Source organism: Somniosus microcephalus, chromosome 6 (assembly GCF_052327205.1).
Source record: "Somniosus microcephalus isolate GS21.2 chromosome 6, FLI_Smic_1.0, whole genome shotgun sequence".
In the NCBI taxonomy this organism is placed as follows: domain Eukaryota; kingdom Metazoa; phylum Chordata; class Chondrichthyes; order Squaliformes; family Somniosidae; genus Somniosus; species Somniosus microcephalus.
Genome location: NC_140992.1, coordinates 250,504,415 through 250,576,503, shown reverse-complemented (window position 1 = coordinate 250,576,503; position 72,089 = coordinate 250,504,415). Strand labels below are relative to the sequence as shown.

The 72,089-nt window shown below is 45.3% G+C and overlaps 1 protein-coding gene and 1 long non-coding RNA gene across 2 annotated transcripts; one reads left to right on the top strand and one right to left on the bottom strand.

Annotated features, from left to right (window-relative positions):
* Positions 1-15,257: 15,257 nt before the first annotated feature.
* On the bottom strand, positions 15,258-33,556 carry chmp1a (charged multivesicular body protein 1A). The gene is made up of 7 exons (XM_085991744.1): positions 33,433-33,556; positions 26,060-26,079; positions 22,429-22,506; positions 21,361-21,507; positions 20,499-20,627; positions 19,753-19,946; positions 15,258-17,739 (listed from the first exon to the last, which is right to left on the bottom strand). The coding sequence occupies exons 1-7, from the start codon at positions 33,437-33,439 to the stop codon at positions 17,718-17,720; spliced, it is 597 nt and encodes a 198-aa protein (XP_085847870.1). The 5' UTR covers positions 33,440-33,556; the 3' UTR covers positions 15,258-17,717.
* Positions 33,557-33,776: 220 nt separating this feature from the next.
* LOC147116648 (uncharacterized) lies at positions 33,777-56,405 on the top strand. The gene is made up of 2 exons (XR_015078615.1): positions 33,777-33,890; positions 56,104-56,405. It is a non-coding gene; the product is annotated as an uncharacterized LOC147116648 (long non-coding RNA).
* Positions 56,406-72,089: the final 15,684 nt, after the last annotated feature.

Here is a 72,089-nt window from a genome sequence, read left to right as displayed (position 1 = left end):
GGGTAGTTCTCAGCTCAGTCACAGAGGATGGGGACCCGTACAGAAGTGAGCTTTCAACACAAGAAAAATGATGATTAAAATCAGGTGGCTGAATATTTTTTTAAATTTGTTCACAGGATGTGGGCGTCACTGGCTAAGGCCAGCATTTATTGCCCATCCCTAATTTCCCTTGAGAAGGTGGTGGTGAGCCGCCTTCTTGAACCACAGTGGGCAGTTAAGAGTCAGCCACATTGTTGTGGGTCTGGAGTCACATATAGGCCAGACTGGGTAAGGACGACAAATTTCCTTCCCTAAAGGACATTAGTGAACCAGATGGGTTTTGTTTTTACTACAATCTGGTAACTTCATGGTCACCATTATTGATACTAGTTTTTAATTCCAGATTTTAATTTTAATTAATTGAATTTAAAATCCCCAGCTGCCTGTGGTGGGATTTAGAACTCACGTCTCTGGATCATTCTGGATTACTAGTTCAGTAACATAACCACTATGTAGATATATAGATACATGGAAGATAGGAGCAGGAGTAGGCCATTCGGCCCCTCGAGCCTGCTCCGCCATTTAATGAGATCATGGCTGATCATCCAAATTCAGTATCCTGTCCCTGCTTTCTCCCCATATCCCTTGATCCCTTTAGCCTTAAGAAATATATCTAACTCGTTCTTGAATATATTTAATGAATTGGCCTCAACTGCCTTGTGTGGTAGAGAATTCCACAGGTTCACCACTCTCTGGGTGAAGAAATTCCTCCTCATCCCTGCCCTAAATGGCTTACCCCTTACCCTTAGACTGTGACCCCTGGTTCTGGACTCCCCCATCCTTCCTGCATCTAGTCTGTCTAGTCCTGTTAGAATTTTATAAGTTTCAATGAGATCCCCTCTCATTCTTCTAAACTCTAGCGAATATAAGCCTAATCGACCCAATCTCTCCTCATATGTCATTCCTGCCATCCCAGGTATCAGTCTGGTGAATCTTCACTGCACTCTCTCCATGGCAAGAACATCCTTCCTCAGATATGCTACCGTACCTGCTAATTAAGAGGTCACAACTAACTTAAAGGCAAAGCAGAAATATTTTAAAATATAAAAGGAGTTGTGAGGACTGAGAGTTGTACAGATGTCAGTTGAGGATAACTAAAATGAGAGTCAGAGAATAATAGCAAGGTAGTTTGCAGGAGGCAGCAAAAGGGATCCAAATGTTAGCTGTGGGAGTGAATGGAGTGCACAGACACTTTCATTCAGAGGTAAGTCATGTAGAAACTTGGAAGATGAAAAAATGGCAAATGTGTTTAATGCATACAACATACCAGCCTTCAAAAACTGCAGAGAAATGTGAGATACAATCAGATTAGCAATGGAATTCATAAAATATTGCTTTAATCTATGGTAACTTCAAAGAAGTAGTTAAATTAGTAGCTATGGTAATTGAGAAAGTTCTGCTCATAAAGTTTTTTAAAGGCTAAGGTGCATCGACTTAATGGATAAATCAGTAGCTGGATTGAGAACTTGCTTAGTGATAGAAGATAAAGTCAAAGAGCGCTGTCCTAGCGAAGTGACTTGTGGGGTTTCACAGAAGTTAGTTCTATGTTCCCTGTTGTTCACACAATTCATAAGTGATGTGGAGGAGGGTGTTTCTTGTAATATAATAAAACTTGTAGATGAAGATAAGTGATGTGATCAGGTCCCAGTAGACAAGAGACTGGAATAATAAGCACATATTGTTGAAGTGGATAAGTGTAAGGATAATGAACACAAACATGATAAAATCAGCTGAGCCTGCCTGCTGCCACTCCCAGACGCATTCCCGTCTGGGAGTTAAAACTAAGCCCCGTGTGTGGCATGCTGTGACGTCGGAAGTTAAATCACATATGTTATAAAGTTGGAATGATTCCTGGGGGGAGAAATTCGGTATCGCCCCGTTTGGGGCGCTAGTATTGGCGGTGCGCAAAGTTTAGCGCCAGGCGCAAATTATCGCCACCTCCAGCGATATTGGGTATCTGCGCCCCTGAAGGTGATTGCAGCGCTAAATCAGAGCTGCACGACAGTCTTAAGGCGCTAACCTGGCGGCGCGACGCAATATCTCTGCGGGCGGGCGCAGGTGCTGTCAATTATCGAGTTCAGCCAGACACGCTGGCGCCAGACAGCTCTTAAAGGGGCGGTTCGATCATCATCTCCAGCCGCACCCTGCGCATCGTAGGCCTCAAACTCGGCGGTAACCTACCTGTGGCGTCGACAACTGCCTGAACATGGAGCGGGCCAGGGAGAGAGCGCAGCACTTCAGCGAAGGGGCATTGGATGCTCTGGTTGGCGCAGTGGAGCGCAGGCGATCTGTACTCTACCCAGAGAATGGCAGGAGGCCTCAGCACAGCGACTTATCACAGAGCTTGGAGGGAGGTTTCTAACAGAGTCACCTCCAGCAGCATGGTTCCCAGGACTCCCGTGCAATGCAGGAAGAAGTTCAATGACCTCACTCGGGTCGTCAGGGTGAGTGCCTTTTTCAGAATCATCTTCATCCCTCCATCTGGACCTCACTTTATGGCCAGAGGGTGTGCAAAGCCCCAATGGCCAGCTGTCATCCAGCACCCATGGCCGTTTCTGGAAACACACACGCACATTCAGCTCTGTGCATAATGTAAGGGCTCCTGGACCATGGGAAGCATGTCATCCCAGATCAGGGCAGCATAATGTAAGGGCTAATCGACCATGGGAGGCATGTCATCCCAGATCAGGGCTGCAGGTTTCCTCACACACCGTCCTTTCTCTTGCAGGCCAAGCTGGCCCATAATAGAAGGCAACAGCATCGGACCGGAGGAGGCCGGCCTCACCTGCAGACCCTCACAGACCTGGAGGAGCGAGTCCATCAGATTGTGGCAAGCCGGATGATTGGCCCCGTCGCCTCTGGAGATGCCAACCCCATTGTGGACAGCAATGGTAAGGTCATCACCTTTTTGACCTCTCTTCTTCCACTTGTTCCCCACACCAGCATGCTTTTTCACTCTCGAGCCAACTCAGAGCATTGCAGCACTCATGCATCCCTTGCTGCCACCCTGTCCTTTCGCTAAAGCCACTCTTGAACCTCCCTGCTTTTAGATGCTGCATCACCAGCTCGGGAGGCGGGCCCTCAAGCTGCCAGTGCGAGTGACTCTGGAGGCGAGGAGGAGGAGGAAGCCGGACCATCCGTGCCACCCTCAGGCGAGCCAGCCCATGTCCAGACTGGGGAGGCGCCTTCCCTGGAGGGGAGCGGGGGGGAATGGTCTGAGGAGGATGCAGCTCCAGGACCCAGCGGCCTGCAGCAACGCGAGGGGGGTAGGGAAGCTCGGGGGCTGTGTGCAGGACTTTGGCGCAGCACTGGCAAGGATTGTCCAGGACTTCGGCGAAGCACTGGCACCTGCCACGCAAGTGCTGAGTGCTGCCACGCAGTCAGTGGCTGGTCTCATGCAGATGCAGATTGAGGCCACGCGAGCACTGACTGCTGCCACCCTCGCTGGATCGGGCAGGATTCCCCGGGGCCCTCGCCGCGCCACAGCAGGCCAGCAATCTGTGCACCAGCCGATTGCTGCGCATGCTGCGGTGCTGCCCCGTCAGAGTGCCAGTGTGTCGGCCGACCAGGGAACTACTGTCCGCTCTCAGGATGACAGCATTCCTGATGCCACCACTGGCACTTCTCCACTGCAGCTGCCACCACCTGTAGGACAGACTGCTGCCGCCCATGCGGAGTTGGAGCAGTCAGCAGCCGGGCCCTCCAGGCCCAGAGCTGGTTCAGGCCATACCTCAAGGGCATCTGCCGTCTCAGTTTCGGACAGTCAGCAGGCCTCCCCCAGCCTTGCTGCAACCACTGGGGTCCCATTACGGAGGAGCTGCAGGGCGGGAAGGGGGCAATTCCGCAAGGGAAGCAGATTATCATCGAGGGGCAAAAAGTAGGAGGTGCTGTTAAATTATGTTATTTCTTTCATTCAAGGCCGAAGATGCTGGTCTGAATGTTGGTTATGTTTTGGACATTGTCTCCAGGGTGTGAGAGCCAGTTATGTGGCAGTCTGTTTGTTTTGGTGTTTGTTTCCATTGCTTTGTCATGCGGGAAGGATACACAGTTTGTTAAATAAAGAAGTTTATTTATTCACAATGTCCATGTCTGTTCTTTGCACAAATTGTTGCCTTGACCGGCTTAGGGGTAGCAGAACGGTTCCATTCATGTTCTTGGAATGGCAGAAAGCATTCCCTCAGAGGGGCCTAGAAGCGACTTGCTATAAGCCTCTGACGGATGGCCCTTGCAGTTTGTGCCTCCCTCCCGTCTTGGTGCTGCTCCTCCTCCTCCTCCGGTGGTGCTCCAATGTCTGGTGGCATTGGCTGGGTCCTGAGGATTGCCAGGTTATGCAGCATGCAACACACAACCATGAAGTGGGAAACTCGCTCAGGTGAGTACTGAAGGGCTCCTCCGGAATGGTCCAGACAGCGGAACCATTGCTTCAGCACGCCGATTGTGTGCTCCACGATGTTCCTAGTCGCTTGATGGCTCTCGTTGTATCTGTGATGAAATATGCCATTCATCACTCATCTGTATTCTCTGTGTGATTGTGCCTGTGACTGTGGTTTAGTTTCAGTTTCATTTCCCTTACCTCAGTTCCGTTTCCTCACCTTGTATTGTATTGTGTGTAGGGCTCTGCCCATACCTGGCCCCTATGTAAGCAGGCTCAGCGTGCCTCACATCCAGTACTGCAGACCTCTGGATGGAAGACACCTCTCCACTGTGTGTTACCTTCTAAGTTAATAAAAGCCTTGTTTTGTTCCGCTAACATTGAGTCTCGGATTTATTGAGGCACATCAATTTTATTAACTTACTTTTCAACACAATGGATCAACTCTTGAAACCCGAACGTTTGGATTTGGACCAGCATGCTTCGGACGCATCGGCACGCTTCGGACACTGGTTTATGTGTATGGAATTCTTCCTGGACAATTCCGCAGCTGTCACAGGCGCTACGGACGCTGAAAGTATGAAACTCGGAATCCTGCGGAATTGGGTAAGCCACAGGGTTTACCCCCTCATCCAAGACGCCGACACGTACCCGGCCGCCTGCGACATCTTAAAGGCACATTACCAGCAGCCTACGAATGAGGTGTATGCTAGGCATCTGCTCGCTACTCGCGCACAGCGACCTGGGGAATCGCTGGATGAGTTCCTAGTCACCCTGAAAACGCTTGGCAAAGACTGCAAGTGCCAAGATGTAAAAGCCGCAGTGTACACTGACGAGCTTGTTCACGATGCCTTCATCACAGGCCTCAGCTCCACTTACATCCGGCAGAGACTGCTGGAAAAAACGGGATTGGACCTGAAACAGGCTGTGGACACAGCGCGATCCCTGGATGTGGCCCAGAGAAACTCGGACGCCTACTCTTCAGCCCGCGCCGCCCACGCCGCCACGTCTTGGAAGGCATCTTCCCCGCCCGGCAGCCCGACACCGTCGGGGCCCCGCTCTCCCCCCAGAAGCCCTACGACAGCCGCGATGCGTCGGGGACCCAACTGCTACTTCTGCGGGCAGTCGAAGCACACCAGAAACCTGTGCCCGGCGAAAGGCACCACCTGCTTTAAGTGCGGTAAGAAGGGGCACTTCGGGAAGGTGTGCAGAGGGAACCCCGCCGGAAAACCCGCCACCGCCGCGTGTGCGCCGTGGGAGCGGCCATCTTGGACGCCATCTTGCCCGACCTCGTGGGGTCCGCCATCTTGTGAGCAGACAGCGTGGACGCCATCTTGTCTCGATCAGGGCCCTACAGTGGCATCGGTCACAGTGGACCAGACCAGGCCGCACCCGCTATCCAAATCAATGGTGGACATCGAGGTAAACGGGTGCGGGGTTAAATGTTTAATTGACAGTGGAAGCACGGAGAGTTTTATCCACCCTGAACTAGCACAACAACTCTCCCTAAAGGTGGTCCCTACTCGGGGTACCATCTCTATGGCTGATAAAACCCAGACATCGACCATTATGGGTTATTGCACGGTACAATTGTCCGTTAACGGAACTGTATACAATAATTTTAAAGTACTAATCATGAAGAATCTATGTGCGAGCGTGATCTTGGGCCTGGATTTCCAGTGCCACCACCAAAGCATCACGTTCAATTACGGTGGGTCCCAGCCGCCCCTCACAGTGTGCGGTCTGGCTACCCTGAAGGTAAAGCCGCCTTCGCTATTCGCGAACCTTACCCCTAACTGCCGGCCAATAGCGACCAAAAGCAGGAGGTACAGCTGGGAGGACAGGCGGTTTATCGCGACCGAGGTAGACAGGCTCCTGAAGGAGCACATTATTGAACGCAGCAACAGCCCGTGGCGCGCCCAAGTGGTGGTGGTAAGGGGTAGCGAGAAGAAACGGATGGTGATCGACTATAGCCAAACGATCAACAGGTACACCCAACTAGACGCCTACCCGCTACCCCGCATATCAGAAATGGTGAACCAAATCGCCCAATACCGGGTGTTCTCCACCATCGACCTCAAGTCAGCGTACCACCAGCTCCCTATCAGACCAGAGGACCGCCCGTACACCGCCTTCGAGGCGAACGGACGCCTCTACCAATTCCTCAGAGTCCCCTTTGGGGTGACGAATGGTGTCTCGGTCTTCCAGAGGGAGATGGACCGCATGGTCGATGACCACCACTTGCAGGCAACCTTCCCCTACCTCGACAACGTCACCATCTGCGGTCACAACCAGCAGGATCACGACTCGAACCTCGAGAGGTTCCTGAAAACCGCACAAAAACTCAACCTCACTTACAACGAGGACAAGTGCGTTTACAACACCACGCGCCTCTGCATACTAGGCAGCGTGGTGGAGAATGGGGAAATCGGACCAGACCCCGACCGATTGAGCCCCCTACGGGAGCTGCCCCTGCCCAACACTCCCAAAGCCCTGAAAAGGTGCCTGGGGTTATTTTCTTATTATTCCCAATGGGTCCCCAACTACTCCGACAAAGCCCGCCCCCTCTTGAAAGCATCCTCTTTTCCGCTCCCTGCTGAGGCCCATGCCGCCTTCAAAAGCATTAAGCGGGATATTGAGCGGGCCACGCTACAGGCAGTGGACGAGAACACTCCCTTTCAAGTGGAAAGTGATGCGTCTGACTTTGCCTTGGCGGCCACCCTCAACCAGGCGGGGCGGCCCGTAGCTTTCTTCTCGAGGACCCTCCAAGGGCCCGAGATCAGACACTCCTCCGTGGAAAAGGAGGCCCAAGCCATCGTGGAGGCAGTGCGCCACTGGCGCCACTATCTAGCCGGCAAACGCTTCACCCTACTTACCGACCAGCGGTCGGTAGCGTTTATGTTCAATAATAAACAGAGGGGGAAGATTAAAAATGATAAGATTCTTAGGTGGCGGATCGAGCTCTCCACCTTCGATTATGACATCATTTACCGGCCAGGGGCCCTTAACGAATCCCCCGACGCCCTCTCACGAGGGATGTGTGCCAGCACCACCGGGGATCGGCTACAGACCCTCCACAACGACCTCTGCCACCCAGGGGTCACACGGCTGTTCCACTCCATAAAGTCCCGTAACTTACCCTACTCGATTGAGGAAGTTCGGTCTCTGACCAGGAACTGCCGCACTTGCGCTGAGTGCAAGCCTCGGTTCTACCGCCCAGATAGAGCCCACTTAATCAAAGCTACACGGCCCTTTGAGCGGCTCAGCTTAGATTTCAAGGGCCCCCTCCCGTCCGTCGACCGCAATGTTTACTTCCTGAACATTGTGGACGAATACTCCCGTTTCCCATTCGCCTTCCCCTGCCCAAACATGACCAGCGCCACGGTCATTAAATGCCTCAACAGCCTGTTCTGCCTGTTCGGTATGCCAAGCTACATCCATACAGATAGGGGGGCGTCCTTCATGAGTGAAGAGCTACGCCAGTACATGCTGTCCAGGGGGATCGCCACGAGCCGTACCACCAGCTACAACCCCCGGGGTAACGGTCAAGTGGAGTGAGAGAACGGGACAGTATGGAAAGCAGTCACTCTAGCTCTAAGGACCAAGGGCCTCCCTATCTCCCGCTGGCAGGAAGTCCTCTCAGATGTGCTCCATTCGATATGGTCGCTATTGTGTACTGCCACTAATGCCACGCCTCATGAACGAATGTTTGTCTTTCCCCGGAAATCCACCTCAGGCGTATCCATGCCGTCATGGCTCTCCACCCCAGGTCCGGTATTCGTGCGAAGGCATGTGAGGGGCCACAAGACGGACCCTCTCGTGGAGTCAGTGCACCTACTCCACGCCAACCCCCAATACGCGTATGTCCGGCACGCCGACGGAAGGGAGGACGCCGTGTCCATAAAAGACGTCGCCCCAGCCGGTAACGACAACAACCACGACAACAGCAGCAACAACGATCACAGCAACTCTTACCCACCCACTACTCTTTCATCACCCCCGGAAGAACATCGACCAACGGTACCCCCACCAACTACCCCTTCAACAACCCTGGCGGCGCCCCCGGCAGAGACCCAGGAGGCCACCGGGGACACCCAGCTGACACCCGCGGCACCACAACAGCCACGTCGGTCACAGAGGACTATCAAACCCCCGAACAGACTAAATCTATAGAAGGGGTGAATGTGATGAAATATGCCATTCATCACTCATCTGTATTCTCTGTGTGATTGTGCCTGTGACTGTGGTTTAGTTTCAGTTTCATTTCCCTTACCTCAGTTCCGTTTCCTCACCTTGTATTGTATTGTGTGTAGGGCTCTGCCCATACCTGGCCCCTATGTAAGCAGGCTCAGCGTGCCTCACATCCAGTACTGCAGACCTCTGGATGGAAGACACCTCTCCACTGTGTGTTACCTTCTAAGTTAATAAAAACCTTGTTTTGTTCCGCTAACATTGAGTCTCGGATTTATTGAGGCACATCAGTATCATTCTTCAGCAGGGGTGCTGGGCGAACGGAGCAGGGTCAGCAGCCAGGGGCACAGAGGATAGCCCTTGTCCCCGAGAAGCCAGCCTCCTGGGTGAGCCGGGACTTCGAAAAGGTCTGCCACAGAAGTCTGGCGCAGGATGAAGGCGTCATGGCTGCTGCCTGGAAAGTGGGCATTGACAGCGAGTATCAGCTGTCGGTGGTCACAGACCAGCTGCACATTCAAAGAATGGAACCCCTTTCGGTTGCGGAAATCCTCCGCATTCTCTAGAGGCGCCTGCAAAGCCACATGCGTGCAGTCAATGGCGCCTGCACCATGGGGAAGCCCGCTATCCTTGCGAAGCCCTCTGCGCGCTCTCGCTGCTTGTCCGGGGTCATTGGGAAGGAGATGTACTGCCGTCTCCTTTTAAAGAGAGCATTAGTCACTTGACGGATGCAGCAATGCACCGCAAACTGTGAGATGTTGGCAATGTCCCCAACAGCGGCCTGAAAGGAGCCGCTGGCATAGAAGATTAGAGCCACAGTGATCTTCACAGCCACCGACAGAGATGTCCTGCACCTTAAGGCTGCAGATCTGGCTGAAGCAGGTGGCAGAGCTCAGTGACCACCTCCTTACTGAAGCGCAGCCTTCAGAAACACTGCTCCTCCAACATGTTGATATACGAAAACTGTTGGCGGAAAACCCTGGCAGCGTAAGGTCTCATGTGTCAACGTCTGTTGGCCCTCCTCCGTCTGGCCATGCCTGCCACTCTATCCCTGTGCCCTGTCAATACGATTGAGAAGGACATCCAATGCAGCCCCCATAGTAAGTGCGCACTGAAAGTTATGCCGGTTGAGAAGCTTACCAACTGCAAAGTTATGATCAGAAGGCTAAAGTTCCTCAGCCAGCGCTGGCTCACTGCAGAAATGGCTCTCCATTTGTCTCTGAGCAACTCTCTCTCTCTCTCTCACAGAAGGTGTGGTCCAAAAATGGCTACCACTAATAATCCAGGAAGAGTCCCCTTTAAATAGCGCCCCCCCAGCCCGACAGCAACTGGGAAACGTTCAAGGTAACCTGTCCTTGTTAGTGCCAGGCGGAACGGAGGGGGGCGCCACTGAATTTCCGGTCCGGGGCGCCCCAAGGGCGTTGCACACTGAAATGACGTCATGATCTGCGTGCGCTGGTGAGCAGGCGCTATGGTTTAGCGCCGGCGCTAAATGTCCACTCAATTTGGGAAGAGGCGCAGGGTTCGCTGCGCCCGGGCGCTAGTTGGTTAACGCCCCACTTCTAGACCTCTTTAGGCGCTAATGGGTGGCGCAACCAACCGAATTTTTCCCCCCTTGACATTAAACGGAGTCACAAACCATTCCTGGTGGTAAATGTAATCAACAATGCTTCTCACCTTGAATTTCTGCTCTGATTGGCTCTGGACTTTCCTTCTTAATTTCAGTGAACTGGGACTGCATTGTGATGCCGACACCGGGCGCGGGCACTGCGCTCAATGCCTGCGCCACCCCAAGCCTTTCACCTTTTATCGGGCCACACGCCCCCTCTGCCGAGAGCGCCACCAAGCCGCAGGTCAGTCGCTTTCCACGCACTCTGTTGCTGACCGACCGGCTGTGGAGGAAAAGGCAAAGCACAAACCGGTACAGTTGGGTTCGAAGTAAAAGCACGCTCTAATACACAAGGGATAGTTTTGCTTTCTGTCCCTATCATACAATAAGAATACTGCAACTATTTCAACGGCGAATGGACAGGTTATTTTTCTGCCACGCTTATTTTACCCGCGATTTCAAAGTTGAATGCCCTTACTTAAGAACAAATTTCTTGTTTACAGCGAGGATTTATCACTTTCAACAATCTTGCGAAGTATCCCTGAGCTTCTTAACATTCCTAACATGATCCTATCAAATTTTCGAACCCGTTGATCCCGTATTTTTGCCTACAGTTATTTGCATTAAACATTTAACGGGATAAAGGTTGTAAAGATGTCGAAATTCCTGCTCAGAGGAAGATTGCTTCCAAACTAGTCTTAACGATTGAATGAAAAAGAAATTCGAGATTCTGAGTGTTTACAATAAACACGGGAACACTTAAAATAAGTAATGTTGCACACAAGCCAGCTTCCCTGATGTGTCCCGCTCAAAGGTTTTCCACACCAACAACCCGGCTGAACCTGAAGCACTGAAGATGGACTTCATTCAAGTTCCTTATTTTATACATAATAAACTATGGCATCTTTGATCTGTCAACTCCTAGCTTTGGTTGCATGGTTGAACGGAACCTACTGATTTAAAAAAAAATAAAAAGCCAGAACATTTCACAACCCAAAAGGAACCACAGAGGATTGACCACAACACAACTGTCTTTATTCCAGAAACAATCGTTCAAAATTCTGCTTCTACAAACCACACTTGTCTCAGATCTAATAAACATGAATATAGGTTTTAAAGTACTAACTCTTTGTTGTTAATGAACTAGTTATGTTTTTCAAAGAGCCAAACAATTCAAATGATTACTGTTACTACATTCAGAAATCCTGAATGCAGCGCTCTTTTAAAGCAATTTTATGCAAGGCTCTTCAGCATTTACCAACATAAATGATTTTAGGGAACAGTTTACAAATCACTGCGACTAGATAGTTCTTGTAGTTCGACCGCAAGTTGATCCATAATCACTGCCCCTAGTATTTCTATGAAATTAATTATGTTGGTTTTTAAACCAACTAAATTAAATCTAGTCAAAGAAAAGGGGCATTTTTCTAGCCTATTTAAATGAAGCTGATAGTTTTCAGTATCTTCAACATATTGATTTGTTCTGCCTGAATTACGTAGGATTAAATAGGATTTACAGCACAGAAACAGGCCATTCGGCCCAACCAGTCCATGCTGGCGTTTTGCTCCACTCGAGCCTCCTCCTGTCTTTCCTCATCTAAATCTATCAGTATAACCCTCTATTCCCTTCTCCCTCATATGCTTATCTAGCCTCCATTTAAATACATCTATACTTTTCACTTCAACCACTCCCTGTGGTAGCGAGTCCCACATTCTCACCACTCTCTCGGTAAAGAAGTTTCTTCTGAATTCCCTATTGGATTTCTTGGTGACTATCTTATATTGATGGCCTCTAGTTTTGCTCTTCCTCATAATTGGAAACACTTTCTTAGTAACAACTCTACCAAAACCTTTCATAATTTTAAAGACCTCTATTAGGTCACCCCTCAGCTGTCTCTTTTCAAGAGACCCAGCCTGTTCATCCTTTCCTGATAGGTATACCCTCAGCGAGAGAGTGCAGCGAAGAGTCACCAGGCAGATACCTGGGATGGCAGGAATGACATATGAGGGGAGATTGGGTCGATTAGGCTTATATTCGCTAGAGTTTAGAAGAATGAGAGGGGATCTCATTGAAACTTATCAAATTCTAACAGGACTAGACAGTCTAGATGCAGGAAGGATGTTCCCGATGGCAGGGGAGTCCAGAACCAGGGGTCACAGTCTAAGGATAAGGGGTAAGCCATTTAAGACTGAGATGAGGAGGAATTTCTTCACCCAGAGAGTGGTGAACCTGTGGAATTCTCTACCACACAAGGCAGTTGAGGCCAATTCATTAAATATATTCAAGAAGTGGTTAGATATATTTCTTAAGGCTAAAGAGATCAAGGGATATGGGGAGAAAGCAGAGACAGGGTACTGAATTTGGATGATCAGCAATGATCTCATTAAATGGCGGAAAAGGCTCGAGGAGCCAAATGGCCTACTCCTACTTTCTGTGTTTCTATGTTTCTATTTCTGGTATCATCCTTGTAAATCTGTTTTGCACCTTCTCCAGTGCCTCTATATCCTTTTTATAATATGGCAACGAGAATTGTACACAGTACTCTAAGCGTGGTCTAACCAAGGTTCGATGCAAGTTTAACATAACTTCTCTACTTTTCAATTCTATGGAATTCTCAGTATCTAAAGTTTATGAAGTCACAGAATTTACTAATTTGATTTTATACACTGTGATTAGTTTGCTGTCTACTTTTTCAGGATTTATCCATAAGTTCCTGATCATTCAGTGAAGTAGGAATTTAACAAAATTAGCTAATAAATTACCACATTGTCAAACTGCTATTTTTCTAGGAATATTAAGTACTTTCAGATGCACAGTGACACAGAACCACCAGTTTGACCGGAGAGTCAGGTTGGTCATCTGACTCCCAATTGTTTTAAAGCCGAGAGGCAAAAGAGCTCTTCCCCGCCACTTGAACTACACACCAGGCACGCTGTAATTCCCAGCCCATTGTAAAGACAGGTTAAAACATTAGGCGGCGGTTCAGTAGATGGCCCAGAAATTTTCTAAACTTGAATTTGAATGTTAGAAGGGAGGGGATACTTCCACCCATTCTATTTGAACATTAACATTTAATTCTCCATCCCACTCTGACATCTGTCCTCGACCTCCTACGCTGTTCCAATGAAGCTCAAGGAACAGCACCTCATCTTTCGATTAGGCACTTTACAGCCTTCCAGATTCAACATTGAGTTTTTTTCAGATTATAACCACTGCCCCCATTTTTTTCCAGACAGCAGCTGTTGATAATGATTCTGCTATTCCCATTTACACCTCCTCTAGACCCATCGTTTGTTTTTTTACTTGACCCATTACCATCTCCTTTTGACTTGCACCATCATCCCTTTTGTCATTTAACCGCTCCTGCCTTCCACCCTATCACAGACCTTCTTTTGTTCTTTCCTCCCCACCTTTCTTCCCTGCTTCAGTACTTGCTTAAAACCTGTTACATCTAACTTTTCCAATTCTGATGAAAGGTCATCAACCTGAAACGTTAACTTTGTTTCTCTCTCCACAGATGCTGCCTGACCTGCTGAGTGTTGCCAGCATTTTCTGTTTTTATTTCAGATTTCCAGCATCCGCAGTATTTTGCTTTTGTATTAACATTTAATTGACTAGCTATTGTTACCAGTGAAAGGCAGCACAAGAACTGCACATCACATTCTGTAGATACTAGTCAGAGAGTGGTACCTGTAGTAAAGCACCATTGTTAGTTCGCTATACTTTATATTGTGTAAATAAATCACTATGCTTTGATTAAGATAATCATTTGGTCAATAAATATGGCCAACATTATAAGCTTGTACAGAACTTTTACTCTATTCTAACTCAACAATATGGCACGAGCTTGAACCTGTCAAGAGTATAGGTAATTTTGTTTGTTGGCATAACAAGATATTGTCAGAGGGAACTATAATTATTTGATTCAATGTCACTAATACAATCCCAATTTCCATCGGGACAGCACTAGTTATCATTGAAGCAATAAAAAAGGACAGTTGTTGCTTTACAGTAACTAAGTAAATGCTTTGCATAAGAGCTTGTATGCAAATTATTGTAACATCAAGCTATTTGTAAAGCTGATCAACAGTAAAATGATGTCCACCTATACCGCTGTCGCTTAGCACGAAGCCGACTAAACTGAGGGGAATGGATCAGTGTGGAAGGAATCAAAATGTTGGAATTGCAAGGGGAGGCATATGCATTTTATTTAACAAGAAAACCAGTTCTTGATGGTAAACCATACAACACTTGTTCAATATTTGCACGTGTTCAGTAATGACCTAAAAGTGTAATATAAAAGTGCAATTTCATTTTGAAAGATGAAAAGTGTTAAATGCAAAGTGGGAAATTAAAATGTAAAGATTTGTCTCTGCTTGAACATGACAAAAAAAATCAATAATCTTTGAATGAAGTGCTTCATATTTCAATTCATAGGATGCAAGAACTGCTTGCAATTTGTAGGATATTACTGCAACTAATGTTTAACATAAAAAGGGAAATCATCAATTGTTCCCACTTGTTTTATATCCTGTAACCCAATTCCGAAGAGAGAACGTGTGAACATTGGGCAAGGACAGGCTGGAACTTGATGTCGCCAATCCCATGGCAAAATAGCCTGCTAAAATGGACATGAACATGGACGGTCATTCGGCAAAGTAACCAGAGGGTTGCGGCAGCCTATATAAATGAAACCTAGCAAGAGTCACGGTTTTAAGCAAAGGTGGGAGACAAATACATATTTTAAAGTGTAGATTTATACAATAGAGAATTACTAGTCATATTTCTAATGGAAAAATAAACCTTGGCAAAATAGCACTCAGGCAAATTTCAGGCTTTTATTGAGTAATACATGTATAGCCTGTAATCTATATGCTGATTGTTATCCATATGGTTCCTATACTCAATTATTATCTTTTAAGTGGATGCCTGGACGGTCATGCTCAAAATCGTCTGAAGCTGCCCAAGAATGTTACACATGCACCTCCTAGTGGCAGGACACTGTTAACCTCCATTTCTCCCACACAATAAAAACAGGCAACGGCAGAGAGGATTTAAGTTCTTTATTTCAAAATATAAACATATTAAAACAAAATTTGAACTGTCAACTTCCACATTAATCTGCACATAAATAATCAAATTAACCCGTCAAAAAAAAAATCAGAGGCCAAAACAACCAACATATTAAACTCAACCACACAATATAACAACAGAATATATTTATTTCAAAAGAATATTTACTAAAATGAACCAGGTATCTGCTTAAATGTTTGGAAGAGTCTAAAGAGCAAACTTATTCATATTACCATTACAATACTTAAAGTACAAGAATGAGTTACAGGACTTGAGTATTTTTAAAGCATTTCCCACATTTTTAGGCAGTTTAGCTTAACATGCTTTTCAGAAGGCCGCTCTAATCTTCATGGTCCGTGAACATGTTAATATTATTCTAGTTTACATCAGCATGGTGATCATCATTCAGGCACCACTGGAACAGGGTTGTAACAAAATAACTTAAAGGCATTATTTGTATGCTAAATTAAGCCAAGAGGAGAATCAATTGAAGCTTGACCAGCAAACTTAGTGTTATTATTATTTTGATGCATCAGTTATATTTTTAACAAGTTTGGTGATTAAGCAGTCAATTTCCTGGTTATTGTAGCCAATTTGTTTACCATTTTCAAAACTGCAGCTCAGCAAAACTACAGCCAGTTTTGGAAAGGATTCTTGCCCAAATGTGTTTATCCTAAATTGTTGAAAATTGAGCAGCAAACAGCTAACAGACCCATGCACTGTATTAGCAGTCAGTCTTCAAAAATAAATTCGCAGATAGACCATCGAGTTCCAGAGCAAGTGATCATTTTAGCACTTGATTTTGTCTCAATAGTTTATAACACGAGACAAAAATCTAGTGTTGAAATGGATTTGTGGTTGTGTTGCAATTTGATTATGCCCCCAATCTAAAGATTACTGAAACAGTTGAGGCACAACTGGATGAATTTAGGGCACCTGTTGAATTGATTATAGACAATCAACTTAAAATCAAAGCTACGCTGTAGAGAACACAAAGCTTTAGGCATTCCTGACAAGATTTTACATGTAGGAGTGAAGTATTTTAACCAGATAATATGGTGACATGTTAGAATTGGCAATTATAGGGTACCCTCAACATGACATTGAACATTTCCAAAACTTGATTTCCAAAAACATCATTATAAAAGTTGTGATTCCATGGCTATGGCCATGTTGAACACTCACAGATTGGCACAATGGAGACTTCATCTCTCTGATTTTTTTCCCCCCTCTTGAATGATCTAGCTCCTCCAAGTTTGAACGGCACACATTCAAATTACAATTTAAAGGTACATGCAAATAATTTATGCTGTACATTATCTTGTATCCCAAGGTGAGTATACGTCAGCTACTTGAGATAACATTTTAGAAAGTAGTTAATTGTAATTAGTATGTAGTTGCATGACTAGTATTTCTACAAGTTAATATTGTTAATATACCAGCATTTTAAGAAAAACAGGACATGCATTACACAAGAGGCACTTCTTAAATAAGGCCAGATTTTGTAAAAATTCTTAGCTGCTTATACAGCTGCAGTTCTTAATTGGTTAACAGAACAATGGTTGATAATAAACCTGCCCCATAAATGATATTAGAGGCTTCATGTCCACTCACAGGAGACAACCAATTGTTTGTGTAAGTTCTAAAGGCAAAAAAGATATCAAACAAAAGCATGCCTAGCTGAGCAGCCCCACCGCCCTATTCTCTACAGCACAAAAGGTAAAGAGAATCTATCTCCTGCTCTTTTGAGCCTATTGCTCACGCACAGAAGACATCAGAACATCTTACTGGAAATGACAGTCTACGGGAAGAGTGCACACATTCAGCAGGACAAATTCACTTCAGAAGATATATACAAAAGAATATTTAATCCTCAGATATTTAATGTTTTCTCTCCCCATCAAGAAGTTTGTAAAATTCTCCAAATCAAGAGTCTGAAAAACAAAATCCTTCCAGCATTTTATAAACCTTCAGATGGTCACTGGTTCGGTGCATGTTGATAATGTAGTCTTTAAAATATCCAAGTCGTGTGGGTCTCAGAGTCAAGACTACAAATGTGCAGCCAAATATAGTACTTTCACTACAGATCTGAAGCACGCTTGCAAGTCAATTTGCATCTGTACATCATATTAATGTAAAAGTATATAGGGCTTGCCTGCCAGAAAAGAATCATTTTATTTTAAATTCAGTAATAGCGATTAGGATTTTAATATCTGCACATCCCTTAAAAGCTCACCCTTTAATATACAAATTCTTTTTAATTCAGACCAGTTTTGATAAGGGTTTAAAAGTGAAAGCAGCCAATCAAACTACTAAGTGAAAGTAAATGTTTTTGGGCATTATACAGATTGTACATTTAAGTGTCACTGGAACATTGTACAAAAGATGATGCAGGATCATACACAGTCATTCAGGATTAGCTGTCAACCCCACCTTCAATTCCTCAGAGCAGCCAACCTGGGAAAAAATTGAAGTCACAAGAGCTTTAGTAAAAATGTAAAATTATTCACATTGTAGTTTTTACATTTTTAAACAAAGCTCTAGATTACAGCCTACTACAAATAAAAATAAATGTCATCCCCCATTTTGAAACTTTTTTTTTTGGGGGGGGGGGGTGTGGGGGGGTGTTTGGGTCGTGGTGTGGTACCTTACTACCATTTCAGTGATCATTTTAACATAAAGCAAAGTCCTGAAACAATTACTACCAAAGCTGAAAACAGGAATGCATGCAACCCATTCATTATTACTATTAGATCACAGCTCTATTAACCTAGCTGATCCCCCGTGGCATTGCAAATGGGTAGTCTGGGGTCTGCTAAGATGGAGTTGTGTTAAGCCTGCCCTGTCCCTTTAAGGCATGTCCATCAAGAAGTGCTGTAAGTAGGTACATCCTGAGGACAATTAGAGATTAATTATTGGAATTTGGCAGCTGTTTATAGATCAGTAGTTCTTCCCTTTGAGAGGCTACGTTACCAAGGTCAGAAGAAACAGCGGGAAATGACTAGCTTGCTTTCTCTTGTTGAGATTTGTTGCTGTTTTATTAATGACATATGAACCCACAAAGACAAGTATGACACAAATTTGCATTGGTCCCAAAGTGTGACGGTCATGTGCTAAACCCAAGGCATATAATCTGTGGTGTTGTTCACAGGTGCTTCGGAGCATGATTGTAATATTGAACTATTAATCTAGCCTGTCCCATTGCTCAGGTACTCCAGTACCAAGCCAAAGGAGATCAAAGGAACACTGAATGAAGTAATGGTTCCCATCAGGACTTTAAAAATTCCAATGCCAAGATCTAAAAGAAATTCTTGTTTTAACATTGTCCCATGCTGCATTATTTGTCTATATTTATGATACAGGATGTGTGGAACAATGTGTTTGTATGGAGATTTTGTAAAGTTTCCTTCTTTCCCTTGTTCTGGACTTTCTCCAAACTTCAACAACTCTCACTAAAACTTAAGTACTGTAGAGCAACAGTCATTTGCAGTCCAATGAAGAGCAGACATTTTAATTAGGCACCACAGATAGGATCAAACTGATCAATTCTTCAATACAAAAAAAAACCAAAAAGGTTAGCAAGAATTAATATTTTCCAACAAGGTCAATAGCATATTTAGTAAATACTAAACCATATTTACAAGGACCTAAACACATCTGTGAGCAAATATAGTTACTACTTGAATCCTATTGCACTTCATAAGATTAAACAAGAATCTAAAGAGACTTCCATTTTCAGATATTGGCCACAACAGTGGTTGTGGAATCAGGAGAGGTTCACGGCAGACAGTAGAAAAGGGGGAACGTGGCTGTGCCTGGGTTGTACAACAGCAGAGAGCGAGCGTAGAGTATGATGGCAGCATGGCAAGGAGTACCAGACAGTGGGTACGGAGTGCAGACGAGGAAACAACATCAGAATGGACTGCAGACCAAGGATCCGGGGGGGTGGTGAAGAGGTAGAACAGAGGTGCCTGTGGTGGAGGTTCTGATCATTTTATGGGGTAAAAGAGTAGAGGGTGTGGAGGGGAAACTAAAAAATAAATTAGAAGTTAATACTCACCTATTCGCACCTTTAACAGGATGGTTGATAGGGGAGTTTGATAAACCAGGAATTGCTGGGCCACCCAGTGGCTACAAGATGGAACTTCAGCCGTAGCAATCATCGCTGTCATAGTCCATTGAAAAATCTTATTATGCCAGCGTTCCAGTCAAAGGAAAAGGGTTACATAGAACTTCTCAATGGAATGTGGCAGGGCATAGCAAAGTTAATAATACAGATTTAATAGTGTCAATGTCAATTATTTCATAGTGCCGAAGGAAATGCCCATGCAAGTTCCTTCAACTTAGCCCATATAAAGTTTTGGTGCATTACTTTTCCCAGGGCCACTACAGCAAGATTATCAAAGTCTACAATCCATCTTCAATGTTATATAAAAATAACTTAGAACACAAGTGTCCCATAGCTCCCACCTTTTTGAAAGCTGGTCCTCTTTGTCCTGCTCACGAACAGAGGTTTCATCAAGGGATGCTGCACCATCTGGAAGTTGGTTCAGTTGGTCCATGACTTCCAGACCATTCTCCTCTGCAATTTGCAGAATGAGACTATCAACCTGTTCCTGAGGAGTGGTCAGCGTCATTGCAGAGCTCATGGAGTCCTCCATCACCTAAAAGTATACACATGCCACTGGGTAAAATGGTAGCAATAAATGAACAAGAATTTACACTTAGCAATGGGGACAGGCAGAAGAAACAAAGGAAACAATAAGAAACATTCCAACAGTATATGTACAATGAACAAAAATATTTATGGAAAATGTGCAATATTTTAAAGAGTAACGGAAGATCCAGAAAGACACACACAAATTTCACCGCAGTCTTCAACTACAGGAAACTGTGTGTTATCCGGAGGCTAACTGTCCAGAATGCTCGAGCCACCGGCAAAAATCAGGTGCCGTTTTCGTTAGGTTTTTTTTCTTCTCGTTGCTTTTTTCCTCAAGTCAAGGTCTGCTGAAGCTGTTGCTAAGCTACAGAGACGCTAGGACTGTTTAGAAGCTGTTCAGGGTTTGTTGACAGATACGGAGCTCAGAAGCTTCCGTATCTTTCAACATTAGCGCTGGAGTGTCCGGCAGTTTTGAGGGAACGGCAACAGCTCGGTCCCGTCGGTGCCGGATAGCACAAAGTTTCCTGTATGTAAAAATAACATTTGAAGTACTTACTGAAGTGTGGACGTCAAGGTTCTGAACCTGTTGTTCAAATTTGTCCATTACAGCAGAAATTTTTTGTAGGTCCATGGATTTCAGTGCCTTATCCAGTCCTTGTGTAACACGTGCCATACTCTTTGTAACCTAGATATCAGAAAAAAAACCTCCTAAGTCTGTTTAAAAGTTGATCAGCTTCAGAAACTATTAATATGGGTTCTGTTACCTAGGTCTTAATTATGAATTAAGTGCTCAACAAGTTATACATGATCGGAAATCCATCCTGCCCAACCAACTTAAGTTTGCATCATTAATATTTAATTGTGGAAAAATTAAAGCCAATCAATTCTACCCTTGTTACAGAGCAGTCTAGAATCTGTGGTGCACAAACCGAGACATCTTCCTCAACAAATTTTCTAATTCTACTCCACACCACATTTTCTCTACCCATACTTCTGCCTCCGAGGAACCTCGTGCCTCCTCTCCACCTCCTGCCGATCCAAGTGCCTTTGCTTCAAAACTCTTAACATTTATTATCGTGTCACTACTCCCTCAGATATCACAAGAGACAAATCCAAGGAGAGCTACTGGCAGGCAGAGCTATCCTAGTATCCCTTGCGTTTTGAAATAAGCTTTTTAAGTCCATTAATAGGCTAATTTCATACTGTGAGTGAACCCGAGAACAAATCCCTTGAACTCATAATCAGTGTTGTATTAGAGGGGCATTGGGCAGGAGAGGCAACTGCCTATTTCACTCCAGGTCCCATCAGTACTGTTTGCGTATCTGCGGTACATAGACATCTGTTAACATCGAAGCCAGTATAAGGAGGGTGGAAATGAATTCTTTTAGAAAGCCAAGTCACTGGCAGCTATTCCATACCCCTTTCATCGTAACAGCCGTCTGCACCTTCGACGCTACTGCATCAACTCGGGAAGCTGTCCGTAACCAGTTTAGACCTTCATTTTTCTTTCTGATTGCATTTTCCGCATAGATCTTTGCTCCTTCAATGTTCTTTTGTTGAAGAGCCTTGGGGGGGAAAAAAGCAGGAAGGTGGTTACCGTTCTAATGTTTCACCTTCTCGCTTTATTGCCTAAAACGGGAAATATACTCTCAAATGAAACTGCACGTATGCTAACAAAATACGCATCACATGTAAAACATAATAAAAATGGCAAATATAGAGTTTAAGTAAAAGCAAAAACAAAGCTGTACTTTGTAAAGGTTAAAATGAGTGAGCTTTCACAGGCCTTTCCGGTGACACCATTAAATACAGGTAGACTATCCTTTATCCGAAAACCTTGGGACCAGCCGTGTTTCGGTTTTCGGAAAATTTCGGATTTCAGAAGGTATTTTATAAGACTGGGAAATTTGTCGGGGGTGGGGGTCGGCGGGGGTGTCAGGGTGGGGGTCGGCAGGGGGTCGGGGGTTGAAAAGAATATCGGACAGGCCGCTGCAGCTATCGGACGGGCCGCTGTATTGTTGGGTTCACTCTCCCGGTACCTCCTTCACACTGCCCGGCTTGGCCTGCAATCTCCTACCCAGGAGGGAACTCTGTGACCCTCTGCCCTGCTCAGCGGAAGTCGTGCGCACGACTTACGCTGAATGAAAAAACTTTCGGTTTTTAGAGGTTTTCGGAAGTTCGGATAAAGGATAGTCTACCTGTACTATATAATTGACAGTAACACTTAAAATATATATTGACAATTACTTGCATATTTGTGAAATTGATTTTAAAGATGCCATTATATTTGACAGTTCTGCCCTGCTCCCAACCAATACAGTTACAGAATGGGATCTAACCAACAAGCGATAAAACAAATGGGGCAAGAAAATGCTATCCAGTCCAGCTTATTCCATCTGGTACATGAAAAATTATATTAAAGAATGTCATTAATTTAGTTTTAGCTGGGGGAACTTCAATTAAAAATATGCAAAGCGAGTGCGAACCTTCTTCACTTTAGCTTGTTCAGATTTGGAATCCTTTTCTGCCTTCTTGGCCAATCTCTCCAGCTGTTTTGATGTAAACTGTAAAAGATTCAAACATTACAAAGTAACTTTCTGCAATACAGAGCCAAAACCAAGGGCAAAGCCATTCCTGTCCTTTTCCAGTAAATAGTCACCCCCCAGTTTTTGGGCATGGTCCCACAGGTAGAGCTAGCAGCCTGGTACGCTATCCAAATGGCCATTTTTCATATGTGACTCTGAACAATGAGTGTCAACAGACTTAACCACAGACAACATCACAGTTGAGCCAGAGACCATGCACATACACAAACGTTCTAGTGGCGGGGAAAGGAGAAGGGATTACTGGACAATGATCAAGACGAGAAGCCCTGCCACCTTTCTTTCCATAGCCTAGGCACGTGGAGTCAACAGTAGTACCCCCTCCCCACCGTCTTTTTGTCGAAGGCCAGCTAACTCAGCAAGACCAGGAATTAATCCTGCAAATTTCTGGGTCTGCCAAGCCATGTGGTATATTTTCCCATTAAGCCAAAAGGGAATATTTTATTAATAATCAACAGTACAGATTGCTCATTTTATTCCTCCTTTTGGTGCTTTGTAGACAAATTCGAGACTGAGGAACGTTCTCCAGGTTGTATTCAGAGTCCAAACCACTGCCAATGCAGATTTCAATTGAATGCCTCTCCGATTCCAACCATCTCGAGTTGTAGACCCTGAGCCACCACAAATGGGAGTTTTAAAGTTAATCTGGCATCCATATTAAAAAAGGTAGTGCTCTTCTAATAATGAATAGTACACTGGGCTGGATTTTAAAAAATCTCTACAGTAAGTGGTACAGAAAAAGAAATATCTAAAGGATGAGCAGTATTCAAAGAATAAATTACCAATGAGATACATCCTAAAATATCACTGAATTTTCTGATCAGTTTAACGAGCTGTATAAAAAACCCATAAAATCCAGAACCAAAAGCAGTCCCAAGATTGTTGGCATAAACTGAGAAGAAAAAAAGACTTGCATTTATATAGCACCTATAGGTCAGGCCAAAAAGCTTTACAGCCAATGAAGTACTTTTGAAGCGTCGTCACTGTTGCAATGTAGGAAACGTGGCAGCCAATTTGCGCACAGCAAGCTCCCACAAACAGAAATGTGATAACGACCAGATAATCGGTTTTAATGATGTTGGTTGAGGGATAAATATTGGCCAGGACACCGTGAGAACTCCCCATCTCTTCTAAATAGTGCCTTGGGATCCTTTACGCTCACCCGAGAGGGCAGACAGGGCTTCAGTTTAACATCTCATCCGAAAGATGGCGCCTCCGACAGTGCAGCACTCCCTCAGTTCTGTGTTTGTGTCTCCGGAGCGCAACAAACCCTTGACCTTCTGATTCATAGGCTCTTGTTACTTTAACTTTATATATCACTTCATGCTCTCCGAATTGTACAAGAGCAATACCACCCTGATATGGTGAACCCATTAGGATTAAACTTTTATGTGTTCTCCTCAATATGCAGTGAGGATACAGAATAGGATTCCTCCCATCCACGTCACTCACCCAAGAATGGTACTAAATCTTGCAAATAGGGTATAGCAAGTGGCTAAAGGAAATTAAAGAGAGGGTTAACTACTAGAATTGCTCTCAGAGGAATGAGGGGGGTAAAGAGATAATTCCTTTAAATGTATTAATTAATCCACCCTGCACCAAAAGATAAACTTACATTTATATAGCACCTTAGCGCATCCTTAGAACATCTCAAAGTACTTCATAATCAATTCATTATTTTTGAAGTGCAATCTCTTATGTAGGCAAATATAGCAGCCAATAGCACAGCAATATCGCACAAATCATAAATCAATGAAAGACCAGGGCAGAGGCTGGGCACTCTGATAAAGTGGCTCACCACCTGATCCCTAAAGCCCATCTATTGTCTACAAGGCCTCAAGTCAGGATTGTGATGGAAAACTCACTATTTGCCTGAATGGATAGAGCCACAACACTCAAGAAGCTCAACACCATCCAGGGCAAAGGAGCTTCCTTTTTGACTCTCTTGCCACTGGACTCATGATCCAACCCCTCCACCACGATCACAATGTAGCTGCAGGACGTACTAACTACAGGAAAGACTGCAGCAACTCAACAAGCTTACTTGAACGGCATACCCTAGCCCCACAACCTCTAACACCAAGACGACAAGAGCAGCAACATCTCGGAAACACCATCACCCCCAAGTCACACATAGACCATAGAGCACATATACCAGAAACGCTGTTTACGGAGGTCACGGACCATCATCAAAGACCCTACCCACCCCAGCCACAGTCTGTTCGCCCCCCTGCCATCTGGGAGACGCTACAGATGCATTCGCACCCAAACGACCAGATTTAGGAACAGCTTCTTTCCCAGGGCTGTCATCCTACTGAACTCCACAAATAAACTCTAAAGCCTGCCAATGCACTTTATTATGTTTATGTTGATGTATTACAAGCCAAATGAATGTTGAATGTTTAAATGTCTTAATCTAAATGTACACTCTCGGGAGCCGCAAGCCTACATTTTGTTGTACTGCACTTGTGCACTAACAATGACAATAAAGTTGATTATGATTATTATTATGATTATGATCCTGACATGGGCTTTTATCATTGGTTATTAATCGTCGCTGGGTCAAAAATCCTGCAATTCCCTACCCAGCAAAATTGAGGGTGCGCCGTCACCAAAAGGACTATGGGGGTTCAAGGAAGCAGCCCACCTTCACAGGAAAATTACAGATAAGCAAAATAATGTGGCCTTGCCAGTGTTAGCTACATCCCCAGAATAACACGTGCCCTGCTATTCTTCAAATAGTGCCACAAACAGGGCTTTGGTTTCACGTCTCGTCCAGAAGATGGCACCGCCAACAATGCTGCACCCCCTCAGTACTGCCAAGAAGTAGCTGTCTAGATTATGTACCCAGGTCCTGAAGGCGGGCTTGAACCTACAACCTTTCGACTCAGAGGTAGAGTGTTACTAACTGAGCCAAAGAAGAATTCGAAGAGATGACTGACAGTACTGTTGAAAAAAAAAGGTTGTGAGGAAACTCAAAAGGAGGTAAAATAAGCAGGAGGGTCAAATGGCTTAAGGAACGTAGGGCCTTGACAGCTATGGCTGTGCTACCGATGGAGGTGGGAGAGAGAGAGGGCAATGCACAGGACACCAGAGTTGGAGAACGGTAGGTTATGGGATGGTGGAGGCTGCAGAGGTAAGGTGGGGCGAGGCCGTGGAGGAATTCGTAAACAAGGACAAGGATTGTAAAGTCAATGAAAACAGGTGCTAGTGAAGGTCAGTAAGGGTAAGGCTGATGGATAAGTAGTACATCCGTGTCTCAATGCAGGATAAGCAGTCTGACAGTACAGAAGTGGTATGAAATTGAGGGTGACGATGATAGAGCCCGCATTATCAACATACTTGTGGTAACTGACATACATACATATACACACATATATACATATACATACACACATATACATAGCATCACTGTACTCCTATAGCATTACGGCCAACTTAAGAAATATGAAAATGGATATTTGATTCATTTTTACAACAGAAAAAACAAATTAGACAGAATTGTAGTACTTACCCGTAACTGAAACAAAGTGTCTGTAAAAAGAAAAACCAGAAAAGTTAAATATGACCAGTTATTGACACTTACAGTGCACTTGTTATCTCAAGTATCAAACATTTAAGCCCCTATTGCAACTAATATATTTAAAATATTTGTACTGCCAAGGATAAGGCACCTGCTTTGGTGTACAATACCCTGCGGAAAAACCCGAGAACAGTATGGTAACCTAGTAGTTATATTACTGGACTAGCAACCCAGAGGTTAGGAATTCAAATCCCACCATAGCAAATTTTGAAACTCAATTCAAAACAAATCTGGTTATTTGTGGGTTCGCACCAGAAAACGACCATGAAAGCTACTGGACTGTTTATAAACCCTACTCGGCTTGTCCGACATGCAATTCCAGTTCCACACAACTGGCAATAAATACTGCCTTACAAGTGCTGTCCTAATCCCAATAGCAGTTGAAAATAAAATGTGGACAGCAATTGGGCAAAAAGCATAAATCCGATTCCATTGGCACCATCATTATTACATCCACATGTTAACTGACACCTGCAATAGGTTGTTCAAAAATTAAAACTTCTTGTTCTTTCACAAGAGCTACATTGGATCATCAACTAGAGTGCATAACTTTGTACATTAGTTATCTTTATGGCATGCAAATAGGATTTTAGGCTCCAGTCGAACAGCACCACGTTGCTCTATTCACATTTCCAGGACCGGCTGCTTTAAAAAGATTTAAAAAAATACATTTACATTTTCACAGCGAAGTGCATCACGTAGACCAGAAGCCAGAGATCCCAAGACCCAATCCTCCAAATACCTAACTTCAGTAACTAGGCTGATTGGAAACACCCAGTGTGCAAAACTTCCTCTCCATCATGTTTTGATATTAAATATTATACTAACTCAAATTGCTCTTTTAGCGTTGAAACAAATATTCTGAATACCTGCACCTATAAAAAGAGCAAATACCCTCAAGTTGGATGCTGTCTGCTATAGCAAGTAGCAAATTTTCTTGCAATCAGCTGAAAAATTCACAAAGGGTGCTACTGCAGGTATACAACAAACATTATACTGTAGACCTTGCCATGTATTCCAACAAGCTTCAGGTTACATCATAAATTTGGTAATATTTAGTCACCCTTTGTCTTACAGGGCGTGGCTTCAGACAGAAATCAGGAGTGCTTCATGTCAATCTAGAAAAACCAAGCCAAGAAAATAGTCAGCACAAGCTGAACACTGCTACATACTCGGTTGGTGTTAACTTTTCCTAGTTCAACAATCCCCAGATTGAAGTAAACCTAATCGACAAGAAAACATTTCCAGGTCATTCAATGGAGCCACTCCTGTGACATGCACGAGCAGCAGCACACTGGGAGATCCAAAATCTTGGGTCCCATTTTAAGTTGGCTAGTTTACACGCAAGGCCAGACAAGTGTAGCCCCACAAGGATACAATCGAAAGCCTCCGCTCTCCAAAGTGCAGAAAGAATTCTAACAGCAGAGGTTACATTTTACACTGTTAGACTGAAAGCAGTTCACCCTCTCTTTTCCAACTGCACCCCAAGAACATAAGAACATAAGAAATAGGAGCAGGAGTAGGCCATTTGGCCCTTCGAGCCTGCTCCGCCATTCAATAAGATCATGGCTGATCTTCTACCTCATCTCCACTTTCCAGCACTATCCCCATATCCCTTGATTCCCTTAATATTCAAAAATCTATCGATCTCTGTCCTGAATATACTCAACGACTTGAGCCTCCACAGCCCTCTGGGGTAGAGAATTCCAAAGATTCACCACCCTCTGAGTGAAGAAATTTCTCATCCCAGTGGACAGTCAATATGGTCAGAGATTAAAGATTTTAAAAAGGGGTTGTTACATTAATGGGGGTGCATTACGGCTCCCCAATTGTTGGAGGGAATTTTTTTTTATTTTTTTAATTCGTTCATGGGATGTGGGCATCGCCGGCAAGGCCAGCATTTATTGCCTATCCCTAATTGCCCTCGAGAAGGTGGGTGTGAGCTTCCTTCTTGAACTGCTGCAGTCTGTGTGGTGAAGGAACTCCCACAGTGCTGTTAGGGAGGGGGTTCCAGGATTTTGACCCAGTGATGAAGGAATGGCGATATATTTCCAAGTCAGGATGGTGTGTGGAAGAGGAAATCTAAAGACACATCAGGAAGAAGAGTAGGAACAAATTATTGTTTTACAAGGTTTTAATTATCCACTCATCAACTGGGACAGAGGGAACAAACAGAGAAAAGGGAATGCAATTTCTAAAGTGTGTACAGGATGACTTCTTCAAGCAGTGTGTTCATATGCCTATGAGGGGGGAGGCATTGCTAGATCTAGTTATGAGTAACAAAAAAGATCAGGTAGATGAGTTAAATGTGCATGAGCACCTTGGGAGTGGTGATCATAATATGATATGGTTTAAGGACCAAATGGAAAGGGAGGAAGTTAGTACAATAACAAGGGCACCAGAACAAAATAGGGCAGATTTTAGAAAGATGAGGAGTGAGCTAGTCGAGGTGAGACAGAAAGAGAAATTGACACACAGGAATGTAGATTAACAATGGGATCGTTTTAAAAAGATTGAAAAGCTGCAGAATACATACATACCATTAAAAAAGGAGACGACTTCAAGTTTCAGGGTGCTGTGGATAAATAAAGAGGTTCGAAACAAACTAAAATTGAAGAGGGTATGAGCGAATACGAAAATATAAAGAAAGAGGTTAAGAGATGGATGAGAAGAGCAAAGAGGGAATATGAAGTCAGAATCTCACAATATTAGAAAGAACAGTAAAGTATTCAACAAATGTACCAGTAAAAAGAGAATTGTTAAGTATGAGGCGGGACCCGAGAGGAGAAGATAAACAGAAATCGGCAAGGATATCTAACAAGTGCTTTGCTTCAATCTTCATAAAAGAAAAGGATATTGGGGTGGAGGTAAATCACAAACTGGTTAAAAGTGAGACGAGAAATATTAGAAAGAAAAGTATTGGAGATGTTATGTAAACTAAAGGAGCACCAAGTTCTGGAACCTGAGAATCCCGAGGGAGATTGGGGCGTTGGGAGGAGGGGGGGGTGGGGATGGAAGAAAGCCATGGGCCCTAGAAGTTGTACTGAGAATGGCCAATGTAATTTCTAAATATCTAGATGATGAAGGAAAAATAATTAGAAGCAGCCAACATGGATTTCTGAAAAGAAAATCATGTTTGACAAAGATAAAAGCTCTTTTAAAGAGGATATGGTGAATGGGAGAAATGCAGTGGATGTGATGTCCATGGACTTTCAGAAAGCCTTCAGCAAGGTATTACACAGGATAATATTGGAGAAGATTAAGGGGCATGGAATTAGGGCAAGGGGAGCAAATTGAATTAAAAACTGGTTAGAAGGAAGGACATAGTAGGACTTAAGGGCAATTACTCAGAGTGGGTAGGAGTCTTCCACAGGGTACACTTCTGGGACAGATTCTGCTCACGGCGTATGTCAATGATTTGGATATAGGGCTAGAGGGAGTGGTATCCAAACTTATAGACTATACTTAAATAGGAGGCATTGTAAATAATTGCGAAGCCAAAGGAAGTTGCAAAGGGATATGGGAACAGGGTGGGCCCATGGGACGAGGACAACTGCTCGCGTGAAGTTTTCAAGATATTAAGGGGAACAGATAGGGTAGATGGAGAGAAACTATTTCCGCTGGTTGGGGAGTCTGGGGCTAGGGGACATAGTCCAAAAATTAGAGCCAGAGCTTTCAGGAGTGAAATTAGGAAACACTTCTACACACAAAGGGTGGTAGAAGTTGGGAACTCTCTTCCGCAAACGGCAATTGATGCTCGATCAATTGTTAATTTTAAATCTGAGATTGATAGCTTTTTGTTAACCAAAGGTATTAAGGGATATGGGCCAAAGGCGGCTACATGGAGTTCGGTCACAGATCAGCCATGATCTCATTGAATGGCGGAGCAGGCTCAAAGGGCCGAGTGGCCTACTCCTGCTTCGTATGTTCCTGTTCCCAAGTTCCAATGATAAACACCAGCACAGACTAGGTGGGCCAAATAACCGGTTTCATGTTGCACTTCTATATCATTGTATGCCTCTACCTATCAATTAAAAAAATATAAAATATTGTACAGGTACCGTCTTCAGAAAATTTAGGATTGTGTCAATTTAGACATAATCTTAAGTGATTTTACTACATAGAAAATTCTACTGATTATTTGTACAGTGGGACTGCACTGTAGTTCTACAGAATAAGCCAAACAAAGTCAGTTATTGCCCTTAAAAAGACAATTTATGACATCACCCTCTGAATTGAGAGGTTGGAATTACTGTACTGTCTTGCTCACTTACAGGCAGAGCCGAACTTCGCATGACTAAAATCAAAAATTAAAAATGCGAAAAAGATTGCTTATTCTTTACTAAAATCTAATTTGTGGATTGCTATCCAAGGAAAATACACCTGCTATTTAAAGACACAGTCTGGTCGGGAGTATCACCGAGGATTGCAAATTACACGTAGAAATAAACTTTGGCACACTCGAATAATGGCATCCACCAAAAAGGCTACTAGGATGGCATTACATTTGACCCCAAGCTGAGTTTCAAACTCCACATCCTCTCCATCACAAAAACCACCTCTTCCACCTCCGTAACATGACCCATCTTTGCCCTACCTCAGTCTATCTGCTGCTGAAACCCTCATTGATGTCTTTATCACCTCCAAACTCCACTATTCCAAAGCTCTCTTGATCAGCCTCCCATCCTCCAGAATCATGAGCTCATCCAAAACTATGCTGCCTGTATCCTATCCTGTACCTAGTCCCACTGACCCATTGCCCTTGTCCTCTCTGATCTATGTTGGCTCCGGGTCTGCCAATGGCTCAGATTTAATATTTTAATTTCTGTGACCTTTCCCCAGCTCTAAAAACCCCACCCCACTCTCTGTTCCCCTGACTCTGGCTTCTTGTGCATAGCCCACTCTTTCACCCGATCACTGGCGGCCATGTCTTCCGCCACCCAAGTCCCACACTCTGGAATTCCCTCCCTAAATCCCTCTGCCTCTCCATCTTTAAAACCCTCCTCAAAACTGACCTCTTCGACCAAGCTTTTGGTCACTATTCGAAATATCTCCTCCTTTGGTTCACTGATTTCCCCTTCTGCCTCTGTAAAGTGTATTGGGACAGTTCTTCTATGTTAAAAGGCACTATATGAATGCAAGTTGCAGTTCTTTGCAGTCGGCCTTGGCTCAATGGAAGCACACTCACCTCAGTCAGAAAGTCATGGGTCCAAGCCCCACACCAGAGAATCGAGTACATAATTCAGGCTGACACTGCAGTGCAGTACTGAGGGAATGCTGCACTGTCTGAGGTGCCATAGAAACATAGAAGATAGGAGCAGGAATAGGCCATTCGGCCCCTCGAGCCTGCTCCACCATTCAATTAGATCATGGCTGATCATCCAAATTCAGTACCCTGTCCCTGCCTTCTCTCCATCTCCCTTGATCACTTTAGCCTTAAGAAATATATCTAACTCCTTCTTGAATATATTTAATGAATTGACCTCCACTGCCTTCTGCGGTAGAGAATTCACCCAGAGAGTGGTGAACCTGTGGAAGTAATTCCACCTCATCTCTGTCCTAAATGGCTTACCCCTTATCCTTAGACTGTGACCTCTGGTTCTGGACTCCCCCGCCATTGGGAACATCCTTCCTGCATCTAGTCTGTCTAGTCCTGTTAGAATTTTATAAGTTTCAATGAGATCCCCTCTCATTCTTCTAAACTCCAGTGAGTATAAGCCCAATCGACCCAATCTCTCCTCATACGTCATTCCTGCCATCCCAGGTATCAGTCTGGTGAATCTTCGCTGCATTCCCTCCATGGCAAGAACATCCTTCCTCAGATAAGGCGACCAAAACGGCACACAATACTCAAGATGTGGTCTCACCAAGGCCCAATACAACTGCAGCAAGACATCCTTGTTCCTGTACTCGAACCCTCTCACTACGAAGGCCAACATACCATTTGCCTTCTTAACCGCCTGTTGCACCTGCATGCTTACCTTCAGCGACTGGTGCACAAGGACACCCAGGTGTCGTTGCACTTCCCCTTCTCCCAATCTATTGCCGTTCAGATAATAATCTGCCTTCCTGTTTTTGCCACCAAAATGGATAACCTCGCATTTATCCACATTATACTGCATCTGCCATGCATCTGCCCAATCACCCAACCTGTCCAAATCATACTAGAGTTTCTCAGCATCCTCCTCACAGCACACACGCCCACCCAGCTTTGTGTCGTCTGCAAACTTGGAGATATTACATCTAGTTCCCTCGTCTAGATCATTTATATTGTGAATAGCTGGGGTCCTAGCACCGATCCCTGCAGTACACCACTAGTCACTGCCTGCCACTTGGAAAAAGACCTGTTTATTCCAACTCTTTGCTTCCTGTCTGCCAACCAGTTCTCTATCCAAGTCAGTACCTTGCCCCCAATCCCATGTGCCTTAACTTTGCACGCTAATCTCTTATGCGGGACCTTATCGAAAGCCTTCTGAAAGTCCAAATACACCACATCCACTGGTTTTCCCTTATCTATTTTCCCAGTTACATCCTCAAAAAATTCCAGTAATTAGTCAAGCATGATTTACCTTTTGTAAATCTATGTTGACTTTCAGATAAGAGATTAAAATGAGGCCCTCTCAAGTAGACATAAAAGATCCCATGGCACTTTTCAAAAAAAAAAGGTGATTTCCTGTCCAACACCACAAATATAGATTATCTGGCTGTCTATCTTAATTCTGTGTGTGGGACCTTGCTGTGTGCAAATTAGCTGCTGTTTGCCTACACAACAGTGTCTACGCTTCAATTGGAATGCCCTGAGGAAGTGAAAGGCATTATTATTTAAACATAAAAGTTATTTGTTTCCATCTCTCTGCCTCCTTAAGCCCTACCTCTTTGACAGCACTTTCAAGCAGCTCCCCTAACCAGGCCTGGCCCCTGTGAAGTCACCTCCCCAACACTTGGCCCGAACTCCTGCCAAGGGATCCACTTCTCCCTGTAAGCACCGTGGGACGATCCATGACATTAAGGGCCACAATGCAACCAGCTGAAATTTTGGACATCTGCCTAGAAGCCCTGCTGCTAAAACTAAAGGGTGACAAGTTCAATAAACCCCCAAAATAATTCCTCGATGACTAATAATATCAATAACAGAATACAATCAGCCATATTTAAAGGAGGCGGTGAAGTGAATGGAGAAGGAAACACAGCGCCTGCACAACACCTCAGAGCGGGGCCAATATTCACACCCCCTCCATCTCCCCATAGCTTTATTATTATTAAACTAACACCGCTGCCAACAAAAGGAGCCGGGATTCCCGTACCGTCCATGGTCTCCGAGTTGCTGTAAAAGTTGCCCAGAGCTGCTCTCCTTCCTTTCCTCCCAGGTCTCTTCCCGTCAATCCGGCCCGGCCGTTTCTTTCCAACTCACGTGAGGCTGCATGACGTCAGGGCGTGCGCGCCGCCGCCGCGGGGAGGGAGGGAGCGGGCGCGCCGCCGCCGCGGGGAGGGAGGGAGCGTGCGCGCCGCCGCCGCGGGGAGGGAGGGAGCGGGCGTGCGCTCCGCCGCCGCGGGGAGGGAGCGAGCGGGTGCGCCGCCGCCGCGGGGAGGGCGCGAACGAGCGCGCAGTCCCGCCCCGCCCCTACGTGATGCGCGACGTCACCAAATATGCGCAACAAAGGCTCCCCCCTGGCAGTGGGGCAGGTTACCAGCAGTCAGCTCACTGGGTCCTTCTTACTTTAACCCATGGGAGCCTCAAGCAGCAAAGGGAAACCGAAAAAGGGTAAAGTAAAAGAGTTAGTAATCAGCTGGTTTCTGTTATATGTATTGCACATTAATTTAAAATCCTTTCCCCTTTTATCTGTACTTTTGCCTCTTCTGTTCTTTGTACAATTATTACTTTTCCACAAATTGCATTCTTTTAAAGGAACATTCTCTGATGGAAATATGTTTTCCCCAATAAGTTTCTTTTTTCAGTCAATCGGGAACTCTCTCTCTCCCCCCATAGGGTCATATCCCTTAGCGTTTAGCACAGACTACTAACAGCCAAGGCTTAGGTAGCACAAACACAGGAGTTTAACCAGCTCAAACCGCTGTTTGTACAGCTAGAACCAGCCTTACCATTAGGGCACTAGCTTGCAGGATTATTTGGCGCTAAATCAGAAGTATTTGAATTGCAGTGACAGGTATCCTCTTTCAAGTCCTCTTAAGGAGCCAGTCCAGTTGGTCAGTCAACAACAGTACCACAAAGCACCTGCTTGCTCAGGTATTGTATTACTGAAATAAAAACAAAAAATGCTGGAAACACTCCGCATCTGTGGAGAGAGAAACAGCGTTAATGTTTCAGGTCGTTGACCTTTCATCAGTATTACTGAGTCTGCCATAGAGGGGTTGCTTGGTTCCAATCTTCTATTGCTGGGAATGCCTTCTTAGAGTGAACTTGACTCCAAACAGCCTCCACTTCTCTCCCTCCCCCCAGGAGGGTAGTCAATAGTTGATTATTAGAACTGATAAGCATATGTTTGAGCCCTTCCAGATGACCAGATAACAACAGGAATTTCTTACAAGCAGCATGGTGAGCAGCACAATTCAACATAAAATGCATAAGTACATTGCCACCATCTTCTTGATCACAGCATGTACACATACCAAACCTGCATATAGGAATACAAAAGCAAAATACTGCGGATGTTGGAAATCTGAAATAAAAACAGAAAATGCTGGAACTACTCAGCAGGTCAGGCAGCATCTGTGGAGAGAGAAACAGAGTTAACCTTTCAGGTCGATGACTTTTCATCAGAACTGGAAAAAGTTAGAGATGTAACAGATTTTAAGCAAGTTATACCAGGAACGGTAGCGTAGTGGTAATGTTACTGGACCAGTAATCCAGAGGCCTGGACTAATGATCCAGCGACGTGTGTTCAAATCCCACCACGGCAGCTGGGGGATTTGAATTCAGTTACTTAAATAAATCTAGAATAGACAGCTAGTGACCATGAAACTATCAGATTGTGGTAAAAAACCCATCTCATTCACTAATGTCCTTTAGTCTGGTCCTTACCTGGTCTGGCCTATATGTGACTCCAGATCCACAGCAATGTGTTGACTCTGAAATGGCCTAGCAAGTACACAACCGCTATAAAAAACAATAAGAATAAAACTGGACGGACCACCCGGCATCAACTTCGGCAACGACAACAGCACACCCAGCCCAGTCAACCCTGCAAAATCCTCCTCACTAATATCTGGGGACTTGTGCCAAAATTGGGAGAGCTGTCCCACAGACTACTCAAGCAACAGCCTGACATAGTCATACTACAGACCTTTCAGCCAATGTCCCAGATTCCTCCATCACCTGTCCCACCAGCAAGACAGACCCACCAGAGGTGGCGGCACAGTGGTATACAGTTGGGAGGGAATGGCCCTGGGAGTCTCTGGACCCCATGAAGTCTCATGGCTTCAGGTCAAGCATGGGCAAGGAAACCTCCTGCTGATTAGCACCTGCCGCCCTCCCTCAGCTGATGAATCAGTACTCCTCCATGTTGAACACCACTTGGAAGAAGCACTGAGGGTAGCAAGGGCACAGAATATACTCTGGGTGGGGGACTTCAATGTCCATCACCAAGAGTGGCTCATTAGCACCACTATTGACTGAGCTGGCCGAAACCTGAAGGACACAGCTACCAGTCTGGGACTGCGACAGGTGGTGAGAGAACCAACATGAGGGAAAAAACCTACTAGACCTCGTCCTCGCCAATCTACCTGTCGCAGATGCATCTGTCCATGACAGCATTGTGACCACCGCACTGTCCTTGTGGAGACGAAATCCTGTCTTCACGCTCTCCATTGTGTTGTGGCACTACCACCGTGCTAAATGGGATAGATTCAGAACAGATCTAGCAGCTGAAAACTGGGCATCCATGAGGTGCTGTGGGCCATCAGCAGCAGCAGAATTGTATTCATCATAATCTGTAACCTCATGGGCCGGCACACCCCTCACTCTACCATTACCGCCAAGCCAGAGGACCAATCCTGGTTCAATGAGGAGTGCAGAAGAGCATGCCAGGAGCAGCACCAGGTGTAGTTAAAAATGAGGTGTCAACCTGGGGAAGCTGCACAAAGGACTACATGCATGTTAAACAGCAGAAGCAGCATGCTATAGATGGAGCTAAGCGATCCCACAATCAACGGATCAGATCAGAGCTCTGCAGTGCTGCCACATCTAGTCGTGAATGGTGGTGGACAATTAAACAATAACAGGAGGAGGAGTGTCCATGAATATCCCCATCCTCAATGATGGCGGAGCCCAGCATGTGTGTGCAAAAGACAAGGCTGTAGCATTTGCAACCATCTTCAGCCAGAAATGCCAAGTGGATGATCCATATCAGCCTCTTCCTGAGACCCCCACCATCACAGAAGCCAGTCTTCAGCCAATTCGATTCACTCCACATGATATCAAGAAACGGCTGAGTGCATTGGATACCGCAAAGGCTTCATCCCGGCTATCGTGCTGAAGACTTGTGCTCCAGAACTAGCCGCGCCTCTAGCCAAGCTGTTCCAATACAGCTATAACACTGGCACCTACCCGACAATGTGGAAAACTGCGCTGGTATGTCCTGTCCACAAAAAGCAGGACAAATCCAATCCGGCCAATTACCGCCCCATCAGTCTACTTTCAATCATTAGCAAAGTAATTGAAGTTGTCCTCGACACTGCTATCAAGCGGCACTTACGCACCAATAACCTGCTCATCGATGCTCGGTTTGGGTTCCACCAGGACTACTCGGCTCCAGACCCCATTACAGCCTTGATCCAAACATGGACAAAAGAGCTGAATTCCAGAGATGAGGTGAAAATGACTGCCCTTGACATCAAGGCAGCATTTGGCCAAGTGTGGTATCAAGGAGCCCTCGTAAAATTGAAGGCAATGGGAATCGGGGGGGGGGGGGGAGGGGGGGGCGAACTCACCTCTGGCTGGAGTCATACCTAGCACAAAGGAAAATGGTTGTAGTTGATGGTGGTCAATCATCTCAGCCCTAGAACATTGTTGCAGGAGTTCCTCAGCAATGTCCTAGACCCAACCATCTTCAGCTGCTTCATCAATGACCTTCCCTCCATCATAAGGTCAGAAGTGGGGATGTTCGCTGATGATTGCAGTGTTCAGTTCCATTCGCAACTCCTCAGATAATTAAGCAGTCCATGCCCGAATGCAGCAAGACCTGGATGAAATTCAGGCTTGGGCTGATGTGTGGTGCAAATGTTATTTGTCACTTAAGTGCCAGGCAATGACTATCTCCAACAAGCGAGAGTCTAACCACCGCCCCATGATATTCAACGGCTTTACCATCACCAAATCCCCCAACATCAACATCCTGGAGGTCACCATTGACCAAAAAATTAATAATACTGTGGCTACATGAGCAGGTCAGAGACTGGGTATTTTGTGGCAAGTGTGTTACCTCTTGACTCCCCAAAGCCTTTCCACCATCTACAAGGCACAAGTAAAGAGTGTGATGGAATTTTTTTAATTTTATTTGTTTATGGGGTGTGGGCATCGCTGGCAAGGCCAGCATTTATAGCATTTATTGCCCATCCCTAATTGCCCTTGAGAAGGTGGTGGTGAGCCGCCTTCTTGACCTGCTGGAGTCCGTGTGGTGAAGGTTCTCCCACAGTTCCAGGATTTTGACCCAGCGACGATGAAGCAATATATTTCTAAGTCAGGATGGTGTGTGACTTGGAGGGGAACCTGGAGGTGGTGGTGTTCCCATGCTCCTGCTGCCTTTGTCCTTCTAGGTGGAAGAGGTCGCGGGTTTGGGAGGTGCTGCTGTAGAAGCCTTGGCAAGCTGCTGCAGTGCATCGTGTAAATGGTACACACTGCAGCTACGGTATGCTGGTTGCGGAGGGAGTGAATGTTTAAGGTGGTGGATGGGGTGCCAATCAAGCGGGCTGCTTTGTCCTGGATGGTATCGAGTTTCTTGAGTGTTGTTGGAGCTGCTTACTTGTGCCTTGTAGATGGTGGAAATGCTTTGGGGAGTCTGATCAAATACCTGATCAAACACGAGAAGGGAACCTGAAAGCAATGACGATGAACAAGGTAAAAGAGACAAATGGAAATCCCGTTGGAGAGAAGAGCAGAACTTCTTCAAGGTGGGCGTTCCTAGAAGAGAGGGGGAGAAATTCAGTTTGTTGCGTCACCCGTTAGCGCCTTAAGAGGGCACTGCCCACGCCTCCTGTTAAATTCCACGGGACGTTAGTGGTGGCGCTAACCGTTAGCGCTACGCCGCTGCCGATGACGTCATCAGTGTGCGCAGCACCCCACTGACGCCCCGGCCGTGATATTCGGCAGCGCCCCCTGATTTACCGCCGGACGCTATGTCCGACAGGTTCAGGGGAGCCTACCTGCGGCCGGGGAGGCGCAAATTAAAGGCGAGGTGCGGGGCGGCCATTTTTGTTGTTGGCTGCCTGCCAGCACCTGCCTGCGCTCCCGTCCCCGGCCTCCTGAATCACCCCCCACCGCGGAGTGCCGGCTGCGCTCCAAGAGCCCGGCACTTCTCCTCAGTGCCGGGCTCTTTTGCCTGCACTCCCGATCCTCGGGGGCCCAGCTGGGCCCCAGATCGCACTGCACAAGGCCCCTCCCATTTAAGAAGGGGAGGAAGGCCTGCAATACCGCAGCACGACGTGCCGCAGCGTGTGGTGCTGCGGCACGTTATGCCACAATATTCACTCGCAGCGCCCCAAGAAGGATGCGGGGCGCCTCCAGTAGCGCCGTGCTTCCCTTTGGGGCGCAACAACTCAATTTCCGGTGCGGGGGCGCAAATGTTTCCGGGGCGCTACTTTTAGCGCCCTGGCGAGGCTGGCGCCCCAAACAGGGCTATACTCAATTTCTCCCCCAGAGTGTTTAATTCACTGCCACTTCTCTTCGTGTTTGATCAGGTATCTACCAAAACTCGCTCTTTTGTTCTTTCCTCCCCTCTTTCCTTGCCCCAGCACTTGCTTAAAATCTGTTACATCTCTAACTTTTTCCAGTTCTGACGAAAGGTCATCGGCCTGAAACGTTAACTCTGTTTCTCTCTCCACAGATGCTGCCTGACCTGCTGAGTATTTCCAGCACTTTTTGTTTTTATTACTGCATATAGGAATAGGTGGTCTTGTACCCAGCCTCCGGGTAATGCCTTTTAACAGTTGTCATGTAAACCTCCAAAGTTTCTTCATGCACCATATGTTTAGCGTGGTGGAAGGACTATGTAGGATATCTTGCACTGTATCGGTCACCTTGTAGTTCCAAATATCCAAGTCCAGTGCCACGTACCAGGTTTAATTGTTGATAATTGCCTGATTTTGGTCTTCACGCGAGGAGCTTTGTTAAAGACGTGCCTACTATGAGGCTACCTCTGCTTCAAGGATTCTGAGTGGCAAGTTGCTGTAGGCTGGAACTCTACCCCTCCACAATCATTTCCCCTTTTTGCCACAAATCCACCTTAGGCCTTGCACTTGGGCTGAAGGAAGCCCTTCCATTGCATGCATAGGAGCTGTGACCCATGAAGCAGAACCAACACTTTTGAATCCCATCTCATTAGCAAAACTGTTATTCTCTCCTATCCTGGTCACTCCCTCCCGACTCCCATCTTTGCTCCCTCAAGTCTAAAGGGTGTACATGGAATCCTACTGCACAGAAGGAATGTTAACCTTCATCTCAAAGGGACTAGAGTACAAAGGGGTGGAAGTTTTGCTACAGTTGTATAAAGCTCTGGTTAGACCGCAACTGGAGTACTGCGTTCAGTTCTGGGTACTGCACCTCAGGAAGGATGTATTGGCTTTGGAGGGAGTGCAGCACAGATTCACTCGAAGGATACTCGGGCTAAAAAGGTTATTTATGAGGACAGTTTGCATAGACCAGGATTGTATTCCCTTGTGTATAGATTAAGGGGTGACTTAATTGAGGTGCTTAAGATGCTTAAAGGATTTGATAGGGTAGATAAAGATTGGCCCAGAAATTCGGCTCTCCACGGGTGAGTACACACGGGGTACTCACCCGTAGGCTGAATGGAAATGCCGGTTTCCTGCATGCACTGCGCATGCGCGGGAAACCGGCACTTCTGATCCTCTGAACGAAGGGGTTCAGAGGTCGAACGCGCGCGCTGGGGAGGCTGCACGTGCGCTTTGAACTTAGGTTTTTTTTGCAGGTTTTCACGCGAGGTTAAGCCTGCAGGATTTACACATTTAAAAAGCAGGCGTAAGGCCTGCTTTTTGCAAGGTAAGTGGTCAATTAATTAAAATTAAAACATTTTTTCCACATGTTTATTATTTTTAAATACTTTAAAGCAAGGTAAGGTTATTTTTAGCCATTTTTTTATAAAATTATTTTTTCCAAAAATTTAAATTATTGTTTAAAATAGTTATTTAATGTAATTTATAGTTTATTTAAAAAGTGTGATGTTTTTTAAAATTTATTTGAAGGTTTACTGCTATTTTGGGGCCCGTAGTATTCATAAGTTTTCACAGGTCTTCCTGTCAATCTTATGAATGGGCTTTTCCCTCCTCCGATTGGCTGCCCATGGCTCACGTGATCCCAGGGGACGCATCGCACTAACTACGCCCCTGGGACACGCAAGCACAGCGCGCCGGCCTCTGGGCCAGGCCCCGGATCGGAATTCCACGGGGCCCTAGAGCTCAACTGCCGGCGCGCAAGGTAAGTGCAGGTCGGGTGCTTGCACCCGCGGGAAGCCCCCGACCCGAATTTCTGGGCCAATAACTATTTTCTTTAGTGGGGGGGAGTCCAGAACAAGGTGACTTAACCTTAAAATTAGAGCTAGGCTGTTCCAGGAGTGATGTCAGGAAGCATTTCGTCACAAAGAGTAGTGGAAATCTTGAACTCTCGTTCCCACAAAAAGCTGTTGAGGCTAGGTCAATTGAAAATTTTAAAATTGAGATTGATGACAGTTTGTTAGGCAAAGGTATTAAAGGATATGGAACCAAGGCTACATTACAACATTCCCTACACTACAACAGTGACTACACTTCAAAAATACTTCATTGGCTGTAAAGCGCTTTGGGACATCCTGAGGTCGTGAAAGGCGCTATGTAAATGCAAGCCTTTCTTTTCTTTCAAGGCGGGTAAATGGAGTTAAAATACAGATCGGCCATGATTTAATTGAATGGTGGAACAGGCTCGGGGGTGGGGTGAGGTTTGCTGAAAGACCTACTGTTCCTATGTTCCACTGCTTCTGTTTTGTCTCACTGCTCGTCTGATATCCAGTTTTGGATGAGCTGCAATTTCCTCCAGTTAAACATTGGAATGGCTGAAACCATCATCTTCAACTCTGCAACAAACGCCGTACCCTTACCACCAATTTCATCCCATTCCCCCAGGCACGGTCTTAGGTTGAACTAGGCTGTTTGCAATCTTGGCATTCTACTGGTCCCTAAGCAGAGCTTCCGATCACATCCAGAATAAACATCCTGCTCACCCATTACCCCTGTCCTACATTGGCTTCCATTGCCCCAACACCTCAAATTTAAACTTCTTATACTTTGGTCTCGCCCCTCCTTATCTCTAACCTTCTCCAACCCCACAACTCTTCCCCCCACCCCCCTGCCCGTCCCGCTGCTTATCTCTCCCTTCGCCCCACCATTGGTGGACATACCTTGTCGCTTAGGTCTTCCTCTCTGGAATTCCTTTCCTAAACCCCTTCGCCTTTCCACTTCCCTTTCCACATAGAAGATAGGAGCAGGAGTAGGCCATTCGGCCCCTCGAGCCTGCTCCGCCATTCAATGAGATCATGGCTGATCATCCAAACTCAGTACCTTGTCCCTGCCTTCTCCCCATATCCCTTGATCCCTTTAACCTTAAGAAATATATCTAACTCCTTCTTGAATATATTTAATGAATTGGCCTCAACAGCCTTCTGTGGTAGAGAATTCCACAGGTTCACCACTCTGGGTGAAGAAATTCCTCCTCATCTCTGTCCTAAATGGCTTACCCCTTATCTTTAGACTGTGAACCCTGATTCTGGACTCCCCTCCCATCGGGAACATCCTTCCTGCATCTAGTCTGTCTAGTCCTGTTAGAATTTTGTAAGTTTCAATGAGCTCCCCTCTCATTCTTCTAAACTCCAGCGAGTACAAGCCCAATCGACCCAATCTCTCCTCATACGTCATTCCTGCCATCCCAGGTATCAGTCTGGTGAATCTTCACTGCACTCCCTCCATGGCAAGAACATCCTTCCTCAGATAAGGCAACCAAAACTGCACACAATACTCAAGGTGTGGTCTCACCAAGGCCCTATACAACTGCAGCAAGACATCCTCGTTCCTGTACTCGAATCCTCTCGCTACGAAGGCCAACATACCATTTGCCTTCTTAACCGCCTGCTGCACCTGCATGCTTACCTTCAGCGACTGGTGCACAAAGACACCCAGGTCTCGTTGCACTTCCCCTTCTCCCAATCTATTGCTGTTCAGATAATAATTTGCCTTCCTGTTTTTGCCACCAAAGTGGATAACCTCGCATTTATCCACATTATACTGCATCTGCCATACATTTGCCCAATCACCCAACCTGTCCAAATCATACTGGAGTTTCTCGGCATCCTCCTCACAGCACACATGCCCACCCAGGGAGGCTGGATTTCTTGGATGTCTGAAATGAAGAAGGCACAAGGGCAGCGTTGTGATGAAGGGAGGGGGAGGAAAGCAAGAGGTGCATGCTTACACCATATGCAGTTTGTAATTCAGAAGAGATTGTGGGATGAGGGGGATGTGAGAAGGAGGATAACTTATGAGGATACCGGCATCTTGTATACTTTCAGCCCTGCCGCTAGCGACGGGTTCAGCCATGCTCCTGCCAAGAATGGCCAGCACTGTCTCCTCCAAGGGGGTGAGGTAAAGCTAGGAATGCGAGGTGTGCCTCGTGATTGGTAGAGATTGTTAGTAGGTGAGTGATGGAGGGGGATAGGGTTTCGAGATGGCTCCTGGGCTGGCAGCTCCTTACTGAGCTGCTCTTCTCTTCAACTGTATCCTTGGTCATCCATTGCCATCCTCTGCCCTTTCTTCCCCCAATCTCCTTTCTTCCATTGTTTAAGATACCCTGGCTCTGATAGTGAAGGCATTTCAGCCCAAACTACAAGTTCAAAGCACAAGTTTAAAGCTACCCCTGCAGAATCCACTGCCCATCCCCTGACCCTATGTGTCTTTGTTCTCACTGAGCTCTTTCAACTGCCAGAACCTTGCTGAAACTTGACTTCCACCACCTCTGCCAACAGGACTACGCTGCTCTACTGACTACACTGTTTGACTCAGTGGCTGTGATTCTGCTCTGCTTTTCAGTCGCTTCAAGTCTTGCGCTGCGGAATTCTTTTGTCAAATTGGCCAATCTCCTGGACTTCTCTGGACATCTAGACTATGTTTCTGCTTTGAACTGCACTGGATTACATCACTACATTTCTGCACTGGACTACACTGGATTACACTGTAAGGCTTACCTGCTGTGTCTCCATCTCTGCTGCTAAAAGATTTTTAACTTATAAACTGCAGCTGTGTCTCTGCTGAACTGGTGCTACTGTTTTTCCAGCTCTGCTGGCTTCTAGCTAGCAGCTGCTGCTTCACTTGCTGTCCAGTGACTCGTTCTACCGGTTTTCAGCTTTGCTGGTCACTGGCTGGTGGTTTGACTTTGATCTATGGTGACCTCCAACTTGCGTCACTTTCACCATCATCTTTCTGCACGGCTACCGACTTTCATTCCTATGGCAACAGCCTCCATCCTTAAACTCTCTACATTTCAAATAGCTTCTGAACTTCACCCGCCTGTTTTGGACAGCAGTTCATCGATGCTCCGTGCCGGCCCCATCCTGCTTATGTCAGCTTTGTCCCTCCATGGGACCTCTGACTTTGACCCTGGTCTCCCTGCTATTGTCCCCAACCTATTCCCTGCTACCAGAAAATATGTATCCCATTAACATAGAAACATAGAAGATAGGAGCAGGAGTAGGCCATTCGGCCCCTCGAGCCTGCTCCGCCATTCAATGCGATCATGGCTGATCATCCAAATTCAGTACCCTGTCCCTGCTTTCTCCCCATATCCCTTGATCCCTTTAGCCTTAAGAAATATATCCAACTCCTTCTTGAATATATTTAATGAATTGGCCTCTACTGCCTTCTGTGGTAGAGAATTCCACAGGTTCATCACTCTCTGGGTGAAGAAATTACTCCTCATCCCTGTCCTAAATGGCTTACCCCTTATCTTAGACTGTGACTCCTGGTTCTGGACTCCCCGACCATCGGTAACATCCTTCCTGCATCTAGTCTATCTAGTCCTGTTAGAATTTTATAAGTTTCAATGAGATCCCCTCTCATTCTTCTAAACTCCAGCGAGTACAAGCCCAATCGACCCAATCTCTCCTCATACATCATTCCTGCCATCCCAGGTATCAGTCTGGTGAATCTTCGCTGCACTCCTTCCATGGCAAGAACATCCTTCCTCAGATAAGGCGACCAAAACTGCACACAATACTCAAGATGTGGTCTCACCAAGGCCCTGTACAACTGCAGCAAGACATCCTTGTTCCTGTACTCAAACCCTCTCGCTACGAAGGCCAACATACCATTTGCCTTCTTAACCACCTGCTGCACCTGCATGCTTACCTTCAGCGACTGGTGCACAAGGACGCCCAGGTCTCATTGCACTTCCCCTTCTCCCAATCTATTGCCATTCAGATAATAATCTGCCGCCTTGTTTTTGACACCAAAGTGGTTAATCTCGCATTTATCCACGTTATATTGCATCTGCCATGCTTTTGCCCAATCACCCAACCTGTCCAAATCATACTGGAGTTTCTCGGCATCCTCCTCACAGCACACACACCCACCCAGCTTTGTGTCATCTGCAAACTTGGAGATATTACATCTAGTTCCCTCGTCCAGGTCATTAAGATATATATTGTGAATAGCTGGGGTCCAAGGACTGATCCCTGCGGTACCCCACTAGTCACTGCCTCCAACTCTTTGCTTTCTGTCTGCCAACCAGTTCTCTATCCAAGTCAATACCTTGCCCCCAATCCCATGTGCCTTAACTTTACACGCTAATCTCTTATGCGGGACCTTATTGAAAGCCTTTTGAAAGTCCAAATACACCACATCCACTGGTTCTCCCTTATCTATTTTACCAGTTACATCCTCAAAAAATTCCAGTAGATTAGTCAAGCACGATTTACCTTTTGTAAATCCATGTTGACTTTGTCCGATCCGGTCACTGTTTTCCAAGTGCTGTACTATTACATCTTTTATAATGGACTCTAGCATTTTCCCCACTACTGATGTCAGGCTTACCGGTCTGTAATTCCCCGTTTTCTCTCTACCACCTTTTTTGAACAGTGGGGTAACATTAGCTACCCTCCAATCCATAGGTACTGTTCCAGAGTCTATCGAATTTTGGAAGATGACCAGCAATGCATCTATTATTTCTAGGGCCACTTCCTTAAGTACCCTAGGATGTAGATTATCAGGCCCTGGGGATTTATTGGCCTTCAATCCCGTCAATTTCTCTAACACCATTTCCCTACAAACACTGATTTCTATCAGTTCCTCCCTTTCATTAGACCCTATGTTCCCCGACATCTCTGGGAAGTTATTTGTGTCCTCCTTTGTGAAGACAGAACCGATTACTACATTTAACCAGGCCTATATAACCTGAGCTTTTCCTGTGTCCATTTGCGTGCGCACTTTGGCTGCTGCTCCAGACCTGAGCCATTCAATACTTTTCCACTTTTTCTTCCCCTTTTCCTTTTCTCTCTATCCCGCCCTGACCGCTCTCTCCTGTCGTCATGCCTCCTTTCATCTCTCCTCTCGGATACTCTGCCCTCCTAAATCCCTACCCCAATCGTTCATTACTCTTCGACCTTCCTACTCTCCTGCCGCCATCCCAGGCTTGACTTCCTCTTAGACAAGCCTACAGCTTCCCTCTGTGCCTCTTGGCATCCTATGAAGGGCGCATCGAGGCACTCGTCACTGCCTCCTTACGAGCAGCAACCCAAACTGTCCCATCCTACTCTCTCGCCGACCTACCTGCCCACGTGCCCACTGCGGACTAATCTTGCCAATCTCCTCCCCGTCCAACTCAATCCCCCCCCCAGCACTGACCTTGTGGACGCTGGCAGTGGGTCAGCCATCACCGACCCTCTCCGCATCTCCCTCCAGAATGTCCGTTCACTTGCGAACAAGGCCCCTGCCATCAATGAGCTTATCATGGATGATTGCATCGACATTATGGCCCTGACAGAAACTTGGTTGAGAAGTGATGACACCTTATCCTTCAATGAAGCCTCCCCACCTGGCTATACCTTCCACCACTTGCCCCGCTCAGACTGCCATGGTGGCGGTGTGGCTCTCATCGCCAAATCAGACCTTGGTCTGTCCGCCTATTCCTCCGGCACTTTCTCCTCCTTTGAGCATCTCACCTTATTCCATCCCTCTCACCTATCATTTAAAATTCTCATTCTTTACCGCCCACCTAAGTACCATAAAAATGTTATTACCGAGATATCTTCACTGCTTTCCTCCCTCAGCCTCTGCACCGAACGACTTCTCGGTGATTTCAACCTCCATCTCAATTCATCATGCTCTCTCTCCTCTGAGTTCACTAGGCTCCTATCTTCCCATAATCTCTCACTCCATGTAAACTCCCCAACACATATTCACGGCCACCCCCTCGACCTTGCCATCTCTCGTGGCCTTGCTACTCCCATTGTGTCAATCGCAGATAAGGCTACCTCTGACCACGTCCTCGTATCGCCTTCCACCCCACCCCCAACCCTACTTCCTTCTGTGTCCGCCCCTGGAAAAAACTCTCTCCCAACTCTCTTACAACTGCACTTATGAAATCCCAACTGTCCAGCCTTTGGCCCTCCATTCACCACGACATTCCTGCAGTTACTAATCTGCTCAACCACACCCTCACCACCACCTTTGATGCCCTAGTCCCTATTAAAACAATTACTCTCTCTCACCCTGGCCGTTCCCCCTGGTACGGCCCTCATCTTGGCTCCCTTAAGTCCAAGGGACGCAGACTTGAACAGATATGGCGGACAACTGGTTTATACATTCACTGCCAGATCTGGCTGGACCACATAAAGCATTATCGGGTCCTGCTCTCGTCTGCCAAAATTGCTCACTATTCCATAATCATTCTGGAATGCAAAGATAAACCCCGACTTCTATTCTCCACTGCTAACTGTCTTCTTAAACCCCTCTCGCCTGTCTCCTTCACCCTCACCTCCGACAACAGGTGTGAGGAGCTCTTCTTTGTCTCTTAAGATTGAGACCATCCATTCAGTTGCCTCTGCCACTTCCCTTCCTTCCCCTAGCCCACTGGGCCAAACTTCCTCTAAGGTTCCTCCCTGCCCTAGCCCTGAACTCACATCTTTCTCCAATTTCTCTCCGATCTCCCCTCATGACCTCTCCGCGATCATCTTGTCCATGAGATCCACTTCCTGCTCCCTCGAGCCTATTCCTACTAAACTGCTGACCACCCAACTTCCTTTTTTGGCTCCCATGTTAGCTGACATTGTTAACGGTTCTCTTTCCTCAGGTACTGTCCCCCTATCCCTCAGATCTGCCATCATCACCCCTCTCCTCAAAAAAACAAACCTTGATCCCTCCGTCCTTGCAAACTACCGCCCCATCTACAACCGCCCTTTCCTCTCAAGTCCTTGAACGTGTTGTCGCCTCCCAAATCCATGCCCATCTTTCCCGCAACACCATGTTTGAATCCCTCCAATTAGGTTTCCACCCCGGCACAGTACCAAAACGGCTCTCATCAAAGTCACAAATGACATCCTCGTCATTCTTGACTTGTCTGCAGTCTTTGACATGGTTGACCACTCCATCCTGAATTTTAATTAATTCACCACTTACCTTGTTAAAAGCAGGCCTTGCGTCTGCTTTTTAAAAGTGTAACTGCTGGAGTCTTACCCTCCCGGAGAAACCTGCAAAAAAAACATAAGTTCAATGCGCACGCGCTGCCTCTCCGGCGCACGCATTCCACCTGTCAACCCATTCTTTCAGGGGAACGGAAGTTCCGCTTTCCCGCGCATGCGCAGTGCATGCACGTAACTGGCACTTTCATTGGGCCTACGCGTGAGTACACAGCGCATACTCACGCGTGGGGACCCGAATTTCTGGGCCATTGTTTTTGTTTGGACACAAGCCCAACCTGCATTGTGACTTTGGTGTCCTAGAAGAAAGACAAAAAAAGACCAACAAGCCTTTCCTCCCTTCTCAGCACAGTTCTGAAGAACTGTGTTGAAACTAAAGTTAGCAGCCATTAGAAGGTCATGGTATTGATGTAAATAAACAATTTGGACTGACACGCCCTAAATCTTCCAATCAATATGAACATAGGAGGGCGAGAAAAGACCACTAAACCCGCCCCATGGTCCGACCTCATACACCATTCAATCGCCCTCTAAACATGTTACCTACCGGAGTGGCAAAAAAAAATAAAACTGAAGCCGATTCAGGAAAAATCCGAGGAAACTCGTCTGCAACTCCCTAAGACAATCATGCAAGCTCCACGAGAAAGTGGCAACCTGTAATTCTTCACAGTTGCAACTAACTAGCCCTGGCCCTCTATAATTGACCTCTCAGAAGCAGGTCATATTCCCTTTTAAAGGATTTTAGCGGCTCCTTACCCACCGCATATTTCCATACATAAGTTGGAGATCCTCTCAAGATGTACAAAGCCAATACACCACACCTGGGCACACCGTCCACCTTAGCCCACTTAGCCCATCGTTTGGGATGGTGAGTAGAGTGCACAAAGTCCCTCGTCGAGTCCCCCCCCAAAGCAAAACGAGCACTGTAGTTCTTCTAGAAATAGCTTGAACAGACACTCAGGCCCAGGTATTAATGGCGAGTCAGGGAGCGTACGGGAGAGGCCAAAATCGGCCGAAGAACCCAGCAAGGCCAGGAACATAGAGGCCCTGCCTATCTTAATGGCAGCGCCTCATTAACATATTGTAGGGCCGCCTCCCGCCCAGCAGCCGGCCAAATGGACTGTCTGGTCGGTGGACAGTGTTAGATCCGTGGTTCAGTGGATAAATAATTACACGGATGCGGTACATAAACAAACAACAGGTCTTTACTGGAGGAGGGTCATCTCTAGACTGGGGTACAGAGGCATGCGCACAGCTTATATACCGGTGTGGTTACTGCCGGTACTACAGTATACAGGAGCTGTAAAAAGTAGTTCTGACTTAAAGCACATACACTACAATTCCTCCCTTTTTAGATTAATAATACCCCCTTAATATTCAAATAACAATTACATTTTTACATGTACATTTAATAACAAAAGTCCATTTATAGATTCAGTCTTTGGGGCGGCTTCCTGACCCTTTCGGGATAGCGCCTTTCCGGAGGTTCTTGTTCTTGGTGCAGAGGCGATTCTGACCCCTTTTCATCGGGTAGTTCATCGGGTTCCACTGCTACTGGGTCTGAAGTAGATGCTACCGGTATGTCGGGTTCATCCCCAGGTACTGGAGACATGGGGTTGACGCCTTCCTGTGATGCTAAGATCTGATCGACGTGGCGTCTCACAATGTTCTCCCCGACATCCACTGTGTACATTAATGGCCCCTGCCTTGTACATATCGTTCCGGGGTGCCACTTCTCTGTTCGATAGTCACGGGCCAAGACTGGTTGCCCTACATTGAAGCTCCTTGTCGGCTTCTCGTTGATGTGCTGGAATTGTTTGTCTTCAACACTTCTTCGCACATTTGGTCTGAGCAAGTCCAGACGAGATCTCAACCTTCGGTTAAAGAACATCATGGCCGGGGTCTGGTTGGTAACTGCATGTGTCGCGTTTCGGTAGGCTAATAAGAAATTGTCCATCTTATGCTGTAGTGGAATTTCCTCGTCGCACATGGCCTTTATCGCCTTCTTAAAGGTTTCTACGAACCTCTCAGCCAATCCATTGGTGGCTGGATGATACGGGGCGGATGTGTAATGCCTTACCCCATTCCTTTTCATGAATTTTTGGAACTCGTCGGACACAAACTGTGGTCCATTATCAGAGCAGATCTGCTCTGGCAAACCGTTTCTGGCAAATATGGTCCGTAGGACTGCAATCGTTTTCTCTGTAGTGGTTGAAGACATCTTTATCACCTCAGGCCACTTTGAATGAGCATCCACTGCTATTAAGAACATTGAGTCCATGAATGGACCAGCAAAATCAATGTGCACCCGTTGCCATGGAGAGGAGGGCTACTCCCATGGGTGTAGAGGGGCATGTGGTGGTGCATTTTGGACCTTCTGGCATCCTAAGCAGCTCTTAGTTAGGTCTTCGATTTGTTGATCGATTCCTGGCCACCACACATAAGCCCTAGCAAGGCTTTTCATTTTCACTCCCCCCAGATGACCTTCATGTAGCTCCTTTAGCACTCTCTCCCTTAACTTGGGTGGAATCACCACTCTGGATCCACACATCACTGTCCCCTGGCATACTGACAGCTGTTCTCTTCTGGATGAGAATGCTGGCAACAGTGAGTCACCATGTGTTGGCCATCCCCTCACCGTCAATTCATATACCCGTGACAGCGTCGGATCCTTGCGGGTCTCCTTCTCTATATCCGCGTTTGTTACTGGCAATCGTTCAATTATCGACGAATAAAATATCTCGATAGGGTCCACTGCTGGTGCTTCCTCCACCGTAGGCAGTGGCAGGCGCGATAGCCCACCAGCGTTCCCATGCTGTTTCGTGCCTTTATATTCTATTTCATATTGATTTGCCCCTAGAAACAGGGACCATCTTTGTAACCGCTGTGCAGTCATTACTGGCACGCCCTTCTTAGGATTAAAGATGGAGACAAGTGGTTGGTGGTCAGTCAGCAAGGTGAACTTCTGCCCATGCAGATAATGGTTGAATTTTTTTACTCCCCATACTAGGCTGAGGGCCTCCCTGTCAATCTGGGCATAGTTGCGCTCGGCTGAGGTTAGTGACCGAGATGCAAAGGCCACTGGCCTCTCCAACCCGTCTGGGAATTTGTGCGACAGCACCGCTCCAATGCCGTAGGGTGATGCATCACATGCCAAATGAATTGGTAGTGCTGGGTTGAAATGGGCCAACACCTCTTTTGATGTGATCAATTCTTTACACTTCTGAAAAGCTCGTCTGCGTTCATCATCCCACTTCCATGGTACCCCTGTTTGCAGTAGGGTGTTCAGCGGGTGTAGTACCGTAGACAAATTTGGTAAGAACTTGTGGTAATAGTTTACCAGCCGGAGGAACGACCTCAGTTGTGACACATTTTCCGGTGCTGGAGCCTTGACTACTGCCTCAATCTTGTCAGGGGACTTATGTAACCCCTCTTCATCGATGACGTGGCCGCAATACGAGATCTGTTTCTGGAAAAACTCGCACTTGTGGCGATTAGCTCGTAGCCCATATTCCTTTAATCTGGCGAGCACCTTCTCCAAGTTAGCGAGGTGATCACTGTCATTTTCGCCCGTGACCAAGATGTCGTCCAAATAACACTGGGTCCCTGGAATCCCTTGCAGGACCTGATCCATTGCCCTTTGCCAGATAGCCGGAGCCGAGGCTACTCCAAACACCAGCCGGTTGTATTGATAGAGACCTTTATGGGTGTTGATCGTAAGGTAATGTTTCGAAGCTTCTTCTACCTCCATTTGCAAGTACGCCTGGGCTAGATCAATTTTGGTGAAGCGTTTACCACCAGATAGCGAGGCAAAAATATCCTCAATTCGTGGAAGTGGATATTGCACCGTGTGAAGGACTGGGTTCACTGTCACCTTAAAATCCCCACAGATGCGGACCTTCTTTGGTTCCCCAGGCGTATTACTCAATGACCTCTTCATTACAGGGACGATGGGTGTAGCCCACTCGCTCCAGTCCACTTTGGACAGTACTCCTGAACGTTCCAACCCTTCCAGCTCTGCTTCAACCGCTGGTCTGATCGCATAAGGCACTGGTCTGGCCTTCAGAAACTTTGGGCTTGCATTATCCTCTATTTTAATTGTTACTGTTATTCCTTTTAGTGTTCCTAGTCCCTCCTGGAACACTTCTTTTGCGTCAGTTAGCATTTTTGACAGTCGTCCAGGTGTGACGTCGTCATCCTTTTTGGCCTCCACCTTCAGTGCCTGTATGGAATGCCAATCTAAATGTATCTTCCGGATCCACTCACATCCTAGCAGTGGTGGTCCTCCATTTGGCAATACATATATATCCATTTTAGGTATTTCCTGACCTTTATATGTCACTTTTGCCCTTATTTTTCCTTTGGGGTAGACTTTTTGCCCCGTATACGTCTTCAAGACAATCTCTGTAGCTTTCAAGGGTATGTGTGAAAATAGCCACTTGTAGTCTCTTTGATTTATGACTGTTAGAGCTGACCCTGTGTCCAATTCCATTTCCACTTGGACTCCGTCTATCTTGAGTGTAACCCAGATAGTCTGGTGATCCTCTATTTCGGTTACATTATGTAGTTTCAGACAACCCAGCTCCTTGCTTCCAGAGTCTGTGTCACTTTTCTGTTTGTCTGAACCACTGTCCATCACCTGGTGTACCTTTTTGTACTTCTCCTGTGGAGATTTCTTACTGTTGGTTTTCTTCCCAGACCTGCAGACTCTTGCTATGTGTCCTGCTTTCCCACACTGTCTGCACACTTGGTCCTTGAACCAACAATCTTTCTGGTCATGTGTTGTTCTGCTGCAGCGATAGCACTTCCCTGTTCCATAGGTCATTTCGTTGGTGCCGTATTCTTGCGGTCTCCGTTGTATCTCTGCAGCGCCCCTTGCGGCTGCTTCGTGTGATACTGCCATATTGAAAGCTTTGTCCAGCGTAAGGTCCTTTTCTGATAGAAGCCGTTTCTGGGTTCCTTCACTTTGTAGCCCACACACAAACTTCTCCCTTAACGTGTCTGCTAGTCCCGCTCCAAACTGGCAGTATTTCAATAGCTTGCGCAGTTCCGTTAGGTACTCAGCATTGCTTTCGTCTTTGTGTTGGTTCCTTTTATGGAACTTAAATCGTTCTGCTATCAGCAGCGGTGTGGGGCATAAGTGGTCCTGTAGGATTTCTACTATGCTTCCAAAATCCTTGTTTACCGGCTTCTCTGGGGTTATTAGATTTCGCAGTAACCCATAAGTTTTTGCACCCATGGAATTTAACAGAACCAGTGCTTTATTAGCATCTGGCACTTCATTCGCCCTGCAGTACACCTCAATACGTTCCACATATGTCGCCCAATCTTCAACTTCATTGTCGAACGTAGAGATACTGCCACTCTTCGGCATCCTTGGTTATGCGTTAACTATCCCCAATGGCGCCTCCCGCGCTTCCCCTTCTTCTCCGCTGGCACAAAATGGCGTCTCCCGCGCTTTCCTTCCTTCCCGCGCGTGCCCGTCTTCTCCGCTGCGGCTTCGCAAAATGGCGTCTCCCGCGCTCTTCCTTCTCCGCGGCTCAATGGCGCCTCCCGCGCTCTCCCTGCTTCTCCGCGGCTCAATGGCGCCTCCCGCGCTCTCCCTGCTTCTCTGCGTCTCCCCTTGCTTCGCCCCGTGGACCCTGATCAGCCCGTGATCCCTGGCTGTGCTCTGCGCGTTCTTCTCTTGATATTTGTCGACGCCGCTCAGTCTAGAACCCGGCTGTTTCTTACCCTCTCTCTCTCCGGTTTGCAGTATTTTTCCTCGACGCCGCTCGGTGATCAATCCCCGGCTGCACCCTGCTCTCTTCACCCTCTTTCTTACCCCATCGACGCTGCCCGGCTCTCTCTCTCTGCCGTCGGTTGGCTCCAGCCGCCGCTGCTCGGGAAGGGTCTGCTCTGGACCTGTCGTCAGTCTCTTACTGCTCGTTGTGGCTGGGGAACCAAGCCCGACTCTCCCCAGCCTCCCCAGCGAAGTTGGATCTCTGCCTGACTGCTGGGCGGTTGCTCGCGGTCGACGCCCATGTTCCTGGACTCGACTTTTTTTTTTATGTTGCAGGTAGATTCGCATCAACACTCGTCACCACTGTTAGATCCGTGGTTCAGTGGATAAATAATTACACGGATGCTGTACATAAACAAACAACAGGTCTTTACTGGAGGAGGGTCATCTCTAGACTGGGGTACAGAGGCATGCGCACAGCTTATATACCAGTGTGGTTACTGCCGGTACTACAGTATACAGGAGCTGTAAAAAGTAGTTCTAACTTAAAGCACATACACTACAGGCAGGAGGTCGCAGCCGACGACCCTTGGGGATAGTCGTCAGCCAGCGATCGAGACGGCTGGAGGGGGGAAAAAAAAGAGTGCTGTAGAATGAGGCTGCGGGCCTCCAGCTGAAGACTTCCTTGAGGGGTCTGGGGGGCGCGGGGGGGGGGGGGGTGGAACACGACTACTCATCCTGGCCCACAAGGAGTGCTAAAAGAGCCACTTACTTTGTGCAGCCGGCGGCTCCAGCCTCGGATCAGTTGCTGGAAATCCCACAGGTCGTGCCTCCCCCTTGAGTACTAAGTCGTGGTGCCGGTGATGTCATCAGGTCGCAACTTTGGTATGTTCATTAGGCCCCCGTCTGCCTTTTGTGGGAGCCTCATCCTTGGCCCAATTTCTGCACTTCCAAATTTAAAGGGGCGGAATGGGGTTGGTTTGCCCACTCCTGATATTTTATACCCCGCCTCCCCCAATCCTCTCCCGCCCGTCGGGTAGTAGGGGGTTTTAAAATCGAGACCTCTGAATCGTCACCCAGCCTATGAAGATGGTAATTACTTTCTGATTTATTTGTCTTTCAGAGGCTTTTGATAAGGTTCTGCATGAAAGACTTCTACTTAAACCAGGTCTTGAGAATCCAAGGTAGATTATGGGACTGTATAATCAGTTGCTTGAAGGATAGGAGACCGAGATTACTAGTGAAAGGTGTATTGTTGGAGTGGAGGGGGAAGGGGAAGAAAAAGTGTTGAGTGGTTTCCCGCAGGGCTCAGTACTTGGCCTGCTATTGTTTCTCATTAATATAAATGACCTGTATACTGAAGTCAAGTGTAAATCTGCCCAATTTGCAGATGGCACAAAAATAGTACAAAGTGAGGATGCAGCTTAGGATTTGTAATATTTATACAAACAGACAGATGGCAAAAGAAATTTAATATTGTCCAATGTATTGCACAATGGGTGAAATAATTAGAGGCACAAGAAGGAATGGAAGACAATTAACACAGGAAGAAACAGAAAAGGACCTAGGAGTCATTGTGGCCTTGTCCTGGTCAATGTCTAGAACAATGCAGTGAGGTAATTAAAACAGCTAGTACAGTGCAGGGATCTATCACCAGAATAGCAGAGTCATAGTTTACTGTACTTATGTTGAGTATGTACACTGCACCGATCGGATCATATTTGGAGCAATCTGTTCAGTTCTATAAAGAGATGTGAAAATACTGGCCAAAATGCAGAGAAGAACAACAAGAATTAGTCCAAGTCTAAAGGGGATGTGCCTTGAGGAAAGGTTTAATAAAGTTCAATCTCCACAATCTAGAGTGAAGACAGTTAAAGGGGACCTTCTTGAAATATGATGTACTAAATGTATTGTAAAGTAAATTCAGACTACTTCTTTAAATTATATCAGGACCAGATATCACGAGTGTAATACTAGTGAAAACCACATTTGAATCAGCAAAGGGTAATAACTGTTTCAAGTAGGAAAGTTTGAAAGCCTTCAAAATGCAGTTGATGCTAGGCTGGACGAGTTCAAGTAGAAGAGGGATGAACTTTGGTGGCTGCGCGCCCTTTTGTCAAACTCAAATTTTCAAATGGGTAAATAAGAATAGAAATAATATTGGGTTGGTGATTGGTATTTCATCTGTCATTAAAGTTATAGTACAGTACACTGAACAAAACATGAAATAAAAAATATATAATGCAAGTAAAATCAGAGGCCACAAGTTTACTTATATTAGGAAATTCTGTTAAACCTTTTATTTTGTAGTACTTGGGGTTTGATTACTTTTTTAATAATCTGTTTAGGTAACCTCCAGCTGCCACGCAAGGATGAAAAGAAAGACAAAAAATTAACAGTTCCTACAATTGTAGTCACATCTGCATCGAACTCGGATAGTGACAGAAGTGATTTATCTGCAGATACATCTAGTCAAAGAAGGACCAAAAAAGATTCACAGTCAAGGATTCGTCAGAAACCAAATTAAGACTATCAGTTTGTAAAAAAAAATTCACCTGTAATTATAAACAATTGTTCCTTGCAGACTGTGTGAACAAATTAAGTAATTTGAAAATGCAGTTCTTTATAAAGATATTTTTTTTTAAAGCAGCTGATGCCTTCATTTTGTGTCCATGTGTAATTGAAATCGCTAAAACAATTATCTATACAATTGAAAGGTACTGAATAGACACCAAAGCTATAGGATTTGTACTCATTCCAACTTTGTATCTATTGAAATGCTGCTAATCCAGATTGCCCTAAACTAACCATCTGTGACAATTTGTAGGATAATTACTTCACCAGGGTACAGCCTCAAACTTCCAGCAACATGCTCATATTTCCCAGCTAGAGTATGAATTTTCCAGCAATATGAATAGATACTTTTTCAAGCTTAAAATTGTTTCATATTTAATAATGCCTCTTAATTCTATTTTAATTATAAAATCGGACTTGCAATTCATTCTCAGTAAAATGTACTGCAGTTGTGACTCAAGCCCAGTCAGTACTAGTGCATTATAATGACACTAAAATGAGCTTGACAAGTGTAGGGGGTGGTGGGTTTGTCAGCCTTTTAAATTGACCTTGACGGTTCGAATTGTCCCACCCCCTGGTTCTGGGGCTTGGAATTATTTAGGGGATGTGATAGATGTAGGCAGACAACTGTTTGGTGCAAGAACAAATGTTTTATTTAGAAATCGCACACCACACGAATTAACCAAACAAAAACGTATACGCAACGGGTACAGAGGTTATGCAGTGAGAGAAAAAAACCAAAACAAAATAAAACCACCTCCCACCACTACAGTAACTGAGTTAGGCTCTGAAATTACAGGGACTATGCTCACCAACGGATTTCTCCACAGTTTAGACCAGTTGCACACTGCTTTCTCTCTCCTCAATCTTGTGGACTCCTTGGCTGGTTGCGGTGTCTTCGATATTAGCACTGGTCGACGTTTTGATGGTAAACAAGTTTTTCCTAGAGTCAGCGCTGGATGATGGTTGATCTATCAGTGACTCCGAGGCTTCTTGTTAGGTTTTCTTGTTGCGTTGCTGTAACTTCGTGTGGCAAGTTAGATGTTTCAAAGCCAGAGTCAAAAAGCCCAGAGTCCAAGTGTTTTTCCAGCCTGTTCTCTGGTACGTTTCTTCTGCTCCGGTGTGCTGCTGCTGCTGCCCGCCGGCACTCTCTCTCTTCAGCCCGTCTGTTGTTGAGGTCTCTTTAGCTACTAGCAAGCCCCCAGTTATACCTGAGAGGCTGCTTAAACTCTTGCGCCAAAACTCGGGTGCACAATTGATTTTAGATGACTCCCTTTTGTGCGATTTTGGCAGGCTGATCAAGTCATAGAGTCATAGAGTTTTACAGCACAGAAAGAGGCCCTTCGGCCCATCGTGTCCGCACCGCCCATCAATCCCTGTCCTGTCTAATCCCATTTTCCAGCATTTGGTCCATAGCCTTGTATGCAATGGCATTTCAAGTGCTCATCCAAATGCTTCTTGAATGTTGTGAGGGTTCCTGCCTCTACCACCCTTTCAGGCAGTGAGTTCCAGATTCCAACCACCCTCTGGGTGAAAAAGTTCCTCCTCAAATCCCCTCTAAATCTCCTGCCCCTTACCCTGAATCTATGCCCCCTTGTTATTGACCCCCCTACTAAGGGGAAAAGTTCCTCTTTATCTACCCTATCTATGCCCCTCATCATTTTGTACACCTCAATCAGGTCCCCCCTCAGCCTTCTTTGCTCCAAGGAAAACAACCCCAGCCTGTTTAGTCTTTCTTCATAGCTGAGGCGCTCCATCCCAGGTAACATCCTGGTGAATCTTCTCTGCACCCTCTCCAAAGCAATCACATCCTTCCTATAGTGAGGTGACCAGAACTGCACACAGTACTCCAGCTGTGGCCTCACCAGCGTTTTGTACAGCTCCATCATAACCTCCCTGCTCTTATATTCTATGCCTCGGCTAATGAAGGCAAGTATCCCATATGCCTTTTTAACCACCTTATCTACCTGTTCCGCTGCCTTCAGAGATCTATGTACATGTACACCAAGGTCCCTCTGACCCTCTGTACTTCCTAGGGTCCTACCACTCATTGTGTATTCCCTTGCCTTATTTGTCCGTCCAAAATGCATCACCTCGCACTTTTCAGGGTTAAATTCCATTTGCCACTTTTCCGCCCATCTGACCAACCCGTTTATATCGTCCTGTAGCCTGAGGCTTTCCTCCTCGCAATTTACCACCCCACCAATTTTCGTGTCATCTGCGAACTTACTGATCATACCTTTTACATTCTCATCCAAATCATTTATGTAGATCACAAACAACAAGGGACCCAGCACCGATCCCTGAGGTACCCCACTGGACACAGGCTTCCAGTCACAAAAGCATCCTTTGACCATCACCCTCTGCCTCCTGCCACTCAGCCAGTTTAGGATCCAACGCGCCAAGGCACCCTGGATCCCATGGGCTCTTACCTTCTTGACCAGTCTCCTATGCGGGACTTTGTCAAAAGCTTTACTGAAGTCCATGTAAACCACATCCACAGCATTTCCCTCATCCACCCCCCTAGTCACCCCCTCGAAAAATTCAATCAGATGTGATCCCTTTGTGAGAATTTTGGTGGGCTGATTGAGCATTAGCATGATACAAGATTCCCAAAGGTGTTGATGGGGTTTTTGAATGGTGCTGTTAGAATGTAATCAGGTCTTGATATTGTCCATTGTGTGTTTTGCTGATGCTAGGGTTTTTCTGTATAGTCGTTTTAAGAACTATTAAAATATGTATGTACAGTATCTGGGTCCTTGGTAAGTGGGCTTTTGTTAGACTGCTAATGTCTCCTTGGGGGCCTGCCTCCCAGGTGGGTTAGCAGCCCTATAAGGATCCCATTTTCCTGTGCAGACCCAGCATACAATTTAAAATGTCCAAACTCAATCCAATAGGCCCTAGTTTAGTCCAAAGGCACCTAATAGTGAGATATTTCTGTCCACATTTCTCCTCCAAAAGGTCCAACACAGTCTCTTTTTAAATTCCAGACACATGTCCATTGAGTAAGGGGTCCCGGAATTTTGTGAATCCTACACAAGATATTATCTGAGGGTAAATCTCAGCTGTTATGCAAACTGTATTGCTGAAGATTAAAACAAAATTCAAACACTTGTGCAGCAACTCAAACCGTCACTGTAATATACAACAGAGAAAATGCTGGAAAAACTCAGCAGGCCAGGCAACATCCGTGAAGAGAAAAATAGAGTCAATGTTTCGGGTTGAAACCCTTCTACAGAACTTCTACAGATACTGTAATATACATACTTATTGAAGGAATGTGAATTTAAAAATCATTATCTGGATGCTTCCAATGTGCTAAAACTTGGTGAAGGCTAAACAACTTGTATATAAAATGATGAGTAAGTGGAGTTTGAGAACAATATTAGAGTCTGATTGTTGCGTGCTCTGTCACTTGAGTTGCACACAAAACGTTGACCAGTCTCTCTCTCAGTTGCTCACTGCCCTGCTGTGCATTTCCATTAAAAAAAAATTCATTTGTCATGAAAAATATTGCATTGATCATAGATATCAAAGACAATACCAGTTTATTTTGCAAAATTGGAATAATCTTTCATGTGAATAACTTAATTTCTATACATTGCTGGTGCCAGAACAGTTGCATAAATATCTGGCTTTTGCAACAAAAAACCCCACTATATATTGACCATAAACTTACTGGTGTGCCATGAAGGGACTTGCTGCTACAGTACAAAGATCCGGTTTGTCTTTCACTTTATATCAGCATGCATGCAACAATTCTTCCACATGAATGAAATTCCAATTGTAAGATGGATAGAAACAAATTAACATTTAAACTTCTGAAACTATTTCCACTATTAGAAATCAAAATATTACATTAACTGTAGACTTTACCAAAAACAGATCATTATTGATGTATTAGGTTAGCCAAAGGAATGTCTGGTTTTGAACTTTTCCTTTGCAATGAAAGGCCTTAGATAAAAAAAAATGTACTTGGTACAATGACTGCAGAAGGAAATCGTGTTCCACAGTGGCCTGGATTTTGTGGAGCCGATGATGGCGTACGCTACCATCGTAAGCCCTCAGAATGGCTCCACAAGTTCCAGGTTTATGTATGCGCGAAAATCCGGAACTTGCGATCTATCAAGTTTCTCCTTGACAGATCGTCCGCATGCACCCCCAATACATCGCTGCCGCAGAGTTGGGCTATTTGCCCAACGAATGCCCATGAAATCCTTACACCTGGTAAAAGCAGACATAGGGCCAGCTTTTACCAGCGTAAGGGTTAAAATAAATGTTAAATTAAAATTTTAAAAATGATTAAAACATACAAAAACATTTAAAATTAGTTCATGTAAATTTTGGACCAGATGTTTACTATTTTTCAAAAAATGTAATTGTAATTTTAAATGCTCAATCAAAGGGACTTAATTAATTTTGAACATGGGGATATTTACTTTTATTAGAATAGTGTTTTATTCGGGGATTTCTCATAAGCTTATGGGGATTCCAAACCGCCTGCGTCCCTGGGATCCGCGGTTCTTTACGCAGGGGTACGCCTGGAGATCTAGGACCCGAAGGCGCCGGAGCCACCAGGTACTTTTGTATTTTTTTCGGATCGGAGATGGCTCAATAATATGTACACAGGCCCGTGCACTGTAATTTACCTACCATTGGCATTATTGCCCCCCCAAATGATCAATCTCAAGTAGTTACATGTCAGAACTAAATTCACAGCCCCTTTCTTGCGCAAAATACTGCAAATCTGAAATAAAAACAGAAAATGGTGGAAATACACCAGTCACCCATGCTTTGTGGAAATGATATTGACCTGTTCTTGCTCTTTTTGGAGCTATTGGACCCATTGTACTTTGCTAATACCCTTTGTTTTAATTTTAAACTTGATCCACAGGTGTTCTTTGTTTTCCATCTCTCCCATTTTCTTGCTTTCTTTCCTCAGACCTCCCACCACATGTCCTTTTTTCTTCGTTAATGTTTCTTTCCATTACTTGACTAAGATGATCAGTTACATCAAGCAACAATCATTCCACTGATATTTTCTCTGGTTCCCCCCCCCCCCTCTTATTTTTTCAGTTCTGAAGGGCGAGCCTAAATTGTCATCCCTTTGTTGTACATACTTTATTTGCACAAGTTTCATTTCTATTTGCACAAGTTTCATTATAAAGAAACATTATCTATGCACACACACACAAACGGAAAAGGTACTTTTGAGGTTTGTTTCTTGGTCATTACTTAGCTCTGAAGTGAACAGTAGTCAGATATCAGAGAAGATTGCATCAAAAACCTGAAGCTTGAGTATCAAGAAACTGCTGCACATGCAACCCCTGCCTGACGGAATTCACTGAAAGGAAGGGCTTTGAGTCTACCAATCAATTTGAACTGTGTTTAACAGTGTTTGTTTTTAAAAACATTCATAATGATTTATTAAAGAAAATTGTCAAGTCCTTGGAGGTACTTAGCTGAGTTTTAGGAATATACCATGCTGAGAAATACCCTGAATGCTAGCCCATCTCTTGTTTAAAACAATTATTTTTTGTGCATGTTCACAAAACATGTGCATGAAGCCGGTATAATAAAATCTGACGAAGGGTCACAGACCTGAAACGTTAACTCTGTTTCTCTCTCCACAGATGCTGCCTGACCTGCTGAGTGCTTCCAGCATTTTCTGTTGCTATTTCAGATTTCCAGCATCCACAGTATTTTGCTATAATATAAAATCATTTCAGTTAGTTTCTTTCTTTCGTATGGTAGTAGCAAAGCAAATCAGATGTCAATATCTAAGTCAGATATCCAGGCCAAAGCTTCCGGTGTAACAGTGTGGATTTCTTGTAGGCTGCCTGCGAATTTCCTCTGAGGGCAGCGCTCAATGATGTGCTCCAGGGTCTGATTAGGAGCTCCACAGTCGCATGATGGAGATGCTTTAATCTTCAATCTATGGAGAAGGTGGCAGCATCTACCGTGACCGGTTCTGAGGTGGTTGATAGTTGTCCACTGTTTGAGAGGAAGGTTTGATCCTTCAGGTTGTACTGTGGGGTCCTCGAGAAGGAATCCATTCTGTATGTCACAGTTCTTCCAAGCATTTCGCCTTCAGTCATCAAGGCTGAGAGGAGATTGCTGAAACATAGAAACATAGAAGATAGGAGCAGGAGTAGGCCATTCGGCCCCTCGAGCCTGCTCCGCCATTCAATGAGATCATGGCTGATCATCCAAATTCAGCACCCTGTCCCTGCCTTCTCCGCATATCCTTTGATCCCTTTAGCCTTAAGAAATATATCTAACTCCTTCTTTAATATATTTAATGAATTGGCCTCCACTGCCTTCTGTGTTAGAGAATTCCACAGGTTCACCACTCTCTGGGTGAAGAAATTCCTCCTCATCTCTGTCCTAAATGGCTTACCCCTTATCCTTAGACTGTGACCCCTGGTTCTGGGCTCCCCGGCCATCGGGAACATCTAGTCTGTCTAGTCCTGTTAGAATTTTATAAGTTTCAATGAGATCCCCTCTCATTCTTCTAAATTCCAGCGAGTATAAGCCCAATCGACCCAATCTCTCCTCATACGTCATTCCTGCCATCCCAGGTATCAGTCTGGTGAATCTTCGCTGCACTCCCTCCATGGCAAGAACATCCTTCCTCAGATAAGGTGACCAAAACTGCACACAATACTCAAGGTGTGGTCTCACCAAGGCCCTGTACAACTGCAGCAAGACATCCTTGTTCCTGTACTCGAACCCTCTCACTACGAAGGCCAACATACCATTTGCCTTCTTAACTGCCTGCTGCACCTGCATGCTTACCTTCAGCGACTGGTGCACAAGGACACCCAGGTCTCGTTGCACTTCCCCTTCTCCCAATCTATTGCCGTTCAGATAATAATCTGTCTTCCTGTTTTTGTCACCAAAGTGGATAACCTCGCATTTATCCACATTATACTGCATCTGCCATGCTTCTGCCCAATCACCCAACCTGTCCAAATCATACTGGAGTTTCTCGGCATCCTCCTCACAGCACACATCCCACCCAGCTTTGTGTCGTCTGCAAACTTGGAGATACTACATCTAGTTCCCTCGTCTAGATCATTTATATAGGCTTCAGTGATGGTCCAAAATGGCCACCTAGATTTGAGACGGGTTGGTGGTAGGTTGTTCAAGTCAGCCTGGATTGGCATGTCTTTGCTGGTGTCGCGGTTGTATTCTCTGGAGACTGTACACTTCAGTTAGTTATGAATTGCTTTATATGACAAATGGTTAGCATCCAAACAATCTAGTACAAAACAAGTTTGTCAATGCATCTTATTTTTTTCTTTAACAAGAGATGGTTCAGCATTCATAGCTTGTTTTTCCATGCTAAAGAAATGCTATGTGACTGTAAATCATGTTAGCATTTTAAGCCATTCTTTAGTAGTTCACATCACCTGTAAGCATTTTCCATTGACTCTGTAGCAGCAGTAGATTTCATTAACAGCCAACATCTCCCATTATTGCCTGGAATCTGGTGATGTCAGCAATATGGGGGAGGAAAAATATGAGTGGCACCAAATATTGCATTCTTCCTTCTTACCTGTACATACCTGCTAACCTAGAAAATTAGTGAAGCCAACAACAGGCTCAAAAAGCTGACAACTGAAGAACAGGCTTGTTTAGAAGCAATGTGATATGTGAAAACAAATAGACAACTTAAACTGTAGATATAACCAACATACCTTCACTCTTATTGGAAGATGGCAGGAAGAAACACAGCTAAATAAATGTCAGAAAAGGCACTACAAATGTTGAAGGAACAAGATTTATTTTCTGGGAGGAGAGAAGTGGGTTGAGTACCCCTAAAATAAAATTGTGACTTTATTTAGTGCATTTTCTAGTATTTTGGAATCTACAACAGACATGGGCTTTGTATTTGTTCCATTTTAAAAAGACACATTTGCTGAATTTTACTGAAAATGACTCTCTATGCCACTTAGGAATTAATTATTTCTCTTAAAACAACTTTTCTTTCTCCCAGTAGTGACACATAGTCTACAATTGGGAGAAAAAACATTTTGGTTTGCACCCCCATCTTGTTGATCCTGGGATCATTCTAGTTAGGCCTGTAGTCAATAAATATAGAATTATGCTCACTTCGTCTAGATGTGGCAAGGCCCTTGCCCACGTATGCCACAACTTGTGATGGTTCAAGGACATGTTTCCAGAAAACTTCTAAGTGGTGCATTCTGATTAATTTTTAAACACTTTTTACTTCACAAAAACTAGATTTTTACTTCACAAATAATAGATTTTTAATCTTAGAAAAGTAAAATAATTAAATGACATTTGAGATGTCAGACAGTCACTTTACAACTTCCCCTTGGCCCAGTTCAGAGGCACTCTATTCACCTATGAGCCATGTTCAGAGATACTAACTGCCTGTTAACAGGTAGTTAACAGGCAGTTTTTAGCCTAATCCTCATTTTGAGGGGTTTCATGTGGGTTTCCCGACGGCTCCAAACCACGCCAGGTAGAGCAGGCGGGCCGTCGGGTTGAATGAGTTGGAGGGGTCGCGATGTCGGCGCTCAGGTGAGTGATGGGTGCATGAGTGTAAAAGTAAGTGTGTTTGGTGTGTCTGAAGTGTGTAAAGAACTTTTACTTACCTGTACTTACCTTAACAGCCTTTCTTCCTGTAGCCGTCGGGAGCGCATCACTCAGCTGGAACTGAAAGCTGAACGGCTGCGATCTGTCAAAAGTGACAGCCTTCAGCTTTTAGTGCTGCTGAGATTTCTAAATGAGTCTGCGCAGAAGGACACATCTTAGAAATCAGACTGTCAGTGTTTCACAGCCTCAAACAGCTGTGAGACACTGATATTTCATCTGTCAAGAAATCTTGACAGATGAAATTGCAGTCTGTGACGTCACCTGTTGCCGGGTGGCCCTTAATTGGCCTGCTGAGCCCGCTGGGCGGGCTCAACAAGGTCAATCAAGGGAAAATCGAGCGGATTGGCCGGACGTCGAAGTAGGCGGGTCAAAAACCCGAAAGGGGAAGTCCCGCCTTCTTCCCGACAGGTTCGACAAAATCGACCCAACTATGTCCCTCCAACTACTGTGTCCACTCTCTTCTCCAATCCTCGCACTTTATGCTTGCACTTATTTCTCTCCCTCCAACCCAATCGAGCTAGAACTAAGAATGTTGGAAAACGTAAATAATTTAAGGAATATTACTCGAAAGGTACCAGATTCATCTTTAACCCTTTTACTTCAATTCCACATTAGAGAATTAGGTTGGATCTTTTAAGGTATCTAAGGTTCATAAGACGTCTAAATTTAGTTTGCCTTTTAGCTTTTATATAACCCAGTCCAAAGGATATTAACATCTACAGTTACATAAACCAAACCAATCACAGCAGGAACATAGATAGTATGCTACTGACTGACTCTTCATTACATAGAAGATAGGAGCAGGCCATTCGGCCCCTCGAGCCTGTTCTGCCATTCAACGAGATCATGGCTGATCATCCAAATTCAGTACCCTGTCCCTGCTTTCTCCCCATATCCCTTCATCCCTTTAGCCTTAAGAAATATATCTAACCCCTTCTTGAATATATTTAATGAATTGGCCTTAACAGCCTTGTGGTAGAGAATTCCACAGGTTCACCACTCTCTGAGTGAAGAAATTCCTCCTCGTCTCAGTCCTAAATGGCTTATCCCTTATCCTTAGACTATGACCCCTGGTTCTGGACTCCCCCGCCATCAGGAATATCCTTCCTGCATCTAGTCTGTCTAGTCCTGTTAGAATTTTATAAGTTTCAATGAGATCCCCTCTCATTCTTCTAAACTCTAGCGAATATAAGCCTAATTGACCCAATCTCTCCTCATACGTCATTCCTGCCATCTCGGGTATCAGTCTGGTGAATCTTCGCTGCACTCCCTCCATGGCAAGAACATCCTTCCTCAGATAAGGTGACTAAAACTGCACACAATACTCAAGATGTGGTCTCAACAAGGCCCTGTACAACTGCCGCAAGACATCCTTGCTCCTGTACTCGAATCCTCTCGTTACGAACACCAACATACCATTTGCCTTCTTAACCGCCTGCTGCACCTGCATGCTTACCTTCAGCGGCTGGTGCACAAGGACACCCAAGTCTCGTTGCACTTCCCCTTTTCTCAACCTATTGCCATTCAGATAATAATCTGTCTTCCTGTTTTTGCCAGTGGATAACCTCGCATTTATCCACATTATACAGCATCTGCCATGCATCTGCCCAATCACCCAACCTGTCCAAATCATACTGGAGTTTCTCGGCATCCTCCTCACAGCACACACACCCACCCAGCTTTGTGCCTTCTCCAAACTAGGAGATATTACATCTAGTTCCCTCGTCTAGATCATTTATATATACATTGTGAATAGCTGGTGTCCTAGGACCGATCCCTGCTGTACCCCACTAGTCACTGCCTGCCACTTGGAAAAAGACCCATTTATTCCAACTCTCTGCTTCCTGTCTGCCAACCAGCTCTCCAAGACAGTACCTTACCCCCAATCCCACGTGCTAATCTCTTATGCGGGACCTTATCAAAAGCCTTCTGAAAGCCCAAATACACCACATCCACTGGTTCTCTCTTATCTATTCTACCAGTTACATCCTCAAAAAATTCCAGTAGATTAGTCAAGCATGATTTACCTTTTGTAAATCCATGTTGACTTTATCCGATCCTGTCACTGTTTCCCAAGTGCTCTGTTATTACATCTTTTATAATGGACTCTAGCATTTTCCCCACTACCGATGTCAGGCTTACCGGTCTATAATTCCCCGTTTTCTCTCTACCACCTTTTTAAAATAGTGGGGTTACATTAGCTATCCTCCAATCCATGGGAACTGTTCCAGAGTCTATAGAATTATGGAAGATGACCAGCAATGCATCTACTATTTCTAGGGCCACTTCCTTAAGTACCCTAGGATGTAGATTATCAGGCCCTGGGGATTTATCGGCCTTCAATCCCATCAATTTCCCTAACACCATTTCCCTACAAATACTGATTTCATTCAGTTCCTCCCTCTCATTAGACCCTATGTTCCCCGACATCTCTGGGGGGTTATTTGTGTCCTCCTTTGTGAAAGCAGAACCAAAGTATGTATTTAATTTGTCTTCCATTTCTTTGTTCCCCATTATAAATTCCCCTGATTCTGACTGCAAGGGACCTACGCTTGACTTCACCAATCTTTTTCTCTTCACATATCTATAGAAGCTTTTACAGTCAGTTTATATGTTCCCTGCAAGCTTACTCTCAATCTATTTTCCCCCTCTTAATTAATCCCTTTGTCCTCCTTTGCTGAATCCTAAACTGCTCCCAATCCTCAGGTTTGTTGCTTTTTCTGGCCAAATTATATGTCTTCTCCTTGGATCTTATGCTATCCCTAATTTCCCTTGTTAGCCACTGTTGAGTCACCTTTTTTGTTTTATTTTTATGCCAAACAGGGATGAACAAATTCTGTAGTTCATCCATGCGATCTTTAAATGTTTGCCATTGCCTATCCACCATCAACCCTTTAAGTAACATTCCCCAATCCATCCTAGCCAACTCGTGCCACATACAATCGTAGTTTCCTTTATTTAAATTCAGGACCCTAGTCTCTGAGTCAACTACTTCACTCTCCATCTTAATGAAGAATTCTACCATATTATGATTGCTCCTGCCCAACGGGCCTCGCACAACAAGATTGTTAATTAATCCTTTCTCATTACATAATACCCAGTCTAAGATGGCCTGATCTCTAGTTGGTTCCTCGATATATTGGTCCAGGAAACCATCCCATATAAAATTCCCCCTCCACAGTATTGTTACTAATTTGGTTAGCCCAATCTATATGTAGATTAAAGTCACCCATGATAACTGCTGTGCCCTTATTGCACACGTCTCTAATTTCCCATTTAATGCCATCCCCAACCTCAGCATTACTGTTTGGGGGTCTGTATACAACTCCCACTAACGTTTTCTGCCACTTGGTATTTCTCAACTCTGCCCATACAGATTCCACATCATCAGAGCTAATATCCTTCCTTACTATTGTGTTAATCTCCTCTTTAACCAGCAATGCTACCCCACCTCCTTTTCCTTTTTTCCTGTCCTTCCTGAATATTGAATACCCCTGGATGTTGAATTCCCAGTCTTAGTCACCCTGGAGCCATGTCTTCATAATCCCAATTATATCCTATCCGTTTACATCTATTTGCGCAGCTTATTCACCCACCTTATTATGAATGCTCCTCGCATTAAGACACAAAGCCTTCAGGCTTGATTTTTTAACACTCTTAGTCCTTTTAGAATTATTATTTACTGTGGCCCTGTTTGATTTACACCTTTGATTTCTCTGCCTTCCACTTTTGCTTTTCTCCTTCCTGTCTTTTGTTTCTATCCTTGCTTCTCTTTCCTCTGTCTCCCTGCACAGGTTCCCAACCCCCTGCCATTTTAGTTTAAACCCTCCCCAACAGCACTAGCAAACACTCCCCCTGGGCCATCGGTTCCGGTCCCACCCAGGTGCAAACCGTCCAGTTTGTACTGGGCCCACCTCCCCCAGAACCGGTTTCAATGTCCCAGGAATTTGAATCCCTCCCCCTTGCACCATTCCTCTAGCCACGTATTCATCTGAAATATCCTCTATTTCTACTCTGACTAGCACATGGCACTGGTAGCAATCCTTAGATTACTACCTTTGAGGTCCTATTTTTAAATTTACCTCCTAACTCCCTATATTCAGCTTTTAGGACCTCATCCCGTTTTTTACCTATATCGTTGGTACCTATATGCACCACGACAACTGGCTGTTCACCCTCCCCCTCCAGAATGCCCTGCAGCCGCCCCGAGACATCCTTGACCCTTGCACCAGGGAGGCAACATACCATCCTGGAGTCTCGTTTGCGGCCGCAGAAACGCCTATCTATTCCCCTTACAATAGAATCGCCTATCACTATAGCTCTCCTGTTCTTTTTTCCTCCCGTCCTGCGCAGCAGGACCACCCATGGTGCCAGGAAGTTGGCTGCTGCTGCCTTCTCCCGATAAGCCATCTCCCTCAACAATATCCAAAGCGGTATATCTGTTTGAAAGGGGGACGGCCACAGGGGACCCCTGCACTACCTGCCTGCACCTACTACTCTGCCTGGTGGTCACCCATTCCCTTCCTGCCTGTGCAGGCTTTACCTGCGGTGTGACCAACTCCCTAAACGTGCTATCCACGATGTCCGCAGCATCGCGAATGCTCCAGTATGTATCCATTCGCAGCTCCAGCGTCGCAATGCGGTCATTGACAGTATCAAAGATGAAGTCAGACAGAGATGCATCAACTATTTTATTACTTTAACACAACTATGAACACCATCATGAGGTAAAGCATCAACAATTATAATAGTTGATAGCTAAAATACTCAAGTCTAAACTGTTACAAGTACAAATATAGTTTTAAGTACATCATAGGATCAGCTGAGTTTTGCTTTATAACAGTGTAGCAGAAATGCTCAGTGACCAAGATTACCATATGGTTAGCAAAAAAAATGTTTCCAATTTCTGTTTAATGTGCCACTGAAAAATTAACGGCTTTAGGTGGACTGGCTTATGGTAGAGTTGGGTGATTCTGCCTCTTTCTAGAATACCTGTAGCATGTCACCATGTGTGGTCATTCTTCCCATTCCTCGCTTGTTATCTTGTCTTAAATAACCTCGTGCATGTGTTATCTCACTTGTTACAAGTTACTTTCTATAAATGTTCTTGGGAGAGTTGAGCCGTTACCTGAAGTGATATTCTTTACAAGTAAATTACATAATATTAGATCCCCTTTCCCACCCATGTAAGTTAGCCAAACAAAATTACTCACTGAATCATGATTCCCACCATTTAAGCTGGCACTATTCTCCCTGCTGCTCCTCACCCTCACTCTCCATTTCTTCCTAAGTCTGGCTGCTGCTATTCAAAACTATTCCATTTACTGCATACTATGGGAGGGAATTGCAGTTATTAGAAGTCCTACCTACAGTATGCAATGGTGACTCCAAATAGCAGCAGGGCTCAGAAGCAATGCTGAGGGGAGAGGGGCCAGTCCCCACTGAATTTCGTCTCCAAAACCAGGGCCCCAAAATGACATTCTGCCACGACTGCCAGTTTTCTCTCCCACCCCCCAATGGATTGGATATTTGTTGTGGTATGGTTCCACAGGCACCCAACACCCTGGAGCAACTCATCCAGGTGGTTCTTCATTATATGCGCGCCCAGACAGTGAATGCTCGTAGGCTATTTATTCACAACAGGCATCATAGCCAAGACTAATCTTGCATCCAAATTCATGCACTTTCCACCAGGGTTCCTGGGTGTAATCAGGAGCATGAACCCTGGTTGATTTACAACTCCCTTAATTGTAATGCTATTGTCCCCATCCTGGTTGAGGTCAACTGACTTTGATATGTATGGCACAGTTACATGTCGTCTTTATCAATACCAACTACTAAGTAAAGCCAGTTTCAATAATAGCCATTGCAGCAACTATAAATTCTTCAATTTACTTTATTGCACAAAACCCAAACATGGTGAAAGAAATGGTAATTTGTTATGTATTTTCTTTTCCCCTTTCCCTCACTCTGTTCCTTATGTTCATCTGTAATATTTTAAGATTGTGATGAAGGGATATACCTGAAACATTAACATTTTCCTTTCTTTACAGATGCTGCCTGACTACCAGTTTCTTTTCAAGTTTCCAACATCTGCAGTATTTTATCAGTACCTTGTCACATCTTGGATACACCTCAAAGCTCTTTTGGAATGCACTGAGTTATATAGATAACCACACCAGGAATTCAGAGCAAAGGAAAACATGGCATTTCCCTTCTATGTTAATTATCTTTAATATTTGTATTTAAATGTTAAAATTACAAAAGATCATGAAGTTAAATCATAAAAATGCCATTCAGCCTATTGCACCTGCACTGGTGCCACTTCTTGAACTAGAACTATTTACTCTAATCCCATGACCTCACCCTATTCGTTCCCCCCATCCCCAAATTTAAAAAAAATTAAATTCCAGTTTAAATGATAAGTCTCTGCCTCAAAATCCATTTGTAATAAATTATCCCAATGTTCTAATAACCCAGTGTTCTGTTCACTGATCGAGGTCAGTATCTCATTGAACCTCAATATACTAGTTTAAATGTCTAGTCCTTGACAAATATTTCCAGCTATGCCCCAATTTTTAAAAAAGTTTCTCAGAACCCATCTTTTTAAACAAAGCTTTGGATCACCTCTCCTAATCACACTTTAGCTCAGCGTCAGTACTTTAATCTATTTTCCCCCCTTTCTTCCCCCATCAGTTTGTAATGTGTGCTGTGAGGCGTTTCCTATATTAAAACGATGCTATGCAGAAACAGATTGAATTGATATAGCGCCATTCATAGACCCCATAACGTAGCATACACCCAATGAAGAGGGGGTCGTTCGACCCGACTGCCTGCCTCTTCCGCGGCCACGTTCGTGCCCAGGTGGTCCTGGACATGGAGCACGCGGTGTCCGCGGCATGCTCGAGGCCTCCTGTGACTGGTAGACAGCGCAGAGACAGGAGTGCATTATCACCACTGGCAATGAAATTTTAATTTAATTTATTAAGTTTCCTTTAATGTATTTGTTAATTTACAGTTTATTCGTTTATTATTCATAACCAAAAGAGTACACCCAATGAAGTACAAATAAACACAAGGCCTGAACCAATCTGGCCTTTTTTTTCCTAGCTACATTATGCAAGTACTAATT

Bases quoted from the DNA above. Each gene is read 5' to 3' on its own strand.
- chmp1a (XM_085991744.1), bottom strand. The intron at 22,507-26,059 runs GTAAGTACTACA...AATCTTTTACAG, and splicing joins ACACTTTGTTTCAGTTACGG to TTTACATCAAAACAGCTGGA. The intron at 19,947-20,498 runs GTAAGTACTTCA...GTATACTTTTAG, and splicing joins ACCTTGACGTCCACACTTCA to GTGATGGAGGACTCCATGAG.